Source organism: Serinus canaria, chromosome 2, assembly GCF_022539315.1.
Source record: "Serinus canaria isolate serCan28SL12 chromosome 2, serCan2020, whole genome shotgun sequence".
NCBI classification, from domain to species: domain Eukaryota; kingdom Metazoa; phylum Chordata; class Aves; order Passeriformes; family Fringillidae; genus Serinus; species Serinus canaria.
Genome location: NC_066315.1, coordinates 85,916,371 through 85,988,459, shown reverse-complemented (window position 1 = coordinate 85,988,459; position 72,089 = coordinate 85,916,371). Strand labels below are relative to the sequence as shown.

General features: G+C 40.9%; 1 protein-coding gene across 1 annotated transcript; it reads right to left on the bottom strand.

The window, feature by feature from the left end:
• Nucleotides 1–40,515: 40,515 nt before the first annotated feature.
• On the bottom strand, nucleotides 40,516–70,865 carry INO80C (INO80 complex subunit C). Its single transcript, XM_030231426.2, has 5 exons — nucleotides 70,445–70,865; nucleotides 50,385–50,495; nucleotides 47,359–47,470; nucleotides 45,581–45,648; nucleotides 40,516–41,235 (listed from the first exon to the last, which is right to left on the bottom strand). Exons 1-5 carry the CDS (start codon nucleotides 70,577–70,579, stop codon nucleotides 41,104–41,106), a joined length of 558 nt encoding a protein of 185 aa, XP_030087286.1. The 5' UTR covers nucleotides 70,580–70,865; the 3' UTR covers nucleotides 40,516–41,103.
• Nucleotides 70,866–72,089: the final 1,224 nt, after the last annotated feature.

The window sequence follows — 72,089 nt, the reverse complement described above, 5'->3', positions numbered from 1 at the left end:
CTTGCATCAGCTCTGTGGCATGGGTCCAGCTGGGACATGGAAGCACTGCTTCTCCTCTGTGAGCAAGGATAGCTGCTCCTGCCATCAGCCACACCTGGTCATTAGTGAGCAATTTCGCAGCCGTAACCATAAGACACAGATATTTACTTAGTGACAGCTATGTTTAATTTTAAGTAGGATTGCTTTGAAATCAGAAGTTCTGTGGTGCTTACTAGAACAGAGGTGATAAAGTGTATTCTTATGTTTCCAGAGAGGAGCACCTAGTGTGATGCTAGAGTGTTAAAAGGCATAGAAGAAAAGGGAATTAGGAGAAGAAAGAACAGGAATGAAGAAATGCAGTTTGAGTTTATTCCCTGTTTTACAGGCAAACTTCATAAAATATTCAGCACTTGAACTCTGAGTATGTGGTCAGAATTTCCTCTCACTTCTGAATGACCCGCTGCACAAACATTGGCTTGTTGACATATAATAGCTGCCTTCAAACAGGATATTATTCAGCACTCTAAAATAATCTAAAACTCATTTGAAATAGCCAGGTTAATCCCCATCATCTGCAAGCGAGGAATAAAAAATAAATTATTCACAACCCATTACTTCCCTAGTAAAGCACCACAGATTTTTTGCAACTGTTAATGTGGCTGGAATCAATTAAACTGCTGTGCGTTCTTTTAGAGTCCTAAAGTATTTTTAAGTTTGGTTTTAAAAATGGACAGTGGCATACTTTCCCAAATGTGAATTCCCAGCATGTGTTTTAAGGTGTTTTGGACCAATTAAGACTTGTTTAGAAAATAAACCCATTAAAGGCAGAAAGGATAAATATTTCCATTTAAAGAAGAGGGTTTGGCTACAAAGTGTTTGCTTTAGCTTAAATCATTCCAAGTGAGCTGGTAGGAATGATGAGATGGGGATAGATTCACAAAGCTTATTGGAAAGAAGCAATTGCATCTGGTTAGTTTATATGAGATAAAAGCAACATGGGTCATAGTTGTAGAGTACCAGAATCTTTCTCTTGTGAAGAAGTATTGATTGGACTTATTTCAATTACATCTTAATTATTTATCCTTAAAGAAATGGCACACAGAAATGTGCTATGGAGCAAACCAGCTGCTCCCCTGTATTTTCCCTGCACTGACGTCAGGGCTGGATCACTTACAGTCAGGTTTTCCACCTGCCAACAATTCATTGCCTCTTCCTGTAACCTACATAAACCCTTTTAAAAGATATGTCCACCCAACCTGTTTTTCTGTATTTTTACAGTGTGTTGGAGGTAGAGAGAGCACAGAAGTGTGCTGGAAAAAATATCTTCCTGAACAGGGAAGGCTGAAAGGTCAATTATTTGTGCCCTCTCTCACCCAGCCCCCACCCCCCCCCCCCGAAAAAGATGAAGAGGTGGGGGTAAACAATTTGGTTTATAGTTAGGGGCAACAGAAGTTCACATTTTTATTTACTTTGAGATTTCCCCCCATTTACAGAGGTGACTGCACAAGCTAGCTGACCTCTCTGGGGGCCTTCTGGCAGTCAGGTATCCTTGACAGTTTCAAGCCTTTTTTTGGGGCACATTCCCTAGTAAGGTGGATTTCAGTTACTAAGAGGGTCTCAATGAAATTATCCTTTTGTCATGAGGGGAAAATACTTCCTAGCAGCCCTCTGAGGCTGCTAGGTCTACTACTGGCTTTTCTCCGCCATTCCCAACCTTTCTGCTTCCATCTGCTCTCTGAAATGCACTTATGAGAGGTGAAAGGAGATACTTTTGTCTGTGTATGTTGCTGACAGTGATCACAGTAACAGCTAATTCCACAGCATTTAAAACATGATGATTCCAGCTGTACATTTAACAGCCTTCAAAGACGATATTAGAATATTTCTTTTGCCAATCAAAAGAATATAAATTCTTGTCAGCTTTGGAAGCAGTTGTAATGTGCTGGATCTGAAAATAAAGCGTTTCATTTTCAGCCCAGTAAGCCAACAAAGCTGTGCTGAGCTTTTCCAGCTTCATATCCAAAAGGATATTACACTGAGCTTGCAACTGGCCTTGGAGAAGGAAGGACTGAAACCCAAGAGCAGACACTGACACTTTGCCTGACCCTGGCTCAGTGGAGCAGCTAGCATTGGCTAACCAATATCTGCATATGGCTTCCTCTGGAGCCACCTTCTTGTTCCATGTATCTCATAAGATTGTAACCACACCTAACCTAAACTTCAGCCATTTAGGATTTTTGGAAACACTTTTAATCTACTTGTTATCCTACAAAACCCTATTGCTGTTAGTACTGGAGTGATGCCAGCAGTTGTCTGAGTGAGAGCTCTTCTTTTCTTATTTATTCCTAATCATCTTGGGTTCCTTTGGTTTGTTTTGAGAGGGCAGAGGAAAGTAAAGCTCAAAGGCACCAAAGCACCTCAGTTTGTGGAAGGCCAAATTATTTCCGTGACTTGGAGGAGCACAAATGAGGAGAATTGTTATGGGCAGAGAGGTTCTGGCCAGGCAGCCCATGTGCTACCAGAACAGGCTACAGACAGCAAGAAGACAAGAGACAGCATAGGTTGTAGGGGGATACAGTATAAGAAATTAAAAGTAGTATAGAAAGTGATCTTACCCCTAAGGAGTGGCAGCTGAGCCAATTATCAAAGATTAGGAACAGGCCTGACTCTAACAGGCCTCAGCTGTAGCCAATAAGAAGAGCACTATAGAAGAGTGGATTGGTTGGTTGAAGGGGTATTGGAGTCAGCTGGCTACTGTGAGGAGAAGGAAGAGTCAGTGCCTAGAGGAGCTGCCTACGAGAAGCATCAAGGAGGTAGGAAACTAGCAATATGGAACCTTTTCAATATAATAACAACTGCTCAGTGGCATGAATGTTGGCCTTTGATGAGACAGAGTAGTGACTAGACTGAAAGGGAAAAGCAGGGTGTTTTGTGATGGTGGGAGAGGGAGGATGCAGGTGAGCATAGAGGTGGTAGCAAGGTGGGACCTTGGGGTAAGCAAAGGAAAGGGATGTGAGGCAGGATTGTTTGGTCAAGAACAGGTGGCTTTCACTGAAATTCTTTGTCTTTTATATCTGTTAGTGCCAAGCCTTGCTAGTGGATTTTATCTTCAAACTTTCAAAGCTTTTCCATGCAAATTCCCTAATGAAGCTACTTCACAGAGACACCAATTCTTATTGAATAGTGATGCTCACCTGCCAGAGTTCCTACCTTCTGCCCTTTCTCTCAGTGTGCTGGGCAGCTTATGCCATGGTCTTTACTTCAGAAAGACTTGATCCTTTTAGATGTGCCAGACAAACAGTCCTAGATCTGAAAATCATGGGTCAATTGAATTATTGATCCCCTGCACCCATAATGTTTTTCTGCAATACGTTGTGGTGTCGCCCATAATATAGAACTGAAAAGTGAGTGCTGGTCTCTCAGTGTCTTAGCTTAGTCACTTTACCACAAATAGTCCCTCTTGCATCAGTCTGTGCTGATGGCTTCCATGCAGGTGAGGTCCCTTCAACAGATGCAGCAATTTGGGAAGCTGAGTTTCTGCTCCTGCCTCCTATGAACAGACCATGGCTAGAAGAAAGACATGGTGTGTTGGGTCTGGGTGCAGCTGGAGTTATAAGCAGCATAAATGATAAATTATACAGATGGATTACAGTGAAGTTCGCCCTCATCTTATGGCACAGTGCTCAAACACAGCTTAACTAGATCTTGAAGTGCCTGTTTGCATTCTCACAGCTTCTGCTTCAGGATTCTCTAGAACTTCAGTGCTGTTTGTGCCACTTCTGTCTGGATGTTATAAGAAACACTGTTCTGAGACCTCTTTGGTTTTGGAACTTTCTTGAAATTTTCCTTAAATTTTATATTCCTAACAGATTAGTGTTGCCATTAACAATGCTTCCTGAAGGTAAAAACTGTGCTTTTACTAGGGCAGCTGTCAGGATGACAACATCTTGACAACTTAAAAACTCTTCTGTTTGTAAAGGGTTCTTCTCTAGCACAAGTTCATTTTTAAGAGCCAGGACCATGGAGAGAATAGCAGCTGCAGAATCTCATTGCAAAGACATGGTAGAAGATAAGAGCAACAAGAGTGGGAAGTCCTGGATGGAGTTTTAACTCTTTCCAGACACCTTATTAGTGACAATTCCTGATTGCAGCAAATACTTTAAGTGACATGTATGATGCCCCTGTGATGAATTAAAGCAGATGAATCTGATCATAAAGCCATGTATCTGCTCCAGGAGGGTGACCAGAAGCAGCAGGACTTTGTAAGCATGTTAGACTACAAACAGACATTTAGTAAGGGGTTTGGTGGTTTGGAGCTTTTTTTTATGTAATTCAAAGCCTGGCATTATCAGTTAACAGCTGTTTTAAGAGACTTGATTTTGATTTTTTTTTTTTTTATTTCAACCTGTTTCTTCTGCACCTATGAAACTGGAGGGAAGAATGCAATGGAATTGACCTTTTAGAATTCTTTAGGCTGAGAAACACAGTGTCTAGAAGAAGCACAAGTGTGTACATGCTTGAACCTGGACACTTGATAAGCCATTTCTCAGCCGGATCTGAGTAATAATTAAATCTATTGAATGATAGGGACTGGAGTTTATTGAGAGCAACCTCCTCCTGACTACAGGTCGCTTTCTGTTCTGATAGGTCTGGCGCCAAATCTCTACTGTAAGGACACTGGAATTCATTCAAATGATCAAGGAATGAACTTGTTTAAATTAATAAAGTAGGCATGCTTTTAAAACTACACATGAGGTGCTTCTGAATGCTGCCACTAAGCCTACAGACTGGGAATCAGGGAACATCTGATAGCTCATTAAAATGTCAAGAAAGGAAGAAGAGGGATGATGAAACAGGAAAAAGCAGGTCCGCAGTTGTTTTAGTTAGACCTTGGGTTGCAAACAATTCATTGTGCTGTTTTGAAAAAATTCAAGGGAAGAATTGACCTCATTTGTGAACTCTGTGACCCTCAGTGATAATGACAGGGCTGTTGCATGAGATGAAACTGTTTGGTTTCTTTTTTTAAAAAACAACAAAAAATGATGATGTGTTCCTCCCTGAAGGATGAAGTGTAGATAGAAGCACCTACCTACATCACTGGTTAATGGACTGGTGAGGGAATTGATATAATATTCTTGTGTTTTAAACAAGAACTCATTCCTGTGTGGATCTAAAACTACACATTTTAAGACCAAAGAACTGTGGAAGGTAAAAGTAAGCATGGCCTAGCATTTATAACTTATGGCTATGTTCCAATAAACAGTTTGCATTATTTAGTCTAAATCCCAGGTATTAAAAGAAGAATATTAAAAGGGAGGAAGGAGGCTCATAGTTATTTTTATTTCAGTGTTAGCTTTCATTAAAGTAACACAGGTAGAGTTACAGTATTAGTAACAATAAAATAGGGAGGCAATTAAAAGAGAGTTATGCCTTGTCTGTCCTGGGGCTATACATAAATGTGTGTTTGTGTGTGTATATATGTGTATATATATATGTGTGTGTATATATATATATACACACACACGTATATATGCATGCTTTCAGTGGGTTGACCTTAATTCTATTTTTGGTTTTAAAATTTGCTCATCCTGATATCCCCCAAAGGCCAGGATTTCCAAAAAGTTAAAGCTACAGGTTTCTGACTGACTGCAGCTGACTCTGCCTGCATTGAGGAGCAAAAGTAATTGAGAGTGAGACACCAACAAGCTCCATGTACCTGATACACAAAAAGCTCCATGAGCTGGGAGAAGGCCCTGCAGTGTCTTTTTTTGCTCCCACAAGCTGGAGGGTGCTCTCAATTTCCCAGTCAGAGTGAGAGCCATAACCAACACCTCTGCTCCTTAGGCTGGCCTTTGTAAAACTAAGTTTTTATAAAGGAAAATTAAAGTGATCACATTGTTCTGAATATAGTGCACCCCTCTTTGTCTTCTATTCCATTGCAATTATGTGGGTGAGACTTCTCTTCTGTAAACTGCAGCTACTATGCTTCCCATAGTCAGAGGACAATTTAATCATTTATTGGTGTAATGGATCTTAAACAGAGGATTCAGTCTTTTCTTGAAGCTTGTAACACTGAGCACTTTCATTTTCTGCTTTCAAATATATGATTACTGCTCAAGTGCTTTTTTTGTTAGAAATTCTTCATCCTTTTTTATGTGATCACAGTACAAAGATCCTGGCCTATCATCAAGTTAATATATGAGAGATATGATTTCAGCTATATAATTTGTGTGCCTGAAGGAAATAATTTTCCTAGGAGTACTGGAGATAGTTCTAGGCAGCCAGACCTTAAAGCTTACCTGCACTTTCTAATTTAAAGATAAAGAAAGTAGGCAGGGATGGCAATTCACCCCTTAAAGCTTGTACTTCAAAGGACAGGGTGAAACCTTTAGTGTCAAAAGTCTCTCAGGTCACATCCCTTTGTGTAATATTATGTGTTTATTCTTGAAATATGCTTTACTTTAAATATATGAATATATGCAAGTTTGTATATGCATATTTGCAACAGAAGATGTTGAAAAGGATGAAAGTCTATGGATTTCAGGTAATGAAACTATAAAGAGAACATATCACCCAGTAATGGTCTTATCATTACCTCAATGTAAAAAATATCTAAAAGAAAACAAAGCCAAATGTTGCTAATATCTCTTGGTCTTGAGTTAAAACCTAGCTCTGCAGTTTTTCGAAGGCTCGTCTTAATAAAAATGTAGCTTTTTATTCATCTAGTAAGTTCTAATTTTTTCATGGTTTATCTTAAGAGGTAACTTTTAGAGAGCCTCCCCCATGCTCATCCTCTGGGAAAAGAGATCACTACAACCTGAGCTTCCAGCCTCATCCTGCTCCCATATGCTGAGTGCTGTGAAATGTGACGAGTACATTTACAGTGCTTTTCAGGGGTGTGCAAATGAAGAAGAAATAAATGAAGTAGCTGAATGAGTTCAGAGAAACAGCCCTGCTAAAATGAGCCTCTGCCCCAGTCTTGATTCAGTCCTGCTGATAGCTGGGTCAGGAGCAGGGGCAGTCTGGGCCAGGCAGGACCCCATCACTGCATGAGGCTGTTGCTGCTCTTCTGGGACAAAAGTGCCCAAGTATCTATTCCCAGAGTGCAGAGCACACAGTTTAGGCTCAACCTACCCAGCCTAGGATCTGCAGCAATCTAGCCATTCAAACTTTGGCTGCAGAGGCTCCACAAGGAATTAGCTAGGTTGGGTGTGATGCTTGAGCTGGCCTGCTTGCCTGTGACCCATATAAACTGCAGTCTCAGCATTCCTGAAGCACACAAAGCTGGAAATCACTGTATCTGCTTCTAATGAATGTAGGCTCTGTCCACACTTGGCAGATTTCTTCAGTTCTGCTGCTTAGACTAATAAAAAATGTTATCTCTCTCTATGAGTTTTACCTCACTTCTATCCTGAGATTATCACAGCTCTGCCACTTGGAGGTCAGACAGAGTAACTTTTTGAGATCAGGCAAAGCTGATACTAGAAGAAATAACCCAAGAATTATGTTCTTAAACCAACACAATGCTGAAGGCCAGGGAGTGGGCAGTTGAAACAGGGCTTGCAGTCCCTCAGGGTGCTCTGGTTTCATTTAGAGACACAATGCACTGCCAGAGGCTTTCTACCACTGAGCTCCTATGGCATCATGCTGGGCAGTGTTTCTTCCTTAGGTGTGTGCTGTGCCTGGTCTTGGGCAGGAGCTGTTGTTTCTTTTATAAAAACCTGCCTATTTTTGCTGGACTTTGAAGCAAGCTGGTCTTAGAACAATACTGGCATGATCTCTTGAAAGAATTTCTGTGGACTGAGGGGAATTTTGAAAGATCCTGTGTGCATTTGTTGCATGGATTTTACCTCCCTCTGCTTCCTACTTGCTAAATCATAACAAATAAACGATTGTGTTTCATATTCTCCACTGACTCGGTCATATTTTCAAAAGCTATTTATTTTCAATATAAACAGATGCAACAACATGCCTTGCCTTTTCATATCTACAATTCCCCCCCCTCCTCTTCATGTTTGCAAAACACTGCAGCAGCCTAACAAAATAATGTGTGTGGTGTTTCCTGCTGTGACCCAAAATACCCACTCGTGCTGTAGCCCAGCCGTGCAGGTTTGCTGCTTTTGGCTATGAGCAGTGAATGCTTTATGGCACTTAACTATTATATTCCATAGACACATTACCCTATACACATTCCCTGCCAAGGCAGTTTCCTCTTGCAAAAATTCCTCTGTCATTTTCCCACATCTTTCCCATAATTTCTTTTTTTGTTTGTTTCCTCTTATCCAGCACAATTATCTGGTGTTTTGAAATGCAAAACCAGCCCATTCCTTGTAAACATTTCTTTATTTTTCTCTTCTTGTGCACCTCTGTTGGATTTGATATTTGTAAGTCCTCCTTTCACACATTTTATTTGTCATGCTTAATTTCTGACACACCTGTGGTTCTGGTGTCTTCCAGAGCCATGAGCTATTTGTGCTATTATTGCATTGCAGCCTTGTTCAATACTCTTTTCATTTCTATCTTTGCCCACTTGATCTTTAGTAAGATCAAGAAACAGTGCTTGCAAGCATTACAGTAGTGATTGTGCTTAAATGCACAGTATTATCTGACTTGGAAATGGTTGGATTTCCAGGCATGTTCTTTTGTCAGGATGTGTGTCTCAATATTCTGGTAAAAGTCCTTAGAGTACAATGTGTCATATAAACAGCATCCTGCTTGTCCATCCCATGCCAATATTTGTTGTCCATTATTAAAAAAAAAAAAAAAAGAAAAACCAAAATAACAACACAAAAAAAAAACTCCAAAGAAAATCAAAACCAGCTGTCAGTGTTTGCTTAATGCAAGTTAGCAGTAGTCAAATCTCATACAGAGCAACAACTTGCTCGTTCTGCTATAGGTAGGATATGAAGATTTTTGTAGGCATCTTGTCCTTTGAATTGAGTTAGGCAATTGAATGGGAATTGATGACAAAATAAAATACTTTTTCCTATTATGGTGAATTGCAGAGGTCCAAGACATGTTCAGTCCTCTGCATGGAGAGGGGTGAGGGAGGACTGGCCCTAGGCCGGAGAGCTGGAAGCTGTCTGTGTGGAGTAGTGGCACACTTTCTTCAAGCAGTCAGACATCAGGTTTCACTGGAGTTTCCCCAGTCTTCTAGTTTTTTTGGGTTTTTTAATATTTATGGTTCTTTAAGTTACTAAAACAAAACCTATGTCTCAAACTTCTTATGTGTTATAAAGCTGCTGGAGTAGAGAGAGCGTACCAAGCATGTGTAAAATGTAAGGGGAAAGGGGGAAGAAGAGTGTGAGAGGTAAAATCACAAATACATTCCAAGTTTGCATTTGGAATAATATTTTTATTAATACATAAAATATTCTGAAATATTTATAATAAGCATGCAGGTTGAAAAGTCAAACCAACTCATTAAAAAAACTGAAACATTTTGTGAAACATGAGGTTGAGTTTGTAAGTGGTGGGAAAGTTAATTTCATACCAATTTCATACCAAGAATCTGAATTGATTGCAGAGTAATGGTGTTACAAAGTCTGTAGATGCAAGTAAAAAAAAAAAAATAAATCTATGGATGTTGCACAGGTCAGAACTGTTTTACTTATGAGTCTGAGCAGAAAACCAATCAGACTATGGCACAAAAGCCCTCCACAGCTTCAGTGAGGCAGTAAAACCAGAGATCAACGACAGGAACGCTTGAGTCCTGGCTATCTTACATCCTGTGTCATTTGCACTGGTGCTAAATCAGAATGAAAATGTGTCAGTTTGGGTTATTCTGTCCATTTCTCTGAGCTGCAGCAAGTAACACCTTGGTCTTATAGACCAGCAGTTTCTACACCAGACTTTTAGATTCATTGCACCTTGCCTGTGAGTTGTGCTTAATCTTAGAAATGGGATCCCGGATTCTGGATCCCTGTTTCCAGAGTGATGAGGTGCCCAAGAAAATAAAAATTAGAGCTCCCTGTTCATCAGTTTTGTCCCATTCGGTTACAGAGACCAAGAGCAGGCAAAGTGAAATGGGTTTCTTTTGGTGGGGGGTCCAAAGCCCAAGCAAGGAAATCCAAGCCCTGCACACTGGCAAAATCTTTGCTGGTTTTACTGGCAGGAGAGGCATGCCAGGCATGCCATGCCAGCAGCATTGTGCTGTAGGGCTTCAGCAAGATCTGGGGTCACTGAGAAATTTGCAGAACTGAAAGTCATCACATCCTCCCCCCTGTACTGTGGTGTTTATGTGTATTGGGGATGACAGTGTCTGTACACACAGGCTGATATACTGAGTATGCTTGCCAGATATCTAAAGATTTTGTGCTTCAAGGCTTTAAGGGTTTAATTCCAAATTACCACCCATGTATCTCAGGTCACAATTTGCATTTATTGACAGACTCTCTTCTTGGGAGAGCTGAGAAGAAACTGGAGCTGTCTTGTGAGGACAAGAGTAGTTTCTCCTCGCCAGACCTCAGGTCACGGGCAAGGCACAGGAGCAGCTGCAGGCACAACCCGATCAGCCCTTCCTGCTCCTGAGTGACCAGACAACCAGCCTCCAGCTCCCTCCACTTCTTCCTTTCATCACCCTGCGCTTCCATGGAAAAATAATTTCATACAAATTTTAGAGGAACATCCCGTTAATCAAAACACAGCAGGCTGCCAGCGCAGCCTGAGCAGAACGGTGCTATCGCACACCACGGCACTTTCAATTCTGCTGCTTCGTTCACTTGACAGAGATATTAACAAAAAGAGGAAACAGGCTATTACTGTGACAAAGGCTTTGACAGCACAGGGAAAATGGCACGTTAACTCAGCATCAGGCAGGCTGAAGCTGGCTGGTAATAACCATGCTCCACTCACAGCACTCAAATCCTTTCTCACCACTGTGTGGGTGGGTTTGTCTGTTGTGGAGTGGGGCCCATATTTCCATGCACTTTTATCCAGATTTTACCCACCTGAGTAATCAGACATTGTAGCCAAGATCCCCACTTTCAATAGAATGGGATATTAAAAGATCATCTTTAGCCTCTTTTGTTTCAGATCTCAAACCCTCTAAGTTACATTCACTGATATCTGGAGGAAGCCAGTCAGAAGTTACAATCTATTTAATGGATGGGAGGGCTCCTATTTTAAGGGGCAGGCATCTTCTGCTGAACGTGTAGAAGCACTGTCATCTGATTTTATTGCAAGCAGATGTTGGAGTGTGCTTGACTTGGAAAAACCCATGAGGCTCAGAATTAGCTACACTAATTGAGGTCATTTTGTAGACTGGGTGTATTTTAGTTGCTTCAAGATCCAATTCAAGGTTGCAACAAACAAGGATCAGTTTTCTCTGAGTCTCTAAGAAAGCTCTGGCCATTTACTCCATTAATTTCTCCCTCTTTGAGACCCGTTAATGATCAATGTCGGGGAGGCTGCTTTCTTTGGGTTAGGATTAGGTTTAGGGTGCTTTCTCTCTAGCAGTCCTGTGCCATGGTTCACTGTAGCAGTAGCACACCTTAGGTAGCCCTGACATAGTGATCTTCTGTCAGACTAAATGACATTAAATTTAATGACATCTCCCTGTCATGAAATAGGTTAAAAGATGATCAATTACAGTTTTGGATGGTACTCTGGCCATCTTTGGGCTATGACTTCAATTGCTGTTGCTGTTCTCTGGAATTTGATATTCAAATAATTTTCCTGAGCTCCTTCCTCAGAGTTTATGTAGGTCCTGAATTCCTTAAGGAAGGAACTACCCCTCTGCCCACAGAAATAAGTGGGCTTACTGTTTTCTTGATCAGTGTGAACAGTAGCACAAAGACCAGCTTTCCATAAAGGCATAGCCTCTTCTGTTACATCCAGTATTATAAAAGGGAAAGATAGACAAGCCTTGGGATGCTTATCAAGTCTGACAAAGCAACAGAAAAAAAACCCCAAAGATTTACAAGATTATGATCATTGGAGGGTGTCCAGCTACCCAATCTTTTTAAGTGGTTTTCCTGGAAAATAGAATAAATGTAAGCAACTGGTAAGTCTCTTCTTTTTCTTTTCCCTTAGTAATTGAAGTTGGTTTAATGAAGTCAGTCCAAAACCAAGCTGCTGCCAGACCCTTCTTCCTCTGCCCCTTATTTCTGCTTCTTCCACTGGGCAGGCACTGATGCAGGGATAGAAATCTTGGGATTTGGTTAAAGGAACTGATCTGTCTCAAAACATATCCCTGGCCCCCAGCTGCTTGTTCCTGACCCCAGAGTAGCCCTATGCTCAGGCTAGCTGAATTATTTCTGTGTCCATCCAGTGGACCACGTTGGGAAACTGATCCAGGTGAGGAATAAACAGGGGAAGATAATGCACTTTTCTCCCAGGTGAACCAGGTTCCTAATTTGATATGCTGAGCTGCTGAGAAAGGACAGTCAGAGGCAGAGCACAGGGCAGGGGCAAGGATGAGATCATTAGAGAAGAGGACAAAGTGAACCTGGAGACATGTGGGTTGAGCTGTGTCCTTGGAGCTACAGGCAGATCTAGGCTGCAGGGGAAAGTAGGGCATTGCGACAGCACTGGCTCATCCCGGGACGAGAGAGGACCCTCCTGCAGTGGCTCTGACACAGATATCTTTGGGAGACCCAATAATAAATAGTTACATGCTCAGACACAAGGTCTTCAGAGGAGTTCTGGAGACAAACAGGGAGGTGGTGATGTCAATTAAGAGCTCTAAATAACATCTCCTTGTCTCCCTGTCACAGCCTGGGAATTGCAGCTGTGGGATTGGGGAATTGGGTGTGTTAGGACTCCTGCAAGGGAGAAGGCCATGCTGTGGCTCCCAGCTGTGTTCAGACAGTGACTTGTCTGCTGTCCCCAGGATGTCATGGGCAGCTGCTGTTTTTAACTTGAGCACACAGCTGTTGGTTTCAGTGTGTTTTCTTATGCTTCAAAACAGATGGGAAGGAGGGAGAAGGTGATCAGATAAAGGTTTAGAAAACATATGGATGGTATGGGAACAATCCTTACTAGAGATGGAAGCAAATGGTTTGACTGAAAGAGGAGTTTTTATCTGGCATTAAGGTCTGATGTGGTTCCACAACCTCCCCTCTACCCCCAGGGCTCTGTGGGGCAAGACTGGGCAGTAGGGTGGCTCTCCTCATGGTTTTGATTCCCCAAGGACATTCCAAGGTTTCCATCAGCCCTAGCAAGGAACTTGTGCTTGCAGGATTTTTGGAAAAGGAACCAAATGGCTGAAAAATAGGTCTTGTCTTCTTTTGACAGCTGTGCTGGGTGCTGTTGTTGTCCTCCTAGTATCAGCCTACTCCACTGCAGCACAACATCCACACTAACAATCAAAAAGATCCAGTTCCATGTTTTGTAAAAAAACCAAACCAACCTACCAAACAAAACTTTTGAAGTTTTTTTTTTTTAAACTCCTAAGAAAAAGAAGAAGTTTAACTCAGAGGTAGATAATGTTAAGGACTGTAAAATGACACGAATAAAAATGTAGGAGTCCATAAGATGTATTTTAATGTGAATGTTTACCTGGAAAATGAGTCAGGGTATTTTGCCAGACTGGTAAATTCAAGAGAAAACTAATACCGTTTTCATTTTATCTAGTGTTTACCAGAAAAATAAAATATAGCACAGGCAATATTGACTGTTGAGAAATACAGATGCAGCCATCAATACAGGAAGGAAGATTGGTAGGACACTTCTCCTCTCTTGAAAGCAAACTTTTAAGTGGCTGCAAAATTTTTAATGATGTTGACACTTAGATGGTCACAGTGAAGCTTCAGCACAAATGTCTTCTGGAGATGAATGAAGCTGCTTATGATTCAGAAATACTATTTCAGCATATGATAGGTGCTGTTTTCAGACACCACATCAATTACACCTTTTTTCATGATAAAAATTTTCCTCACAAGCAAAGCAGAAAGGTTATACAAACCATCAACCAAAAAAAAAGCCTTTATATTCTGAAAAAGAAATAATGGTGTGAAATAAAAGGAAAAAAAAAGGTTACTGAGGAATTTTATTTTACTCTGGATGAAAGTTTTGGCTAGCTGTAATAATTTCTCTGCTAGCAAATATATTCTTTCCACTTTACTGCTGACATAGCCTCCCTTCTTTTACTTCTCTGACCTTCAACTTCAGACTTTGTCTGTATAGTTTTGCTTTTTTCTGCTCCAGGTTGTTGCAGAAATTGTGTGTATGCTTATTTCTGGTTAGGAATCTTGTGCCATCTGGACCATGTTTCATTTTTTGTTTTATGTCGCTTATTATCTGTTTCTTTATAAAAAAGACGATTTTCAAATTATTCATACAAAACATAAACTCTGAATGAGTCCAGAGGAGGGCCAAGATGATGATCATAGTGGGGGAACTCCTCTCCTATGCAGACAGGCTGAGGGAGCTGGGGCTGTTCGGGAGGTTCTGGAGAAATGAAGGTTCTGTCCAGACCCTGTAGCATCTTCCTAGAGGGAGTATAAAGAGAGATGGAGAGGAATTTTTAGCAAGGTCATGCAATACAAGAACAAGGGAGAATGGCTTCAAACTGAAAGAGATTTGGTTTAGGTTGGATATTAGGAAGCAATTCTTTACTGTGAGCATAGTTAGACACTGGAGCAGGTTTCCTAGAGAAGCTGTTGTTGCACCATCCCTGAAAGTGCTCAAGACCAAGTTGGATGGGACTTTGAGCAACCTGATCTAGTGGGTGGCATCCCCACCTTTGGCAGAGGGGCTGGAACTAGTTGATCTTTAAGGCCCCTTCCTACCATTCCATTCTGTGATTCTCATTCTGTGACTCTGTGATTTTAAAGTTGTTGAAAGAAATTGCCCTGACAGCTCCAAGTATCCATTGTCCTGCTCTGCTGACTCAGGGTTACCAGCTCAGGAGGCTCTCAGAAGAAAAGGGGACATGCTGCCTGCAGCCTCCACCCCAGCCAGAGGGTTTTGAGATGCTCACTGAAGATGTGAGCAGTAAAGCCAGCCTGACCTGATTTCTCCTGACCTCCAAGAAACTGTGCATGTAGTGTGAATATGGCCATGTTACAGTGGGAAAATGCCTCTCCTTAGGATAGTTTGCCAAAATGCAAAGAGGGGTACAAAATTGCCAGAGCTGGCATCCATGAGAAATCTCACTTTGAGGTATGCCATGAAAACCTGCACTGAGGAACTAGCCTATTTGCATAGCAGAGAATAAACAGTGAGGGTGCATTTTGGTTTGATTTGGATATTCTATTTGTTTTTTTTTTTTTTTTACACAATCAGAGCATCTAAAAAAGGGATTGTAAGCTGATGGTTAGGGAAGCCATCATTTACAAGATTACTGAAATTATTTATTCAACAGTCACTTATCTCACCAATTCATCATTGTTTAAATTTTAATTCAGTGACAATGTAACCTCTGGAAAACACTGCTTGCATCTATAATTAATAGATTGTTATGCTCTGTAGTTTAAAATTTGATATACTTCCCTCAAACTCCATGAAGAAATGTTTCATGTGATGTCTTTCTGAATTCACAACAGATGAAAATGACCTGCTAGGTTTCATACAAGGAGGTTCATTTGTAGGGAGATGCAGATCCAGTTTGCTGTTTGCTGTCTAACACAATTTAGTCAGAACAGCACAGCCCTCCCCTTTTCTCCTGACAGCAATTCTCCCTCCAAAATGAGGTTCTGGCAGTCTGCTTTTGTACAAAGTAGACTCAAATGTAATTATGCTGCTATGACAACTTAGTCTTAAAGCAACTCACAGTCCTTTTTCTTCTCATCTTTGTAGAGCTGCTACAAGAAGAAAGTGATTCTGTTTTTTTCTTCTTCCAGTATAAATAGAAATACACATCAGTGAAGTCCAAGTTGTACTGGTATAAGGTCAGGGTCAGTCCCAGTACATTAAACACTTGTCTATTAAAAATAACATAATGAAAAGAGGGAGAAAATGTAAACTTCTCACTCCCCCAGCCCTGTCTAAATGGAAGGCCATGTTAACCACACAACTGCATGGGGAAGGGAACTTTATTTAAATGTCCACATGGAAAGAGAGCAGCCATGGCCACATCTCTCCCTGCCTCACCTTTCCTCAGGAATAAGCCACATGAACTCTTCATAGCCCTTGGCTGCAGTGTTTAGTCCTTGCAAAGCAGTCTTGTCTGTGCTCCCACATGGGGGCTGGGATGGCTTACATCCTGGGTCACTGCCATGGGGGGTGACAGCAAGGGGAGAAAACAAACCCAAAAAACTTCTCTGGACAGTGCTTCTGAAGGAAGGCAGACAAAGGAGCTGGGCTCTTCATGGGAAAAGCCAGTGAGGAGAAACTGGCTGGAAGGACCACACTGTCACTCAGCTTACTGGAGGGATTGGCTGTTCTGGTGGGAGAACATCACAGGAAATGTTAGATAGCTGAGGAGTGTTTCATAGACAGCAGGCACACACTTTCTCTTCCCTCCTGCCTGTGTCCTTGTAGGGTTCTGAACTTGACATCTGCTCTGAAAGCGGAATTTCAGCTGTAACAGGTTTCAGCTTCCCCTTAGAGCTTCTCATCCAGCCTTTGAGGCAGGCAGTAGAAAATGTCTTTCAAGGGTCACCTCAAAATCTGGACCAAGGTGCAGGCATGCTAAGGCAGAATGCCTCAGGCCAGGCCTGAGGGAAGAACATGTGTTTTTGCCATCAAGATGTCTCCATTAATTACTACCAAAGCCAGAGGTTTTCCATGTGTTTACCTTTGATGAGTTATGTCCTGCAAAAAATTGCAAAGTGTAGCCAACATAACTTAATTCACAGTGACACCCAGGGAGCTGGGGAGAGGTGCCAGAGGTGTGATGGAGAGCATTTTAGTTTCGTGTGGCTTCCTGAAGCTCCCTAGAGCACACTGAAAACAGTCCAGCCATTTCTTTCTTTTTATTTAAGGTAAAAAAATATTCCCTTTCCAGCTGTGAAAGCAACTGCATAGGCCAGAACAGAAGGTGTTTGCGGTAAAAAGACACACAGGCTTAGCCAGACTATTTTGATCTTTTTTCCCTCCCTGAATTCTCCAGGGAGGAGAGGTGCCAGCATCAGAGGACAGAAGAGAGACCCAGGGATTCTAATTTTTTTTTTTTTTCTTTCTGAGCCAAGCTCTGGAAGAGGTAGAAACTTCTATCACTTGTTCTCTCTGTCATGCAGGCTGAGACCTGAGGTCAGAAAAAGACTGTTCCCAGCTGGTGTGGCTGAGAGAGTGACCAGAGCCAGTGAAGGGCAGGAGGGAGGTCATGTCACTGCTTCTGAAACTCTTCTCTAGAAGCAGTGACCCAAACCAAACAAGTATCAGAGTCCCTGAAGTCCCATGACTCTCACCCCCATGTGCTTCCTCTCCACCATGCAGTCACTTGCAGTGGAGATGGAATTCCCCCTCTTCTCCCTCCCCAAAGCACCCCCCAAAAGCTGCCATGTCAGAACAGGGTGAGCACCAGGGCCTTAGAGGAAGTCACCCCTCCAGCCACTTGGGGTGCCACAATACAGCCTCACAAACAAGATAAAGAATGGCAGGTGTTACTTTTTGGCCCTATATAAACTGTGGCTTGCCCCCATGCCTGTGCAGGGCTGTTCCTCAGTGTAACCCTCCAAAGCCCCGGAGCACAGGTGTGACCCAACTCCCCAGACAAGGAAACTCCAACAGTCACGGTGGGTCTGGACTTCTGTCATGCTCTCCCACCCTAAGTGCTTAAATCTGGTGATCCTGAGTGCTGCAGAACCTGTGCTTCCTTCCCTGGCTTCACCTTTCAGCACTGTCTGTCAGCATGGGCATCACCTACACCCATGGGTGGCCTGGTAACTCAGACAAAGAAAAGCTGCTTTCAAAATGGCATCATCTGTCAGCCCTCTCTCCTCTCTCCCCTGCCTCAGAAACAGAGAACAGACACCACTGCAGGTGTTTTCCCTGCCTCATTTTGACATCTTTGTGAAGTGACACTGTCAGAAAGATATCTTTCTATGAAGGAGTATCTTCTTTTCCACTTGCTCTTTGACATTTCAGTGGATGAACTAAGAAGATTCTGCCCTCTATTTTAATCAAGTAAGACAGATTTCATGTACAGGCTGGTCGCCCTAGAGCTCGCTACAGCATGAGAGGTGTCTTGTCTGAAACACAGCCCTAACTCCAGCACTTACAGCACAGACACTGTTTCTGTCTCAAGCCCCATGTTTGCTTCTGCATGTTTTCTGACCTGTTATGAAGTTCCCTGCTAAGCACCTCCTGGCCCAGACCTCACATTTGCTCTGGTGGGTGCCTCTTTCTCTGTCTTGCTGCCTAGACTTCCTGTGTTTTGCAGACTAAGGCTTTGTCTGAGACACTCGTGAAAGCCGAGACTGATCCTTGACAAAGTCACGTTTATCATGGCTGAGTGGGGTGAATCTGGGAGGAGAACTTCCTGTGATTGCATTGACCTGCTGGTCAGATGGTTGACTGCTGCAGCCTGTGTGTTGTGGGGGTTCCTGGGGAACCTTTCCTAGGGGAAGTTTTACTGCATCTCCATATGCATGGCAGCTGTTCTTCTCTAGGTAATCAGTGTTCCTAGGCTGATTTTATATCATGTCCATTTTATTCCCACCCTCCCTTCCCACTGGCACATACTGCTCCCTACACCTCCCTGTTGCCAAAGGGACACCACCACCCCACTTCACCTCTCAGCCACTTTGTTCTCTGCTCTGAGGGTACTTTCCACACAATCCTTGTGCACCTCCACACTCTGCAGAAGGTCTGCTGTGCTGCAGCTGCATGCAGAACTGCACCTCAGCCCCATGCATTGGCTGCTTCATCCTGCTCATGTGAATGATTCCTCAGAAGTAAAACTCCTGGGTTTTTTTCTGAGATTAGAATACTTGAGCATGTTCATTACTAAAGTGCACCACATTCACAGGAGAAAGGGCATACGAAAGCTTTGTCTTCTCACAGTCTTGATTCTTCCACGGTCTTGTATCATCAATCATATCCCTGCAGAGTACAAAACAATGCCCAATGCTGTCTCTTGCATTTGCTTTCTGAGGATGGTAATGACTGTGGGAGCAAAATGAACTGGTCCTTCCCCTAGGAGATAATACCATTTTGTTCTGAGAGGCAGGTCATAACAGATGGGATGTACGTGCCCTTACTTTCTTGTGTGCTCTTCTCATTTCTCCTTCCCTGTTTTATTTCAGAAGAAAAGTTAGTAGTGACTTATACCAATTGATGGTTGACAACAGGACAAATATTCTCTGTTTTGAGGGGTTTGTAAGAGAAGAAATGGGAATCACACTCTTCCCTCCTTCTCTGCACAGTCTCTTACAAAATGGGAACTTTCTTCCAGATGATTCTTAACAATAGCAATTTGTGATCAATGAAATAAAAGTCAACTGATCCAGCATCATAAAAAGAGCTCAGAGCTCATTGGAATTCTAGTTTATTTTCCTTTGTTGGCTTATACAGTAGTTGGACAAACAATGTTTCCTGGTTCTGATTCCATAATAGATTCTATGGCTCTGTGTTTCACAGCTACCATAAAAGCAGGTGCTGCAGTGATGGGAGCCATATAAGAACCTGGATAGATGATAAAAATATTGTTGCTGAGCGCTTCAGGGTGTACTTTGTGTGAGGAGACACTTAATCTAAAAAATAAGGGATTGTTAAATTTTACTATATAGCATATGCAATACTAGAATTTATTAGTCTGTTGTTCAACACAGGAACTGATGTGCTGTTTTAAGTATTTTTTAAATCTGTGACATAAAAGAAGTTCCCAAACTTCCTGACTCAGTTTTCCTGTTCGCACTATGTGAATAGCGTTGATACAAAGTGAAAGTGCAGTAAATTAAACATCAGAATAGATACATAGCACACAGGTGGAACTTGATTCATGTGTGCCCCTGAAAAGATTTGGGCTTTCCCCAGACTAGTAAAGGATTGATTTCTGGTAAGGTAAGGGCAGAGAGCAGACACTGCTTACTCTCCACATATTTGAGAGTGTGCAGGAGAGCTGATCAGGGTTAACTGTACTGTGGCACTCTTCGAGGTGCCTGTAACCGATAGTTAATAACACACTGTTGTGTGGATGTCCAAAGTTGAGACACTTCAGTAACTCAGTCTCAGAGAGCTGAGCATTCATTACTTTCCACAGACAATAATTAGTAGAAATTATTGACAACCTTTTTTTTTTATATGCATGCCATCCAACTCATTTTTGGATTCTTGCATTTGTATTCCGTTTCTGTTGTAAATTGACAGGTTTAGCCCATAGCTGCTTTCAACACACTAGGAGAGGAGAGTGCCATTTCTTTACCTCCCTGCTGTTTGAGGGAAAAGCAGTTGTTCTTTACACAAAATCTCTATCAGTGGCAGCTTTTAAAGACTTCCTTGTGTGATGTCTGAATTTTTAAAAGTTTTGAAGTGCCAGTTTTTTCTGCATAAAAGCTGCTTATCCCTCAATAGCAAGAACTTCAAACAGTTTGCTGACGGCACGTAGACAGCCCCTACTTAAATAACTTGAGTTGGTTGTAGCTTCTCTTGGCAATTGGGGGAGATTAAGGGCAAAATCTCTCAATGATGAAGATCATTGTGCTGAAGTCCCCTCTGCTCTCGATCTCTCCATGTCTCCAGGCCCGACCAGCACTTCCCTGCCTTGCAGTGAGTGTGCATCTCTGTTGTGCAGATCCATCAGCAGCAGCCTGTCCCTCTGTGCTCTCTGCATGCTGGAATTTGACTCAGCCAGGAGGCAGCCTGGTGCTTACACATGGCTGGTGGTTTTCTCACACTGCTTTGTGCTAGCTGGCAGAGCTGAAGTGGCTGCTTCACCCATTTTGGTGTCTGGCACTACTTCATCCCTCCTCCATGCCTCCAGAGTAGTAGAATAGCACAGTCCATTTATGCTTTGTTAAATTTGCACAGGAGGCAGAGAGATGCATTTTAATTATTTTCATCTGGGTATGTACAGCACAGAGGGACAGTGTATTGATTTTTATTTTTATTTTTTCTATCTCTGAATGAATAAAGCTTTTTTTCTCACCAGCTCTATGCTCATAATCTCAGGCTCCCAAATATTTGTAATTTCAGTTGACTCTTCCCTCCAACTTTTACCACCCTGTTCATACCCTGAAGATCTACCTTACTGTAAATGATACTCAGAGACATAAAATGTAAGATATCCATTGATAACCACTCCCTGGGTTTTGGGCTCTGAAAGGACAAAGCCACTATGGGAATAGGGACATGTAGCAGATGGGAAGCTGACCCCTGTGGCTGCGGTGTGTACAAGATGCCTGAGTACCTCTGGGAATACAGACCCTGATGTCTGTGTAAATAGTCTGCTGTAAGAACAGTACCAGGATCTGTGGCATCTCTGTCTGTCTATCCACACCCAGTTTGTACCAGAATAAGCAGAGACAACACAGGTCAGTAGTTATGGGAGAGGAATTTTTTACTGAGGGCTTTCTGGATGCTGTTCTAACACAATTCCCAGCAGCAGGTGCTGGTAAGACACAGGAGGTCCTCCTGTGCCTTACCATTCTGTCAGCACTCAAGTCTGGATGCACACCCAGGCAGTGGGTGTCAAGCAAGCACTGCAGCCTCAGGGCAAGCAGTTTGTCTCTTTTTTAATGTGGTGCAAACACTGGATGTCCAAGGAAATGAAACTCTTCTCCAACAACAGGCTTGGTCTCAAAATGCAGTTTATGTGGATCCCCATTTTAGAAACCATATTTTCACCTGACTCACAGGGAAGTCTGCTGCGTTTTCACTGTAGATGGAATCAAGATAGGCAGCTTCACAAAGCTCATGGAAGTTTTACTTAGCAGGCTATCACTGAACACAGACAATACATTTGGAAAGGAGTGAAAACACTGTGAGGCAAGGCACTGGAACAGGTTGCCCAGAGAAGCTGTAGATGCCCCATCTTTGGAAGTGTTCAAGGCCAGGCTGATGAAGCCCTGAGCAACCTGATCTAATGGAAGGTGTTTCTGCCTGGGGTTAGGGAGTTGGAACTAGGTGATGTTTAAGGTCCCAAAACAACCCAAACCATTCCATGATATCTTCTGGTTTTTATGTTTGTAGTGATATTCCACACTGAAAATAGCTGATGATCTCTGCCTGGCTCTTTGGACCCCTGCAAAGCTCCAGCAGCCTTCCTGCAAGCTGTTGCTTCAAACCTAGAGAAAAATGAGCAGCTCTGCAGCCTTTTGGGTTTATTTGGTAACAGCTGTTGCTTGCCAGTGTGTTCTCTCTCTCATCTTGCAAGTATTCCTGTCCTTTTATCACCTTTGAGCTCCTTTCTTCTTTCATTTTAATGCCTTCTGTGATTTAGGAGAATTGGTCATGAGAAAAATTTGGTGGAGAACACAGAAACATTCTTTCCAGTACCTATATGTGACAGTGTGCTGGAAACCTTCATGAAGCCCTTCAGCCCTGTCAGAAGGCAGAGAGCACCAAGTACCACTGTGCTTCTCTGCTTTATCTTCCTCCACCCTGTGAGTGCATGGGATCACTGGCATGAAGGTGATGAGCAAAACCTTCTTCCCTCTGAACAGCCTGGTCCAGTGGAAGGTGTCTCTGCCCATGGCAGGGGGATGGAGCTAGATAATCTTAAGGGTCCTTTCCTTCTATGATTTCTTCCCTCTTTCCTGGCAGCCCCATTATATGCCAGTGCCAGCTCAGGGGAAATCTCTGCACTGGCAGAAGGTTGTTCAGTAGCTCCTTTCCTTGCCAAGCCCCTAAGTGTGCCAGTCACTGGTGGAAGCTAAGATTTGAAATGCTTTTCCTCTCTTTCTGCCAACACAACATATGAGATGGTTGTACTCTTTGTGATATTTTAGTAGTTAACAAACATGTGCATGCTGTAAGAAAAATCCTGCATGGAAATGAGATGGTGTGTAATGTACGCCTTCCTTTACAACACCTTTTAAATTATTTGTCTTCTCTTTATTATTTTTAAGAAGTCTGTGGAACTGGAGCATAACAGAGAAAGACAGGACAAGCTGAGAAAAACCAACTGAAAGGAAAATCTTCACATTTGTGACTATCAGAGCAAAAGGCAAAAAGGTAGGGTTGCATCCATGCGGTTGTGGTCTTTCAGCCACTCACATTGACTGTAATGGGACTGCTGGCTCTGTGCCCCTGCCTGTTGGACCCTCACTTTATAAAGGTGGAAGGGGACATTAAGACTCCAGAAGTTAGGGAGATGGAAGCCAGACCAAGGCAGACTTTAGCAGGCTTGTGCTCCACATGGTTTGGCTCCAGGAAAGCAAGCAAGAGCTTGTATGCTCTGCAGGGGAGTTGGCCCTCTCCAGCTCTGTGTCACTGGCTCTTTGAGACCAGCCCAACTTCACCACCAACTCACATACAAATACATGAAAAAGAGCACACCCTGCAATTTTTTGCTGAGGCAGCTACCTGCTTAGTGTTCAAAACAGTGGCTTTATTTCCATAATGTTAGATGGCAGCATCATAACCTTTAACAGTGCATGAATCAAAAGTTGTCAGCTTTTCCTCTTCTGCCATGAGCCTTGTGATTCTTGCCGTGTGCTTTATTTTCTTGTGGTTAGCCCAAGCTTGCATGCAAATTTTTCCAGTTTAGAAATGTCCATCATTTCCTGTGGTCTTTAACAAGAGGGGAATGGCAGCCAAGGCAGGCAGCCTCTCCACACAGCTCGTTGCTCATACACACTGAGGTTGCTCTCGGTAAACAAGGTCCTGCCTCTCTCTCTCTTGAAGCAAATTGCAACGAGACTCTGCTTTGTGCCCTTGTCCTGGCAGGAGGGGGGAATTGAGAGGCTGAAGGGGAAAACTTGCTTGAAAATGTCAAAAAACAAACCAATCCCAAACCCCAAACAACCAAAAAGAACTCCACAACTTATTTCATCAGTTGTTTAAAAAAAAAGTCTTATATACTTATGTGGAAATTTTCCTATTACTGTTATTATTTCAGCTTGTAGCTGGCCATGGGAACATTTCCAAAGAAACCAGTACTCTGGGAAACCTTTTGTTATCCAGAAAGGCTGTTATTCAAAAGCAATTAACATAAAAATATTAAAATTGTCTAGCTTCAGAGACATAAAAATGGAGGAAGGAAATGTGAGAGAGTGTGTGTGTGTGTGTGTGTCCATGTGCATGCAGGAGGGAATACCACAGTCTGGGGTAATGTAAGAGGCAGAAGGAGGAGACAAGAGCACTTGGGCCAGCATGGAATGGGTGCAATGTCCAAGGAGGCTTGGGATGGTGAGACCACACACATGTGGGATGCAGGAGCTATGAGGTCAGCTGGGGGCTGCTGTGACCTTGGAGGGCAGCACAAGGCAAGGAGAAGTGTGGGCCCTGGGGCAGCAGGGGTCCCAGCAGTGACAGTAGAGATGCTCAAATGTCTCTCCATTCTACCAGGCCTGGTATGAAGTGTGTGTTATATGTTTTGGCAGCTCTGAGTGTCTCTTGTCATGAGGTGCGAGCTGTGATTTTGAGACCAGGCTTGTGCTCGGCAGCTCAGGACAGTGCTCCCAAACCCTTTGCTCCCCACTGCCAATGCTTGGTGAAGGCACTGACAGCAGCAGTATTGAGAAAAAAACCCCACATTTGTACTGTGCAAGTTTTCTCCACCGTTTCTCCAGCAGGTTTTGAACCAGCTGGCTGATTTCAGCCTCACTTGAGAGGGCAGAGGGTCACTAGATATTAAAGTACTGTCTGCTTGTGTGGAAATGGAGTTTGATCAGAGGGAGTTTCCAGGTGCCCCAAGGCAGATCTCCCTGCCTTTTTCAAAAGAGCACAACTATTTTAAAGTGTGAACTGTACCATATGCAACCTGAAGTAAGGTGTTTTCTCTTACAAGGGGGTGCCATAGCTGTAAATGAAAAGATTATCTTTTTAGGCCTTTTGATGTTTCCATCAATTTTTCCTCCTCCTATGCTATCTTGTCCCTGACCCTGCTCATGTCCACACGTGCTGGTCTCAGCCAGCATGGAATGTGGAGATCTCAGTCTTCCTCAAGGGGGACCCAGGGGACTTGGGAATCAGCCAGAGGTGACATATCAGGGAGGAGACCCATGGAAAGGAGAAGTGGCAGTATTATTGGGAAGGCTGAGTTCACTGTGACTGGAAGACATGAACTGGAGTTGCAGGAGTAGATGAAATATCCCAGACTAGCTAGGATTCCCAAGATCAGTGACACTCAGAAGAGCCTACCAGTGTCCCAGAAGCACATTTGAAACAGAAATATACAAAGACCTTTGATAAATAATAGTCTGAAATGCAAAAGCTTGTTCTAAACTAGACAATGGTCTCAGACTCTGAAAAACCCAGAGAAGAGGAGCAAAAAGCATTGCATAAAAAGACAAAAGACATGTGAACAACAGGGCCTGCAGAGCAAAAGTGTGCTTCCAAAAAGGCTCGGGGTAGCATGCAGTGCCAGTGGAAGGGGTGGAGGCATCTGAGACTGTCCTCCTGCCACAGAGGGAGGCTTTGCAGGTTTTCAGGGCAGTGTTTCTGTGCTGGTGTTTTCCTGTAAGCCTTCCCTTCCATTCAAAGGGCAGAAAAACTTTTAATAGATCATCAGTAGTTGGTACAACAGTGTCCCCCTACTCTTCTGTCTGTTTCAAGATCAAATTTTAATTGAAACATGATGCTGTAGACAGGATGAGTGTCTATAAACAGGTTCTAAACTGTCACCTTAAGAGGAATGTATGTGACCCAGTTCAAACACCAATATGAAGACAGAAAAATTGCTAAACACATAGCCCCATTAGACACAGGAAGGTCCCCTTGTAGATTGTTTTAATCTTTGGAAGATATTTATTTACACTGCTTCCAGCAAATGATAGCACATTTTCTGCTTTGGTGCCCAGGAAATGCATTTTAATAATAGATTCCATTCATACCACACATTGTATTGTCACTGAATTTATGGCACAGATAATAGGCATGGTTATGAGTTTCTCCTTCTTTCATTTTGAAAGACTTTAATTTATGTATTCTGTTACCTGATATGACGAAGAAATTTTTTTTTGGGTGTTTAACCAAATCTTTATTTGAAATATATAATTTTTGATGATATAGTATTCTAGCTTGACCACATTTATTTATCTGATTTATTTGATTTATCTGACAAAGCATTTAAAATATTGTAGAGGTTGTGAAACTCATGTAGGGTGTTTAAACTTCCAGTTTCATTTATATAACACAGTATTTAAGTTGTCTGAGCCCCCCAGAAGATTACCTGTATAAGCAGCAAAGGCAGACAGGATTCAGGTTTTGTTATTCAATCTCTTTTCAACATGTGATATGCTTTCCCAACAGCTGGTTATGTAAAGCAAGGTTTATTGAGGTTATTTTTCAGTACTTGACTCTCAGCACTGCATATTTCTCATTTGTTATTTGCCTCACTTTTTGAGGGCTTGTACGTATAATCCTTGCAGCTGACATTCTGCAGCAGCCTGTGTATCTTGAGGAAAATATTTATTTGAAGCCTAAATATGTTTTCAAGATAAAAAATACAAAGCTCGGGGTGGCTTATATTTTAAGTATGCTTATACAAGTTTAAATAAATGAAACATGGACTTTTAAACTTTATCCATATCCACTGAGCTTGATGCAGTGTTACTATGGATAGTTAGCACTCAGAGCCAGCTACCATTTAAAGACCAATTACAACAATACTCTGTTTCTAGAGGCTTTATCAAAATGAACTGCTCCTTATCTGTTCTGTGAAGCTACAGCAAACTATCCTGTACAAGAATGCTGGCTGCTTGCACACACACTGCAGAAATTTGCAAATCTCTTCATATAATGCAATGATCCAGTTGGAAAAAATTTCCTCACTGAAAGAGTGGCTAAGTATTGGAGCAGGCTCCCCAGGGAAATGGTGGAGTCCCTGGAGGTATTCAGTGAATAATGTGAAGATGTGGCACTTTGTGATATAGTTTAGGGGGCATGTGGTGCTCAGTCGAAGGTTGGACTTTATGATCTTTGAGATCTTTTCCAACCTTCATGATTCTATGAAATTGCTTGAAAATAAAGTAGTTACTGCTTTGAGGTTAATAAACAACATATTCACCAGTCATAGATGCAGACTACAGGCTTTAACAATCACAATATAAGTGTCTTTTTGTTTTGTTTTAGGTTTATTTTGTTTTTCATTTGCTTTTGGGGTGGAGTTTTTTTTGGTTTTTGTTTTGTTTTGTTTTGCCTTTGTTAATTGACTGGTAGATTTAGAAATAACACCCTAATGTAAGCTGTGAGTTTTAGTATCCTAGGCAGTCTTTAGAAGGAGAAGCCACAGAGCTTGCACTACAAGATGAAATATAAAGCTGCCTCCAGCCACAGACAACAAACAGTTTGTTTTGATAAGGTTTTTGGGACAGGCTGACAGTTTAGTTCATTGACTTTGCTATTGCTTGAGTTTGGGAGTTAATCATGTTTTCTAATGGATACATCTTAGGATGTGTTTTAAAACTTGTTAGCCTGAATACCAGGGTGCACAAAAGCAGGATCAAGAGATGGGTGGTAGAGGAGAAAGAGAAGTCCTCTGCCTACAAGCATTAAACACACATTCTTTAGCAGAAAAACACAGAAGACAGAAATCTCTGACAGGAGACAATAGTCTGCCCCTGTTTGACTTTTTTCACCAGTTTGGAGACTTCTGTCTGGACACCACATCAAAGGGTCTCAATTGCTTCCAGCTCACTGTTGCTCTTTGTGGTGGCAAAAAGTCAATGAGAGAAGAGAACTTTGAGCAAGGTGAGGTCTGAAGCTCCCAGCAACCAAGAAGGCCCTTGGGCTCCTGGACCCTCTTGTGCCCCTTACACACCTGAAGTGCTGTGCTTAGCTAGCCACACCATGATATACAGCAGACCACCCCATTCAAAGAACCAGTAAATATGTAAAGCAGTTTGAAGTATGTGCCATATGAAAGTAAGCATCTCTGTGATCCTTCAAGTTGGCATTTATATTTCAAAGCAGTAAATTCACCTGTTTGCACATTTTGCAATAAAAAATTTGAGGTATACATGTACAAGGAAGGACTTGGAGTAGATGTCTTGAGTAAAACATCATCTTGGAAGGTGTATTTGCAAGCACAGAAAGAAGGTGGGTATTTTCAAGTCTGAACTACATATGTCCAGCTTTATATGAAGTACTTTTGCAAGAGGAGACAATACTGCTGAATTTTCTAAAATTTACTCCCTCCCTTCTTTCAGAGCCTTTTTATGTTTTCCTCTATAAGAATCTGGGTAGGGAATAAAAACCATAATTTTTAATATCAGCGACCAGTCACACAGCATATTTGAATTCTGAACAAAAATTCTTGGACGTGTTGGTACCATTCAGCAACCTGTAGGCAAAAAATGATTTTATTGAACCTCTTCACCACATGGTCATCAGAAAAGACTGTAAGACATGTTATCCATTTGTGGTCAGAAGTATCAAGCACAACAAATTAGCTTCCTGAATGCTTCAGTTACTGTACTTGGCAGTGGATTTGCTTTAGCTCCAGGAGAGAATTACAAATGAAATCTTTAGAAGATATGTGAACCAACTGTGCAATACTGGACTTTTTGTTCCTCAGGCCGTAGTCCTGCTCCCAGTCTCAGATTCACTGTGCCTATCAAGAGATGCATTCAATTAAGAAAACAGAAAATGTGAGCAGTTCCTAACTACAGAAGGCAGCACAGCAGCTAAGATATTTGGGATGAAACCACCATGAGACAACTGCAGTTCCAGCAGGATTTGGCTCAAGGATCATGTGAAAAGCCTTTCCCCTGCCAGACCAGTGATGAAAAAGAGACAGGGGGTGAGGGGGACACCAGCTCCAAGTTGTGAATCACCCCTCATGTTGGCCAAAGAGCCTGCAGACGGAAATAGGAGGGAAGCGACCACTGAAGCTGAGCTCTGCAACCTTACTTCACCCAGTCCCCACTTGGAAGAACTGTGCTTTGTTTCCCTTTCTGAAATTTGCCTTTTCATACAGCATTTGCCACCATTAATTGGAGCATCTCCTTCCTGCATCCTAATCAAACAGTGCTGGCAAAGAGGAATCATTGTATACGAGCAGTGTCGGACATGTGCTGGCCAATTCAAGCCATGAATTGCTTGCCTCAGGCCTGGCAGGTAGGGGTCTTCATTTAATTTTATTCAGAATAAAATTACTAACAGCAAGGAAGCATGTGTAGACCATCCAGAAAAGGAAACAGCCCTTGTTGCTGAGAGAGAGAGCTCAGTTTCTGTTTTTCCTTCAAGTCCATTTAAAACATTGATACTTTCTCCCAAGGGAGGAAAATACCACCAGGTAAAAGATGGCAGCAAACATGTTAAAATTGGTGCTACACCAAAAATCAAGAAGTGAAAAACAGCTGAGAAACAGTTCAAAGTCAAAACTGCACACATCCAGAGGTGCCCCACATCTTAGCAAGCATATCTTTCAGTCAGGGAGTTCCTACTTCAGGGCACAGGTACTCTGTGGCAGACCCTAATGTCCCACAACAGAAGCCAGTGGGATTTTGGCCAAACCTGCAGTGGAAATTCATGTCAGCCACAAAGTGACTTCCAAGCCTGGGTTGTAATGTTCCCCAAATGTAGTACAGAAATGAAATCTTGCTACCAGAAAATGTTGTTGGGGCCTGGGCTGATTTATCAAGAAACACCAGGGAGCTGCACTCCCAGAGTGAACTTCACGAGAATTTAATTCCACCGAGGGGTGTGCTTTTCACCTCGTTTCCTGATCCCTAGAGGACAACTGCGGAAAGCAGGAGCTTTTGCAGCAAGCCTGACCCTGTGTCGCAAGAGATGGAGCCACCTGCGTGTGTGTGTGTGTCACGGTGCCCGTGTCCAAGGCAAACAGCCCGCTTCCTGGAGTGCCGGGCCGGCGGGGATGGTGCGGTGCGTCAGCGCCCGGAGCGGGAAGCGGGCGGTGCTGCGGGAGCGCCGCTGTGCCCGGCCGGGCTGCGGCCGCTGCTCCGGGACTCGGCGCTGCCCAGGGCTCCCAACTGCGCTCCACGGCAGCCGAGAGGCACGGAAAGCGGGGGAAGGGACGGGTTTTCCCCGAAAACTTATCTGTCTGGCAGATAGCAAGCCCAGCATCCGTGTGTTCTGGGAGGTTCCGATAGACGCGTTGCACCACTGGACCAGCCGCTGGGCTCCGCAGCTGCTTGGCTTGGGGTGGGTTTGGCAGCAGTCCTGCGTGAGCCTACTGGAACAGTTCAAAGGGTATTTTCTCGGTTCTTTCCCCTTCCACTACCCCTGCCAAGGCAGCTAACCTCTGCTTCCTTTCTCAGAAACGACCTAAAGCTTTGCTCCACTAAAACTTAGCCACTATGAAGAAAAAAAAAAAAAGTCAAATATAATGGTTAATATATTTTAAAAATGGCTTTTCTCTAGAGAAATATATTGCAGATTGGATGAAAGTCATGTTTCTTTCCTTTTTCTGTTTTTCTCTCTCTTAGCCATGCACATACATTTTTTCTGTGGTAGAGTTCCAATCACTGAAGTTTTGGGCAACTTCCATCATGCATTGCTGTACTGGGGCTGGGCTAGGACCGCAGGCAGCAGGCCAGCTTTCTGGGATAGAAGCATTCCCCCTGTATGGAGAAGGAGGAGAGAGGGACAACGTGTGCCTCTCTACTTTTCTCGTCAGCATATGGTGGTTTAGATAATGATAAGGCACGCTGAAGAGGCGTGTATGTCTTTTAATCTAAGCTCATCAGTATGGTGTGTGTGAAATACAGGCTTTAGTGAGCTGCGCTGGCTCTGGATGGAGGGGAGAAGATTTTGCAGTGCTTCTGTCTTTCCTCAGTTCACCCAGCCTGGCTCCCTGCAGGAAAGCTTATTTTGAGGTGGATTTATGAACCAAGATGCCACCCCCTTCTTGCAAAGCTCAGTAGCTGCTTGATTGCTTTTTAGCGTGAGAGTTCAGAAAAACATTCTTAAACTATGATGTCTCCAGAGGTTTGTGGTAAGAAAACAATCTTAATTTGCCCAGTCTAGAAGCAGAAAGATTAAAAAATAGCAAAGTACACTGTGTTCTTTGTTCCAATTACCTGAAATTAGTGTCTTTGTTGGAGATAAGTGCCATAAATGACTCTAACATTTTCAGGGTTTTTTCTCATTTTGGAGCAGTGCTGTGTTGCTGCCACAGCACTGCTGCACCACACAGCACAGTCCACCTATTTGCAGTTTTTAATGAGAGTGACTCTACTGTAGCTACTGCATTAGCTGTGCATCCATGATTTGGTTTCCAAAGGAGAGTGTGTCGTAATAAGCTTCTAGAAAAGTTAGAGACTGCCTGTGTCATGGAAAAATAAGACTTGATTAACAGAGGATGTAGGAAGCCAAAGTAAATATTAGAAATGTGTAAAGCAGTTATGGTTCTGTAGATTAGTACATATGAAGGGATGTGTAAATCTGAGTGCTTGACATGATTGATTCTTACGTTGAAAGGGAAGTCATCGAGTTATTGTGTTTTTAGTTGGAAGTCACTGCTGACAGCATTGGAGCTGTTTCAATGTCCCACTCAATAAAACATCTCAAATATTGTGAAGAGTTGGGCCTGCATTCCCATTTTTCCTGAATTTCAAATGTGGAAGGACAAGTAACAAGAGAGAAAATGCTAAGCTTTGAAGACTATGCCTGACAGCAAAAACCACCGGTGTGTACAGGCAGCACCTCTTTGCTGAACCACATTACTCATGTTTAGAAAATATCCCACAATGAGAGGTAGATGTGATGGCAAGTGGGTGACAGGACCATCTAGAATGCAGGAGGAGAGCTCTGTGAGCCTATGAGTCTTGCAAAGACTTTCAGATGTTCTCACCTCTCTCACACATTGCAGGCAAGTGGGCGAAAAGCTGCAAGTTACTTAAATCAGTCACTGTGACACATCCAGTTAGTTTGGTTATGAAGAGAGCATGAATTATGATATTCTACTGTGCCATTTAAAGATAGATAAATGTTTTACAGCACAAACCCCATTATTACGTGTACATTTTTAAAAGAAAGATTGTGTTTTGTTTTGGGTCTTTTAGTTTGCTTGGTTGGGGTTATTTGGTGGGGTATTTTGTTGCTGGTGGGTTTTTTTCACAGAAATTTTAAGACTTCTAGTCTTGCTAGGTGGTAGGTCCAAGTTGTGGTTAAATCCTGCAGACGACAGTCTTGCTGATCTCAGGATTTTCCAAATATTAAAATGCATGTCTGGATTTCTCAAAACCCCACAAAACTTGAAGAACATTTGACCCATTTCACCTTTCCTCAGGTAAGTAAGATGTCCTGGTGAGATTTCTTGTAACAGGCAGTCTCTCACATAGCTCTTAGTGCTTATTAGCAACTTCAGGTATTATATTTTAGCAAACAAAATCAAAGTTTACCCCCTAGTTTTTGCTTAATTACAATAAATTATTTATAAGGTGCAGCTCTATGTCACGCAGATGCTTTTTACAGTCATCTTGTTTTATATGACATGTACCATTAAAAATGTCATGTAGGGGGGTTCTGTATGGAGATGTTTATGAAGTTGGAGCAAAGAAAAAAAAAATCTTCCAATAAACCCTGTCACTCTTGTGACTGTGATGACTGTGCCACCCCCAGCACCACTTCCTACAGGAGCCACAGCCTTGAGGCCAAGGCTGGAGGTAGGAGCATGCATGGCTCCGGATGTGGGCTGGTCTAGATGAGAATTAGTTTTAGCAGAATCAAATGGAAGTCCTTACCTAGAGATAAGGCTGAAATGCTCATGCACTATTAAGTTCCTGGCAAAGTATTTTGTTTACAGTGTATATATTTATGCTCAGGATTTGTACATACATTTACACTCGGGGTTTGTAGATATAGTTATGGTGTGACAAATATCCCCATCTAGACAAGTTGGCAGGAACAGAACAGAATAAATACAGGAACACTAAAAGAACAGAATAAGTGTCCATGTGCTTTCTTGAGTGAGGCCTGGAGGGTTTTAGTGAGCCTGGAGTGTGTGCATGTGTCTTTTTCTTTACTTACTTAAGATGGTTTAAGTTTCTCAAGTGGTAACTGCAAGCCTTGGGCAGCAGAAATACACTTGCTGAAGTATTCTTGTCCTGCATTAGGACAGCTGGCTGGCCCCAAGGCAAACCATTTTTTATTTTCAGGTGGAGCTTCTGGCTTTGTCCCACCCTGGCATTTTGTTTATCCTCTGCAGAAGTCTGTCTTTTTCGGCAACATGGGCCATTAGCTTTCCTCTTGTGGTTTCAGCTTTTCTTCTTGCTTTTCACTTGGGAGTTTTCTTCTTCTAGTGGTTCTTTTCTCTTTTCAGTAAGCAGCTTCTGAAGATCTGCAGGTGAATTTAGTCACTCTGTATAAACTCTTTCCTTTTATTAAGTCAGTCATGTATTTTTCAGTCCTCATTTTTAGGATGAACATCACAGAGTTGTGGTTTGTGAAGGGTTTTTGTTGATTGCTTATTGGGTTTGTTGGAGCGGGGAGGAGAAGTGAGAGATGGAGGGAATCACATCTCCCAGGGAAGGTGCTGTTACTAATTATGCCTTGGAGATTATTACTTCATGGCTCAGATATAATTAGTACTTGATCAAACTCCTATGTGCTATTTAGGACAAAAGAAAGCCTCTCTTTCTGTGTGACCCAAAAAGCCAGCTGTTACTTCAAACATTCATTTGTAGGGGTTCAGGGAACTGCTTATACGATTCTTATGAGTCCCAACAGCTCCTGAACCCCCTTCCAACAGCTGCCATGCCTGCAGCCCTCCTTTTACCAAAACTTTGCCTCCTATAGCTACACAGAGGTGCAAAGGAGTACTTTTAGGACACACCTTAGTGCTGGATTCTGATTGTCTTTTGAGAACTCCTTAGAAACATATGTTGTAGGACAGGATTTTTAACCTTGTACATGTCTTATCCATGTCAAGTTGGCAAAAGCTGGAGGTAGAGAGTAGTGCAACACAGATCATGAAGGTAATGGGGATACGGCCTCAGAGGCAAAGAAGTTCTGGGAGAATGATAAGAGGATCCCTGTCTGACCTCAATTATTTTCTTTGTTTCTCTAATGCTCATGTTTCACCACTTCAGATCCAGTGCTGGGAGCAACACCATGTGCCTTCTGGTGACCAGAAGCGTGTGTTGTGTGAGCTGGTCAGGTGATAAAGGTGTTGAGTCAATATCCACTGAATTGGTACGGCTCATTCCCAAATCTTCAGAGAGCTGCAGATCTGGGCTGGAGTTTAGACAGCCTATGTCCAAATCTGCATTCCTCTATCCTCACACCACTGCTGGATGAAGTGGTGTTACCAAGCTAGCTGAAGCTCCTGCCTTTGAGTATGCCCAGAGGCATGTCAGTCTCAGCAGAACTGAGCAGCTCAGTGCCAGGTCTGTCCCCCAGCAGCAGATGCAGCTCTTCCAGACTGCATCTGCAATAGGGATGTTGTAGGCTACTGCCTTTGTTTAAAGTACTGCAGCTGCTACAGCTCCTGTTCTCCTTACCCCACCACCCAGGGTAAGGATGCTTCTTCCCTGCACCCAGCCTGGTCTTCTCATCTTTCAGCTTCTTTCTTTCAGCTAACAGATTCAAAGAAGCTCTCCCATTCTCTGAAGCATATCTGAACTTCCAGGTTTGTGTATAGCTGTTTTGCAGTGGGTTCAATACCGATTCGTAGAGTTAGAGGGATTAACCAAGAATCTGTGACGTGCAGTGAGCAAGGCATGTGTGTGAAAGGTGGAAGAGCAGGATTCCACTGCTTCTGCCAGAAATCATCCCTGTGGCTTATGCCTACTGTTCATGAAAGATATAAACAGGCCTTGGGGTGACAGTTTCTGCCTAAAGGCTCTGGAGAAGTCTGTGTGTCCCAGTGGCATTGTATACAGGAAATTTACAGGAAGAATGGCATTTGCACTCACTGTCCCAGTCTGATGTTTCAGAAGGACATTTCAAGGTTCACAGAGAATTTAGCTTCCAATTCATTATTAGGTATATTATACCCATGTGGAGAAAGCTGTTTCATGTGTTTCAGGGCTGTGTTTCACAGTGGGAGTCCATGTGCTGTTTCCCAAGGGTTCAGCAGGCAGGGACACGGAACACTAAAATGGTGATAGTAATTCTCAGTTTACATAGCTCATGGGAAGGGCACACATAACACTGGAAAGGAGTTGCTGGTACTAATTTCTTAGCTCTGATTTTGTACAGATTTGTAGAAGAGATGAAGCATAACAAATTAATTATTGGTTGTTAGAGGCCAGAAATGTTTGGTTGGGTGTGCTTTACCACCAGTTTCAGTAACACAAGCCACTTTATTTGGAGAAGAATAAGGTTTGTGCCTATTAGCTGCTACCACTTGTGTACATGAGACTGATGTCAGCCATCGACTTCACATCACCAGCTATGACATATATACACCTTCTTGAAAGGCACAGTTTAAAGTGGTCATTTAAGCCCTATTTATATTCTTTATTTCAAATATTAAGGCCACCATAATGCTGTATGTATTACTTCAGAGGATTACAGATCACACCACAGAGTGTTTTATAAATGATTTCTCTTCAACATAGCCTTATATTGTCAGGGCAATTGCTTCTACAGTCCTACTTCCAGTCCTTCCACCTTAGTCTATGTCCAACTCTTGCTGAAATTCCTGAGATTCTTCTTCATTAAGGTTATTATCAGATCCCACACTGCCTCTGCTGCAAGAACAAGATTTGGGCCCACAGACAATTAATTAAAATATCCTTAATTCTGTCCCCTTTGCATCGTCTTTATCCATTAGTCATGGAACTAATGCCCAGACACACAGTATGTAGGCAATGTACATGTATTTATGGTGTCCTTTTAAAGGCATTTCTTCCTTCTGGGAGAAGAGAATTGAGAGAAGCTGCTGTTCCCCAGGATATAAGTGGGTTTTCAGCAAAAATTCATAAACTCCTTGCTTGCTCAGTGCCCAACTCACACCAGGCATCAGCCAAGCAGAGCAGGCCTGCCTTTCTGCTTACAAGGGTTTACTGCTGTACATTTATCAGCTCCATACAGCAGCACTGAATGCACACACACCCCATTTATTTCAATATGACAAGGCAGGAAACACTTTCTTCCCATGCACGGGTAGGCAGCTGTCTTGCCCTTTACCATAAACTGTGCTTTGGATTCAAGACTTGCTGAGAAAAGGGACACTATTCACATGGACTCTGACTGGTAAATGATTTTTTCACTTGAGAGATGAGTAGTGTTTACATCCCAGACTGGGGACATTGGAGAAGGCTTCAGGCAGTCCATGAGCCAGATGCAGTTTCCTGGGCTGCAATGCTGGGTGCAATGCTGGAGTCAAGTAGCAGAGCACAGGAGTCAGCATATAACACCTGAGGTGAGCTCTTGCCCAGAGGAGAACATGCTGGTAAACAGAAACCACAGCCAGCCCCAGCTTACTGTCTAGTGCACTAGTTCTATGCTTTTTGTGTAGAGATTATTGATTTTAGATTACAGTGTCAAGAGACAGCAATGGTTTGTACAAGTGACCTCATAAGTCATAAACCATGTGCAATTACACAGGCAGTACTAAACTGCTACAGTAGTTCAAACAGTGTTTGTTAGTTGTTGTTATTACCTCTCCCAAGAGCTTAGTGCTATTGCTGTTTGTAGGCTGTGATTTACAGTAGTGTAATCACCTGAAAATACTGGGTTTGTTAAGCTTCTCAGGTAATACAAAAACCAGTCAAGCAATACTTATAGATACCAAATGGACTTAAACTGTTCTTCTTGCCTGAAGATGTATTATTTTATTATGTTCCACCCATCCACTTGCCAACAGACAAAGTGATCTTTCATTGGGGAGCACTTACTAAAAAAAGACAATTATGAAGGAATTTCTTGACTTGTAATATTAGTGGTATGACCACCATAGTGTGACTGAATGTTCAGTAACAATACAGATACCACTTGACTCTTGTTTAAATGAGCACTAAGTCAGGGTTTTCCTCCTGAAACCTGATTTCAAGTCTCCTTGAAATCTGTCCTTTCTTGAAGTGAAACTCACCTTTCTTGAAGTGATTCAAGAAGAAAAACTATGTGCTATTTGAGAATATAAGCCACATTGTTAGAGATTATAGGAGACCTTAAAATCCATTGGTTAGTTTTCTAGTAATAAATTATTGTTTCATGAATTTATTAAAGATTACTTAGCCCTTCAGGAAAATTATTTTAATCATGCTTTTCAAGCTTTCTTTCCTGAACAGGGTGGACTTATAAAAATATTTTTAAGCTTATACTGGTTAATTTTCAGTTTGGTGTTTTGTACTAGTAAAAAGCCCTCCCCTTTGCTTACTTTCATTTTCCTCTGTCAAAGGAGATTAAGGCTCATCTCCTTGAGTATGACTGCTCCTCCCGTCCTCCACGGAAGCCCATATATAGCAATTCCATAGGGATCTAGAACACTATGATGGGAGAAAGCCAAGAAATACAGGACAGTGAAATGGAGGGGCTCCAAAATGAGCTGGCCCAAGGCCTCTCTCAATTGAATTTTGCAGCTTTCTAGGATGTGGGGCCAAGGTCATTCCTACTTCAGATGCAGCAGAGGGAGGTGCTAGGGCAGGAAGTTTCCATGGGCACACACCTGCTGTTTGAAACAGCAGTGAATAATCAAGGGAAGGGCCGTGGAGCTCTAGCACCATGTTTTCCCTTCCTCTGAAGAGCGCAGAGGCAGCAGCTGCGGCTGTTGATTGCTTCATTCCTGTCACGGCTCCCAGCAGATCCCTTCCCTTGGGAGCAGCTGGCTCCACAGACCCCTCTGGCCCAGCCCCTGCCCCAGCTCAGCTCCAGGCAGCTCAGCACCAGGCAGCTCAGCTGGTTCTGCTGCCCTGAGGCAACAGCTGCCTGCTTTGTCTTGGCCTTCGGGGGCAAGCAGATCCACCCAAAGCTACCGCAGTCTCAAACAAAACCAGAAAACCCCACAGTAGGCTGGAGACAACTCCCATCTTCAGTGTTTACTGGAGCAGTGGTGTGTGCTGGGCAGGAAGCTGCACAGAAAAACAGGAGCTTGACCTCTGGGATAGGGCAAATGGAAAATGTGCTTTCCACCTGCCAAAAAGACTGAGGCTAAAGCTCTGCCAGTTGGACTGCACTTTGAGAGTTTCAGGACAAGCTCACTTCTCGTTAATGGCAGTGGGATTTCTGTGGGCAGTTTGCAACTGCTGTGCTTACAGGGAGAATGATGTGCACCATGACAATGCAAATGTGTGTTAGGCTGAAGCCATCCATGGTCTGTGTGAAGTAATGCACTCCAGTGATGCTTCCCACTCAGTAATGGTTGTACTCTAACAGATTACTCCTCACCCTGACTGCTGGCTTTTGCTTTAGTGATATGGCAGTGCTGTTAGCCAAAATACATTCTCCCCAAGTCTGAAAAGGTATTCACTGCTCCTTTCCTTTTCAAAAGCTTTCCTTTTGTCCTCTTCTCTATTTTAATTCAACTCATGTACGATTATCTAGATAATATCCTGTAAGTACTTTTACACATAAATGTACTTCTCAATTTTTACTTCTTCTAAAACTGTCAATAAAACATTTTAAAACTGCTCTGTGGCAGAGATAAGCTTTTCACTCATCCATATTTTCTCTTAAATAAAGCAAAGGAGGTACTGCTCAGTTCTTTCATAGACGGCACTGATGAGAGCAGCAGGTTCATGTGTTGTTTTCAAAAGGAAGCCAGCAGGACTGAATGCCATCGCACATGTTGGCCACTAGATCTGTTGTGTCCTCAGCTTTCTGCTAAATGAAACCTGGTTTGATTGTTCCACATAGTAAACTGTTGTTGATTGAGGTAATGCTGAATGGTGCTGGTGGCTGATTCATCACTCTTGGCTTGACCATTGCACAAGCTAATGAGTAAAAGGGAGGTACTACTGTCCAGGAACAAAAGGCCAACAAGGGAAGAAACATAGAAGGGAAGGAAAGGGAATCTCATAGCCATCATATGGACACAGAGCACTGAGAGAAGAGCCACTAAGTTTTTTGCCAAATTTAAGATGCATTTGATTTTCTGATGCTGATTCATTTAGCGAGACACTTAGATTTTGAAAACAGAATGTATAAATGCTGCATGTGAGAAATTAGCTGAGAAGCAACATCTTAATATAGAGTGCAGGAGTGCAAGAAACACTTCTGACAGTGGAGGAGCCTGGGCTCCTACACAGTCATTCCCAAAGAATGTTAAAAATATTTGTGGGAGAGAACAAGCTTGTGAAATTGATTTTCTGAGCTGCTGTCTGCTTATTTAAAACAAAAATGATCTTACAACAGTTCTATGTGTTTCCTTTCATATCAGTCTTAAGCTTATCTTATAAACACATGCTCAGCATGTAATGTAAGCTTAAAATATCCATTATAAAACTCAATGCAAAGAGAATGTGGCTTGGATGCTTGCTGGCATGTAGAGAGATATCCTGTCTTATTCTTTTTTGTATTGCGATACAGTTGTAGCATTACAGATATCTAGGGCTTTGAAGGATCTATTGTAAGCATGTCAAAGACTTCTAGAATTTGGTTTTGGCAATATTAGATCACAAAAACTGAGGAATGAGTCCCACAAACTTTCATTAAACAATGAAAGTTATTGTTTTTCCTGTTTTGGAGTTGATATAAACTAGCATTAATAACACTCTGCATATTTATTCTTTCAATCAGAAAAAAATTAACTATTATCATGTCTATAGAAAAATGCATTCAAAACCCAGCTTAGATACTGAATAGTCACCGCTGTGTGCTGCTTGTGCAGGCAAAGAGAAGAGTGTGCCTTGCACAAGATCCTGATGTCCATGCTGGAATTGGCCGAGTTAGGAGTGCTGTCTCCTGACCAGCACTTCACCTCCCCAGGGACCTGGGGAGTCCAGGACTAACTATGGCACGAGTGTTCCACTGGGCAGTTTTGCATGTGGGAAAAGAGCATTCCCACAGCAAGTGGTAACTCGTGTAGCCCCCAATTCTAGTGCCACCACAGGACTGTTGATGGACTGTGGGAGTGAAGGCTGTGTAACTGGGAGCTAGGAACAGCTGAGCCTAAAGTTGGGAGTCCAGATTACCTAGCAAGAGTGTAAGGCTGGCACAAAGACTCAGAAGTGGGAAGACAGTAGCTTGTCATAAGAAAGAGAACAGAAAGAAAGAATGAGCAGAAAACCCTCTGCCCCTTTGCCCCTAGACTTAGTTTCAGGAAGTCATGGTCATTCTTATGCTGGTGTGTTGGCATGTACCTGTCAGCTATCCCCCCAGCAAGAGTACAAACCTTCTTTAAGTCTCTTTCTTCTAAAGGATGTTCTGTTGTTCTCAAGTATTCTTTTGGTTTCCCATGGTGCTAAGTTCAGTGTTCTAATGTAGAAGGTCTTGCCTTGCTGAAGGCCATCTGGGTGTCAGAATGCCAATGGAGAGTGGAACTCCTGTTTCTTACCTTTTTTTTTAAACACTGGGAAATGAGTACTTTCTTCATACTAAAGAATACAAATACTGTAATCGCTAGGAAAGGTAGAAGAATATTTAGGCTGTGAAATGAAGCACTCAAAAACTGCCAAGTGTCATGATTAAGAGTTAGACAATGATTTGACTGGATCCTGTTACACATGTTCACAGATGAACATGTAACAAGCAATGTATTTTACAAGCAAGTTTGAGTCCAACTTTATTTATGCTGGCAGTTAATTAAATACAAACATTTGTGTCTTCACAAATTTCCACAGTGCTACAGAAAAGTCATCACAACAGCAACACTTGCTGGGTATTTTAGCTTCATTTTACAGATGGGACAACTTCATAGCCAAGTGGCAAGCACATCTGGTAAGGCAGGTTTAGACATTTGGATATCTTGTTACCTTTTCCTTAAATCAAATGACAATTTCTTCTGAGCCAGGGTAGTACATAAAATACACAGGGTGGAGATGAAATCCTGTCTTTACAGAAATTAATATAAATTATACTACATGAGACATTATAGCATAGATACATATCCTTATGGTCTAAATTATTCTGTTCACCAAACTAAATTGCTAACAAATTGGCAAACTAACAAATATCTGCATTTGTGAAAATTAAATCCATATGTTCATCAAATGCCTGTATCATCAACTACTTCCAGATGTAAAAATCCCTAGTTTTAAAGAATCTCAGTCCCACAGTCAGTTTCCATCATGATACTCCAAATGAGCACTGTTCACAAGCGATTTACAAGAATATTTAGTCTGTTCAGGAAACAATACTTGTTGCTTTCCTTAGAGCCAGGTATCCTGTAACCACATCTGAAGGGAGCATCCGAATATAGGCAAATTCTTCGATAGTACTAAATCTTAGCTTGCTCTGTGGATCTGTGTAATTTGCCTGAAAAAGAAACAACGGTAGAGATATGATTCAAAGAAAATTTCTAACCATAATAGTAAAATAAGTATCTTAATTACAACAACACAAAGCAGTGAGTTTCTTTTCCTAGTAACAGCACTGCTGTTCTACCACGTGGCCACAAGTTTTTTTTTCTTTCTTCTAATGTGAGAACTTATGAGAAGTTAACAGACCCCCTATAAAATCAGATTAGAAATGCATTAAACATAACAGAGGGCTGAAGTAAGCTTCCTATAAAACACAGCGCAAAAGAAATTCCTCAACTCTCTAAACTTACCCTAGCAACTCTGTGCCTTGTGCAGTCTCTCTCAAGGCAGCTCTCCAAAGAGTCAGGCTGCTGCCAATAAATTACCCACAAAGAGGCTGAATTATGGGTGCTCTGATAGCTTTGGGCTGCCTTTCTCTTGCTGCATACAACTTAGCTTTTAATTTACTTTAAAGTGGTTGTTAAAGCTAGGGAGTCTCAGCTTATGGTTCTGTGACTGAACTGATAAGAGATTTGAACCCAGCATTGTGGTTTGCTCCAGATGCCTGCTTTCAGGATAGCAGCCTGGCCAGCTCACCCTGGGCTACGCTCATATCCTCGGCTATATTTGGACCCTGGGTGCCTGGGAGCGGTGCCAGTTTCCTTCTATCCTCTCCCCTTTCTTGTTGCTACAGAAACCTGGAGCTCGGCTGAGCTCAGGGGTAGGCCAGGATGCTGCACTGGGAGAAGGCAGGCATCAGGGCATTGCCTCTCCACACTCAGCCTTCAGGACAATCCCTGCCTCTTCATCCCTGGATTACCAAGTGCCTGCCAAGGCTCCGAATATGTCTTCTGTGCCTTTCTTTAGCACGAGTTGGTGGCAGGCTGCAAGGCACAGGCAGTTGAGATCCCTCAAGACGTTGATACTAAAAATAGGAAAGGCCAGGAAGAGCTGAAGTACTCCCCCATGCCACACAGTTATAGTGCAGAGCTCTCTACATTTTTATGTTGGAAAGCACCTGTTGACCATGGTAACAATCCAGCCAATCATTTGGTCTGATGTGACTTAGAAAATTTAATGTTATTTGTAGCTTTGTTTTCTTTACAAAGAAATGCTGCCAGGTTAATTAAATGTAGTCAGCTAACAGTTCAAGCCATCAATTAAGTTTCAAACAAATGGCAAAGTTAGAACATTAGGAGGTATGAATTTGTTCAGCAGGTATAAATTTACTTTTATTTCACTCTTTACATTTGGCCTCATGTAAGAAAAAGCTAAGCAATTAGACTGTTTTTCAAATGTGCATAATTCTGTAATAGAGTAACCAAGCAATATCTGCAATTTGTATTGGGCACTGATCTAGGTTAAAAATATTATGGCAGCTCTTGACTGTTCTGGTATTATGTATTGGGCTGTACTGTTTGCAGACACTAATGTATTGTAACCAGCCATTCATGCCATGGCTGCAGCTTGAAAACAAACTTTACCAATACTCCAGCGATAATTAGAGATTAGAATATTAAATTAAGATGAATTTGCAAATAAAAAGCTCTGTCATGTTTAAAAACTAAGTCAAAGGCCATGGAGACATGCTCTTAAAATACAATAAACTAGGTATCTCAATCTGTTTCTATAGTAACAGGTCTGATCCATTTTCAGAAAAGGAAGAAAAATAGAAACATTTGAAGGTTGGGGTTTGTTTTTTTTTTTAATCTGCTTTACAATAAATTACTCTGCTTTGAATGTTAAAATATCTAAATACTCATTTTGCAAGTTTGGAAATAATAGGTTTATTTTGCAGTGTCAATACAGTATATAATAGCTTTAGAATTCTAGGCTGCCTTACAAATATAAATTGGCTGCTCTGCTGAGAGCATTGGTAAATTTAATTCCATTTGTGCTGCACACAGAAAGAGAAGGGGATCAGTAGAATTTAATTGTGGCATCTAATATAAGAGCAAGTATGCTGATTGAGAATGTTTTGATACACTTCTCTTTTTGTACCTAGTAGACAATTTAATTCTTCCCTTAAAGGGTAATGCTAAGGAATTCTTTCCCCCACCAAGAGGAATCCAGCATTCCCACAGAAAATATATTCTACAACAACTGCTTTTATATTTTACACAGAAAATACAGGGGCATTTTTCTAATACATTTCTACAATATTCTATTGTCCCATATATGCTCCTACTAGGACATGATCTTGAAAGCATATTTAGTGCTTCTTATGAAACATTTCTAGCCTAGCAATTTAAAGGACACACTGTCTCAGCTATTTTAATAACAAAAGGGTTTTTTTAAATGTGGTAATTTTATCATAGTCTGGAGAAACCTTGCAGGCCAGGTAAAATAGGAAACTTGACTCACAATGCAATTAGAGGATGGAAAATTAAGGGGAAAAAAGCTGGAAAGAGAAGAAAAGAAAACAGAAGCAGCACTGAATGGATTTGTATAGAGAGTATCTATACTAAGCTGGAATAGTTACAGTACATAAATCACTGCTGGAAAAGAGGTGCTGGTAAAGAAAAGGTGAAGAACTGAGAGAATTGCCTAAGGTTTAAGTGACCTTTAACTGGTAGGAATGTGATCTCCACTCTCATCTATACCCTGCATCATCAGCTTACTATAGGTGCAATGACTAATTAGTTTTGAAATACATCAAAGTTTAGTGCTGGAAAGCATTATCTCATTCCTTGGAGATGGGGCAAGAGTCTGCCTGGCTGGAGGGAATTACCTTCCCTGAGTTTGTGAGCATTCTCTTCCATTTGCTGTCTGCCAGCTGATCTGTGAGGGAAATGTTGCTTTTCCACTCCCTCTTGAACACCAAGGGTTATCAGCCTTTATTTGAGCAACTCACTCCCTTTCCAAACCACATTCAGAGGCACAGGCTGGACACATGCCACCTCCTAGGTGCCTCGTTTAAATGCGTTACTTAAAAAATAAAGTCTAAGAAAATATAGATCAAGATCAAATGCTAGGATGTGCAGGATTACAGTTGGAGCTATAGCTATTCTTTGATGCCTTACACTAAATATCCACTAAAAGGCAGGCCTTAGTTAAGTGCTCACCCATTTTCTGTCCTAATGAGGACTTTTGCCTAATTCAGTGCAGAGAATGCAAGGCGGTATGCTAACCTGCATCAGCATAACAAATATGTACCTTTAAGAACATCTCCAGGAGGTGATATCAAGCCTGTGAAGGTGTGCTAGTGCCCTATGGGTGAGAAACAGTTTAAGCTGAGGAAAGTGACACAGAAATTCTGTTCAAGGCTCTTTGATATTACAAAGTTTTCATTGTTGTACCTATTAAGTGTAACTATTACTTAAACACTTTTTTCCCAAAATACAATATTCCCATTCATTTCAATTGCAAGAAATGCACAGACTTCTGCAGAATAAATCAATAGCATTTGAAGGTGAAAAGTGAAAAAATATGCTGTTACTCATACCTGTTTTGTTCTAAGTAAAATTATTCATGTAACATAGGAACAGTTTCAAGAGCAGATACAAAATTTTTGTTGGGCAGAATTCAATGACTTGACTCCTGTTTTGTGTCAACAGAATCTTTGGGGAATTCAGGCACCAAATTGTAACTACGGAGACTTTCTGGAGCATATGCAAACCATATCTAAGTCAAATGTGGTTTGGGTATTTTTTTTCCCCCCTTTCTCCTCTTTCTTTAACAAAAACACGTAAAAGAGCCCATCTGTGACACGCAGGCTATACATCTGCCAAACTCCAACTTCCAGCTCTGAAGCACAGGGGTATCTGAAATTCTCAACAGTCTATGCCAAGTGTTTGTTTCAGGCTGATTTGTTTGAGGCAAAGTTTGAGAGTAGTGATAACAAGGTTGGGGTTTTTTTTAACCTGGTGGAAAAGAGGACAAACAATAAAATTTAGCCTAATCTCATTATTGAAAATTGCTGAGCCATCTTTGTAAAACTTCCTCTACAAGATGCAACAAAATAAATCTACATCAGGCAAACGGATGGAAAGTTCAGTTAGTGTGGGTGTACCTTGGCAAAATCAACAGTAATGGAGACTGTGGACTACCAGCCTTCCCTGAAGCTATCTTAAGAATTAGAAATCATGGGCAGCAATGTAGATTCTACAGGTGAAAAAGAGATGTCCTAGGAGTTACTTGGCAGGACAAGGTATTTAATCTGACCTGAAATCTATTAACAACCTAAGGATTTTGTGATGTAGGGACAAGTATTTGGGGTTTGGTCATAAATCACTGGATAATTATTAAGATCAATTCTGAATAGGAACTTCAGCATAAACATCTTTTACAAAACAAGGCACCAGCACTATTTCATTGTGGAAAGTGAGATGTCAATTTTGAGGGGAAAAAAAAATACTTACCGGAAGTCCTGAGATGTCTGAATATTTCTTAGCAGGTTTAAAAGAAGGGGGAGCATCAATATTAAAATCTAGAGAGAAACAAAGGCATAAACTCAATGTCTCGTATATATATATATATATATGTGTATATATATATATATATTCTATAACATAAACCTACTCTCTGAGGTCTCTATTAACTAGCAACACTAAGGCAAAGAAATATGAAGCAGAATCACCTCTGAAAACATTTAGCCTGTTAGCATGTAAATCACAGCCTGATCCTGGTCATCTATTAATAGAATTCAGCAAGCAGAACTGCCCTCCCCAAAAGGAAAATGCCAGAGACATTTGAAATGTGTCCATTTCTTCCAAGTCTTAATGAATTCCCTTGCAGTCAGTCACGTGCAAAGAATAACCATTATCAAATGCATACTGTATGTTAAGACTGTGAAACATTGCTCAAGATTGCAGGTCTGAAATACTATAATCCAGAAAAGCAAAGTAATCTTTTAAATCAGTTAAATCTTTAAGCATGTACCACTTTAAGCCCAGTCAATGACCTAGAAAATTGTCTGAATGTTTAAACTGAGGGTTGGAAATTGCTGTTCTTTGGTGTCCTTTAGATAACAATTATCATTCATAAACATTTTTTAAGATACAGTTGGTGTGCTTAAGTAGTTAAATCGTCAATTTTGGATGTTTACAAAAATATCTTGTACCTGAATGATTTTTCCCTCTTTCATGATATCCCTTGCAATTCATTCAGATGCTATGTTCGATTCAAACACTCCATCCATATCAAATTTCTAACCCATCATCTTATAATTCAAAAGACCCTAATGCCATGGACAGCTGGTTTTAAATATGAAACTGAATTTCTTTTCCCTCCTTCTTATAGAAAATACTGTAAATTTCTGGTTGCAAACAGAGCATAGTAGAAATAGCAACATCAGCAGATTGTCAGTTACAATGGCCAGGAAGACACAGTAGTCTGCATTTTTCTGTAACATTGCATTGAAAACACTTCAAAAAAATGCAAGCTATTTTTGGATAAAGCACCAAGTCTAACAAAAAGTGTATGCATATTCTCAGTTTTGAAATGCCTCTACTTGCCTAAATAAAATTTAAGGATTGCATTCTGCCAGCAGCTATGTTCAACAGTATCCTACTTTTCAAGTAGATTTGAAGAGTATCTAGATTAAGACCACTGCTGTAACTCTGCTCCCGTGGATGTAACCAGATAGGACTGCTAATCAGCACTGCTAATAGTGTAGTTTCAGCTGTGCTGCACTAAAGAGAGGATGTAGGATTTAAATCTCCCAAGAATCTAGGATAAGGAGCTGGATAGGAGGCTTGGGCTGAGGTCTAAGCTACTGCAGGTATGTGGCTTAGCGGAAACTATTTGAAAAGTAGTCAAATATAGCTAATCAAGCAGCAGCCACCCACCAAAAGACCTCTGGACTGTACACAGAGGAAGAGGTGCCTAACCAGTGAAAAGGTGACAAAAATCTCATGGGAATAGGGTTTCTGACTTGGTTTGGATAAATATTTTTTCCTTCTTAAACTCTCCCTCCAAATGTATTTGAACTTTGCTATGATACTCCAAACTATTCGCTTCCCCCTACTTTCCACATAGGGCTGATAAGTGTGATTGGAGAAATCTTAAATGTACCACTGGACCCTGTCCAAGCAGGATACTGCATGCGCTGATGAAATAATTTAGGTTAGTTTTAAAGAAAGTTATTTGTGTGGATTCTATTATTTATAAATACATGCAAAGCGTCTAAGCAGCTTACAGCTAGGATCATTTAGTTGCCATGGCAATGCCCTTTCAGAAGCAAGAATTTGTTTTAGGTTCTTCCACGTTCTGTTCTTCTTGCCAGCTGCTGCTCCACCAATGCCGGAGTGCTAGAATTAAAAATATGGTGTTTAGAGAAAAAAATAAATAAAGACTACTCTTTCAGAGCATGACACTTCTATTTCATAGTCTTTCTGATATGTCTCATCTTGTCGTGAACCAATTGTTATTCTCACTTATTTCATCAGCAGGCTAGTATAGTGTACACTTTAATCTTGGCTGCAAGCAAGAACAAAGCTTTTTGGATTGTGTCAAAGCTTCTATGTTTCCCATTAACTGAAGGAAATTAAAATCTGTTTTTTACATGGAAATAGAAAATCAATGTGGTTAGGCTTAGCCTGAGATTACAGGATGCTGTATGTACTTCCTATCGTATTAGAAGTTATTACTATGAAGTTGTTTCTAAAATTGTGATTAGACAGCTAAATTTTCTCTCTCCTTTTCATGGCATATTACAGGTGCAGCTCTTTTACAAATTATCCATGACTGCAGAAAACATAACTGATCTTGCAAAATGTAATAAATACTGAGAAACTTTCTGGAAATTTTATTTTTCTTTCAAAGGCTAGAAGACAGAATAATAGAAAAAGAATAATAAATAGAATGTTGGCTGCCAAGACAATTTTGCATTTTGAAAGGAACACTAATGGAAGGCTTGCCACAGGTACTATAATGGCAGCTGCAGTTATCAAATGCGATTGCTACAGAGTAATTTATTTATGTCCCTCCAGAGACAGAAGCTGCACAACATACTGTACTACTTCTAAATGATCAAAGGACACAGATTTACAGCTTAACTGCAGAAAAAGAAAATGTTCTTACAATTGAGAAGTTGCTATTTCTGTTAATAATTACTACTTGCACCATGACTCTCATTGAAACCCAGCAAAGTTCTGTAAACACATTTTGCTTTGAATGTTTATAAATTAACTACTTAAATTGATGAGGATGACAGGAGGAAGGATTCAATGAGAAAGCTTTTTTTTGTAGACATAAAATATATTCAGAAAAGATGCTCATGAGCTGATGATATACTGGGTTTTGGTGATGGATATCTGATTTAAAAGACAGAAGCAAATATTTGCTCTTAGGGTAACACATTAGTCATCTAAAGATCGTTGCATAATAGAGACTGCTACAGCATGAGATGAAACTACATGTACTTCCACACCACTATTTCAAATTCATTGCATGAATTTTCCCCCAAATCACTCCAAATGATTTGTTGTTCAGTATTCTCAAAACCAACCTGTTTTTATATGAACTTATACCTCCTAAAAATGGGGCTGAACAGCATCTCACACACCTACAATGAAAAGGCAACGACTGCCAAGCACCAATGAACCAAACAAAGTTTAGAGAACGCTAAAGCTAGGACAGGTGGAGCTACTGCTCTACAGCAGCTATTGCTCTACACAAGTATCAGAAAGTCTTTTTCCCCTCACCCATTGTCAAAAGATGTAAATTCCAATCAGAAAGCTTAAGAAAAGGAAATTTCTTCCTCCTTCTTTTCTCTTCTCTTACGTCTACCCTCTGCAGTAAGCTAATGGCTCAAACTTAGGCATACATATGAGAGAGAGACCATTTGATTTATTTTCTTCCTTTTAAGGCAAATTAGGCTGGAAAGATGCAAAAACCCATCCAAATTGTTACTGCCAGGTCATACCAATGCTGATTAACATGCAATGCATTTCTTCTCAAATTAGTTACTGTATTGGAGGGGACAATTTCATGGGTTTTATTATAACTGCCTATTATTTCTGCAGCAGTTGCCAAAGACCCTGTACATTCATTATTATTTCAAGCATGCAGACATTAGTATTGCCTCTTTGGAAATGGTGACATCCCTCTAAGAACTCAAGGATCAGCTCAGGGGTTCACAGATATTTAAATCCTATGTGGAAGCTACATGGGATGCCTCTGGGCACAAAAGGAGCTTTTGCAGTAAGCCCCGTTTCTCAAAGATGCTGGTGCTTGCTGGAGGATTAGTGAGGAAAGTATATGGTTGTTTGAACGCCCCTCTCATGACTGAAGTTGTCTGCAAAGCAGATGTAGGGCAACTCACATGTCAGAGATTAATTTCATACCCCCTGCCAAACCTGTGCTTAGTGAGCTGTGCGTTGCCCGATTACTCCTTATGTGCTGTGGGATATTGTATCTTGTTCATGCAGAGTGAAATCTGGGATAAAATCCTTCTTTCTAAGTACTGGCTTAGGCCCAGCAGTCTGAGAGGTTTGCTTGTCTAGAAAGCATTTGTACAGTGTGCCAATGAGCTGGCCTTGGCACAGCAAGATAAAAAGATATCAAAAACAAACCTAGCATTACTAATTTAATCTTCTTCACCTTCGCTCCTAGTTTAACCCTCAGAGTGTTAGGAGCCTGCATTTCATCAGCTGTCAGTGTTTATATGACTGAATGCTGGCAGGCCAGACTTCTAGGGAGCACAGAGCATTTTGCTTCTAAATCTAGCCATGACTGGAAGAAGACGCCACAAATCTGTTAAGAGTTTCAGGGACCAGAAGAAAAGCAAAATGCCATTTGCTAATGACTCTGTGGCTAATTTCTAGCTCAACTGCTTTGCAGCCTGCCTTGACTTGGAACTGGAACATGGGATTCATACATTCATAGTATTAATTGTTCCTCTCTAGCTGTGGTAGTTTGTGAGATACCATATCATAAAACATCCACACTTACCTGCACCTAACAGGTTTCCTCACTCTGTTCCAGAATTTAATAGAACAGTTCTGCCTCTGGACCAGTGCCATTCTCATGCTATAATACAGTGTGCACTTTAGACTATGGTGTTACATGGATTGAGGTGAATTTCTTAAAAATTGTCAACCTTTTATTTGGCTATTAAGCTTATTTCTTAATATTTACACTCGGAACATGGTTAAATAGAATCCTAGTAAGTCTTTCATGGGAAAAGTTTGGAATTTCAAATTGTTAAGATAATATACTTACAATGAAGTTTGGGTCTTTAAATGGTAACGGCTTGGCAGTAGTTTCCACTGATCCTGTGCTGGAGTCTGTGTTCAGAAGTTTATTTTCACTCACAGCCTCTCCACCTGCACTCTGCAGAAAAAATACAGTCTTACTGCTTGTTACTCTGAGCAATTTTAACTGGAGATGGAGGCATCTGCTGTACTACCTACCTGTTGCCTTTTTAGCTTTCCTATCTCTTTTGAATCTGAAGATGTTGTATGCCAAGAGTGGGGAAGCGTGAAACAGAGTATTTCTCAATCAATTTACAACTGACACACAAAAGGGAGGAGGGGAATAGAGTGGCCAAAGCCCACTGAGTAAAAACTGCATGGGCTTTATTGCACTATTAATGAAAGCCACCTCATCTCACTTTATAAAGTGCAAGACAGCATGTGCAACTCAAACCAGCAGAAATGCACACTGTTTTAGAATGTTCTGTATAAAGTATTAACAGGAATATATAAAATTTATAAAAAGTCTTTTCATCAACTTTCTAAAGAAAAATGGGTTAATCATTTTATTCTTCATCCTTGGTGCCAGCTGTGCTTGAGCAAGGACTGAGAAAAACTATTTTATTATATAACATTTTTATATGCAAGCTTTACAAAATTTTCATGGGTGCTAGTTAGTGTTTTCTAGTTTTCTTTATGGTTTGTTTATTTATTTAGCAGGAAGAGCAGTCAGAAAAGATGTGTGTAACTGGAAAGCTAAAAAAGTTGTGTCTAAGCAGTCTAACCAATTTCTGATAATTCTGCATGGCTGAGTTTATGGGTTTTTAAAAATTTTTTAGTGACCTATAAGGCTCCACATTACCAGAACTAACCCAAGCTACACAAATAAATGTGTATTTGAAATCCTCATCTAACCTGAAGTCAGTGCAAATTTTGCCACTGAGTTTGGTAGTTTAGTCAATAGGAATTCATACCTTGATTTTTTTTTTTTTTTTTTTTTTGGCTAAAAGCTAAGTCAGTATTTACTGAGTGAATGGTTAAAATGTTTTGTCATGTTATGTTTAGAGAGATAATACTTAGGGGAAAAAAGTGTTTTCCTGTAAAAACCTTTTGTGTTGATACAATACTCATTTAAGTATGAAAAAAAAGACTGCTATTATTTGTGGCTTATTGGGAGCACCTCTACAAACCGGGCTATAAAGCAAAGGCCATGATTCAGCATATCTTTCTCCATGTTACTACAAGGGAATTGTTTTTAATTTCAATACATGCAAAAGTAATTACATGATTAGGGACTAGGCAAGCTGAACTCTTCTTAGGGGAAATACTTCAGTCATTCTGCAGTGCCTATTTTCAACGCAGCAAAGAGAGGTCTTAAATATTGGAAGTATAAAGTAAAAAAGCAATGTTTCTAGTGCCTTACTAAAATAAAAAATATGAATAGAAATAATCTGTTTTCAAAACAACACAGTAGTCTGTAAGTCCATATTACAGGAGATAAGGTAATAATAACATCAGCAGAAGCAACACTGAAGCCTATAGCTTAAACTTGATTCTTCCATTGAGGACAGAAAACATTAAAAGGCAGTGACTGTCAGAGAAACAGAACAAATGCAGATGGATGTTTAGAAACATGTATATTATGTGGCAGTGAGCAGAGAAAATATCTTCATCAATCCTGAGTAAAGTGGCTTTATACACTGAGCTCCTAGGTTTTAAAGTATATTTTTGAACATGCATGCTTCTAGCACTTCAGATTTCAGCAGCAAACATTAGTCAGCTTTGAGAAAGACAAAACTTGAAATACAAGATTATGTTTCATGAATTCATTATCTCTGATACTGCTCATTATCAGTGTAAATTCTCTTAAGTAGAAGAATCAGCACTCAGATTTATTCTTCAAAGCATTCTTGCCTTTTATTTGGTACCATCTGGTTGGTTTTAAACCCAGTTCCACAGATAATTACTTTATCACTTTTGCCCCTTCAGTGATCTTCTCGTAAGTATTCTGGTTTCTATGAAACAGGCTTTGAGTAGTATTTCAACAATAACTCAACATAGTAACGAGTACTTTAAGACTCAGCAAATAGAAATAGTTAAATAGTAAAGGGGAAGAAGCTTCCTTATGCATACAGTCTGTACTTTCTGCAGCTGGATGGATTTACATACTACCCTCACTGTCTTCAGTAATTTTTTCTGTGTGGATTCAGTGCTAATCTTGCTGGTACAGTGGGAAGGAAAGTAAGGAATTGTTCCTGGCAGGGCAATTCCTCAATGTAAATATTACATGTAATTTCTTTTCCGTACCACCTCCTAAGGGATTTCAGGTACTAAAGCTGCTAAGAGTCAGGCTAGTTCTCATTACAGGACAGATCTTGATTTTGTTGGTGCCAGTATCCCTTGCATGATGGAAGAGGCAGCACGATTTAGAGCAGCAACTGCTGCTTTTTGGGTTTATTGCCCATCAAGGCATCAGGTTCATGGAATCACCCAAATCATCCTCCAGTGCCAGTGAGACATAATGCCAGCAGTAGCCTCTGGATCTGTCATGGACAATTTGAGAGCAGCAGTTTCCTGTCCAAGGCAAAGGATGCAGGGCTGTAAAGCAGTTTTCATATCACTGAGGCATGCAGCTGATACCATGATTTCAGAGCCCTGTGACAGACTGGGAAGCAAATAAGACTGAGTATTATGATTCCAGTTAAATGCTGGGAACTGAGATAAAGACATACTGCAGAGGTATGCCAGTTCCCTCACTCAGCACTGCTTGTACGAAAATTCTGATTTTTAGCAATGGGACCATGGCAGAGAGACGCTAATGTGCTTCTCTTTCTGGAAAAACATTAAAGAGTTGAGCAGAAGCACTGCTTCCCGAATAATGTGCTATTGCACAGAGGCGTGAACTCTGGCAGTACAGAGCTTTGAAAAGCTCTTCCCGTGCAGCCTGCAGAAGTCTCAGCTGATATCCTTTGCAGCTTTATAGCCACAAACTGCAAGTGCCTATAAAATCTACAAATCTCTCTGGCCTATGTTTTAAACATCAGGATTTAAAGCATAGGAAACTTCATGTAATTTTTTAGGTTTGTTTTCTGAAAGTTTTATAATGGCAGGGGATATGGATCTACCTTTGTTCTGCAAAACACATATTTCCTGAAAGTGAATAATACAGTGATAATACAAACCGTTATTTACAGCCTGAAAAGAGATTCCTCAGTGAACAATTACTGCACAGTAAAGGTAATATTTAACTTTTAATATCAGTTGAACAAATCTCTCCCAAATGTGCTTGTTCTCTTGGTGGTTCAGATTGGAAGACAGTTCATCCTTCACTGTCATGTGCTGGGACAAACAAACAGGAAGAATTCAAATGCCCTTTGTAGTCCTGTGAAGTGACGATGGTGGCGTGAGCACAGTGAGGAAGTGTCTGTCACCAGGGAACACGCTCTGCTCAATGCGTGCTGTAACCCCCAGTCACGTGTGGGGCAGCTTCCCCTTCCTGCCCAGTCCACAGCCCATCCCCAGCACATTTTCCCCACTGAGCCACTCTGTTACCTAATTCCCTCACCCCCGGACTCCTGGGATAATCCCAAATGCTTTGCTTTGGGGCTAAAAAGAAGGTGCAAGTATGGGCTGAAATGCTCAAAAGCTTCTTTAAAGTTTCTTTTTAACTGATCTTGTAAACAATCTTTATGGGAAATTCAATATACACTTCAAGGAGAGAGCAGCTTTTAACGTGCACTTTATAACTAAATTGTGTCTTTTAAATGGTAGTTTATGTAACTAGGGCTACAGGGAATTTGTGCTACATTAGTCACTAAGCAGTATGTTTTTCTTCATAGTCTGTTGAAGATTATAGCAACAAAGATTTTGGAGTGGCTTTACGTTTACAGGCTACACCTGCATGGAAAAATGAAGATGTGACATCAGTACAGCTGATGTTTATGCTAGTTTTACTGCAAATAAGGAAAAACCACTGCAGTAAAGACCGCAGCTAAGTCATCAGTAACTATCAGTAACTCATACTCTCCCAGCACCTCCTTCTGTGGTTATTAATCCCCACTGAAGTCCATGTTGCCACTTCTCATGTTATCCCTCTCTATTCTTCTCCTCCTCCTCCCAGTATCCCCAGGCATTGAACAGCCTTGACTGGAATGGTGTGTATTAAAAGTCAGAGGCAGCAGGTCAAATACTTCTTACAGGAGCACTTGTGCAATTTTATTCCCTTTGTAAAGTTGTGTTTATGTGATGCAGCTGAATTTTAACTACAATCACAGTATGGCAAATTGGAAACCTCTATCCCTCCTGGGACAGACGAGAGAAATAGTGAGGGGATGAGCTTCTATTTTGCAGTTCTTTTCACAAGACCATCTATCGAGTATTCAGAGGATCCTTGCTGGGTGGGACAATGCCCTCCCTGTTATGTCCTAGGACTGGGTGATAGTAGCCCAAGTGAGGAAGATGGCAGAGGACTTAGGAGCAAAAATTTGAGAGAGCCTGAAAACCTGCAGCAAATGCTTGGGAGTCATAATAAGTTTGTTTTACAAGCAGCCAAGTCTGGGGAAGAGACCTGGCCTAAGCTTTGCTACCTTTCCACTGGTTTCTTTAGAGTAAAGCCAAACCCCAGGAATGAGCCTAGTTTGGACCCTGCTGTATATACTGTCTGTACTGGGAGGAAACACACTGGGAGGCTGCTTATTCACAAACTACTTTCAGTATTAGGTTTTGGTAGATCTATTAATTTTTCATATATATTTTGTTCCAAAATCCCTACCACAGATGTTTTCACATGATTTCCAAAAACTGAGCCATCTGTCTGGTTTTATTTAGAGAGGAAAAGCAAACCTCGTAGACCATGGAAGCTGATTTCTTTGTTTTGGCTATTTCTAGCTGGAATCAGCACTGTGGGGTTTGGGATGGGTGTCTGCAATGACACTAAATACCAGGTGAAATTAGCTTATTATGAAAGCGCTTGCTTCACACATAATTTTTTTTTTTAATTCCCCCAGCAAGAATTAAAATTGCACAACTTCAGTATATATTGGAATAGCTGATATATACTGAAGTAAAATTTCATACCTATTTACTTTCAGATTATATTCTATAACATTTTTAAATTATTTTAGACTAATAGGATTTTACTATGTATTAAAAACCCATGAAGGTATGAAACATAAAGTCAAGATGTAAATACATGCATTTCTGGCGTCCTGTCAGTGCATACCATGCATGTCATGGCTTAGAAAAAAAAATGGATTTGCACATCACTGAAGGTATAATATGACCATTAGTGTCCAGTTTCACTAGGTGTTAAGAGTTTTACATGCTAAAAAAAAAAAAAAATTAAAACCAGAAGGTAACTGAACAGTGTGTTGGTAAATCAAAATTTAAATGCATAAATAAATTCTATGAGAACTAGAAAGAGAGTTTCTAATTTAAGGATGCAAAAACAATACTGAAAACATTCTTTCTGTTTTCTGCAAATCATTAATTTGTTAGTTTTGACAATACATTGAATACAAGAATTATAGATAAAAGTGATTGCACATGTTGGATTTTGGTTTGGCTTTTTTTTCTGTATTCAGTATTTTTGAAATGCTGGCTTTGTCTTATAGTCATGATGACAGTGTTGTACATCACCATTGAAAACAAAGTAAGAGGTGTCTGGCCCCAAGCACCCAGTTTACTGAGGAACCTACTTGTCTTCAACCTTTCTATGTGAAATACAATAAATAGTCTAAATTTTTTTACCTTCTTTTGGCAGCTGATTTTCATAATCACAATACTACTACAATGTTTCTTTAACTCAGCTTCAATAATGGCGCATGTCTAATTATTCCTGTAGTAGGTTACTTCCAAAGAACCAATATCTGACTTGTGGCAACTTACTTGGCTTTTAGTTGTGTGTAAGTTCTGTGATATTCTGACAAGAGCTGTGGCATGCAGCCAGGAAAGAAAATGGTAATTTATAAAATCGATGGATAATACCTGTATTTTCACTAGCAGACAATTACAGTGAGTGAGAATGCCATGTGGAAACAGAGCACGAATGTCACTAGATGACAGCAGCAATAATATGAGCAGACTTTTTAAAATTGGGAGTAGAACCTGAATGTCAGCTATTTAACAGAGTGCCAGCTAATACTGCTCAAACTGGAACATATATTAAGCTGTTTGATTAATATATTAGCTCTCACTATAACAAGGCTGGCCCAGGCTCTTGCACATTCTGAATATTTAAATCATTTAACTTTGCATGATGACATGACAGGGGCCATTAAAACTTGAACACGTACCCTCTGGCAGACAAAAATGCAGCTCTTTACATTACTGGGAATAATTCACTGAGAAAGGTGTCAGAATTAGATGTGTTTAAGCTCAAGTTAAAATGGTGGTTAAAAAATTTCTCATTGCCAACAGTATAACCATGCTACATTTCTGAAAGCAAACTTATTGAAGACTCAGTAACAATGCAGGACTGACGAAACAGCTCTGTCTAGAAGAAGATTAACTCTATCCACATCTGTGACAGAAGGGTTTGCTAGAAAGACCTTTTCAGTAAGGTTGCATTTTACTAGTTCTTGGATTCAGCAGGAAAACCTTTTTCCCTCTTTCTTTCCACTCACTAAAATGAAGCCCAGTGCAACTTCCCCATTCTTTTCTCTCTCAGCATTTGGGTGCACGGTAGTATTTTAGCAATGTTCTCCCTTCACAGAGGATCTTACCTTATTTTGGGCATAGGACAAAATTGAAAATGTTCAAATGCCAAGAAGAAAAAAAAAAAAACTCTAATCTTGCACATTCACAGCAAATTTTGTTGCACAGGTCACTGAAGAACTGAATTTACTTTAAAACCCCTGAAATCTGAGTAGTATCCAGCTATTAAGTACAGTACAGGTCCTTGTCCTTGATTTCAAGCAGCTACTACGGTTGGCAAGTCATTTGTGTATACAGTTTAAATTGGAAGTAAATCCATCTAAGTCAGTGGGTTTTATCCCTGTCAACTCATCTTAAAAAACAAAGGTCCTAGCATAGGTTTCTGCTTCCACTGACATCACAAATAAATATCCCAAAGGCCTGACAACAAAAATATTTTTGCTTAAATTACCACATTGTCCACAGATGCTACTGCTGTTTTCACTTATAAAGAAAGCTGAAGGAGGGTTGTTAAAAACAAATACAACAGCACAAAGTTTGAAATCAGACTGCTGGACTATTATAATAATTATAATTTATAATTCCAAGTACACATATCACTAAATGCACTTCTTCTAACCATTTCCCAGAGGATTTTTGAGTCATGTACTATTTACCTGTAAAAGACTTACAAAACCTGCCTTTCCTAAAGCAGTGGTTCTTTCCCTCTGACTTGCTCAGCATTTCCACTGAGCATCAAAAGTTAATCAACTGTGTAAATTGACTCAAACATATGACTAAAATTTAGACATAATCTCTGCTGTTGGGTATATAAGAGTATGGGGGAAGGTGTTTGAAGCAGGACATGGAAAACACTTCAACTGCAATTTAAATAAATAAAGATAATACACAAAGACACATAAGCTGCCCAGATAGCAATCTCGACATTATGCTTTCGAACTTCTGCTGTTCTGAGACGAGTTAAACATCTCACATTCCAACTGCCTCAGAAAGGCTGAATAAAATTTTACTCATGCACTAAAAGATTGGACTGTCACAAAGTGATGGATGGCTTTTCTATGCTCTCTGTAGGGCATTTCAATACCATAGACTCCAAGTGCTCTTGATTAAAAGGCGACATTCTCATTTAGGGTCCTGTCAGTGCCTGAGCATAAAACCATTATCATTCACCTGCACTGGTGGTTCCAGTGACAAAATACTTATCAAAATGTATAAAATACTAATTACTTTAGTCACTTTGATAGAGGTATAAAACACCCTAATGCAAAGCTCTATTATGATGTGCGAGGGTTAGAATTCAAAATTAAAAATGCAACCAAAGGGAGAATAAGATTTTAATTACATTCCCCACCTCTCAAGCATTTCTTAAAAACCTGAGGGAAAAAGACATAGCAATTTCTTGACACAAGATCTCCTTTCATAATGGTACTGCTCACTTAAAAAAAAAAAACAAAAACAAACAAACCAAGAAAAACTCAAGTTCAATTTCTTCTCTTCAAAATTATTAAGCAGTCAAACACAGAATAAGATGAACAAGCCTCAGTAAAAAGCTTGGATTTATTCTCAAGAGATTTCAAATGACAAATATGTTTTCCCATTTAAAGACATTTAAGTACTGTGATAGGCAAATTTTTATAACTTACAGATATTTAAAGGAAAAAAATTACTATTTCCTGTGGGGAAAAGTCTCAAATAAAATGTAATTGGGACACAACTGTGAATAGCTTCATGCTATCCCAGAAAAACTTGGTTTAATTTGCATTTGCCACAAAGCTCCCTTTGGCTTAAATAATAGCAAGGGATCTCTCACTTTTAGATTTCATTTGGTGGATTGGGACTACTCCTTGTTTATAAAGTTTGACAGTTTTCTTTATTAAGAAAATTGTAACTTGGACAAATTCATAAGCATAAGCTGAATGGCATTGCCAAAGTGGCCCTAGAGCTAAAACTTTCAGAATATTTAGAATCCAAAAGCATGTGTTGGGTCATACTTATATCAAGGGTAAAAGTGAGCTCAGCTAACCGAATATTTTGATCCCTCTAAATAAAAAAGTCTCCTAAATTGATGGGCTTTAAGACTGAAAATAGATGGAAGCATACTAGCAAAAAAGACTACAGTAAATCACAATTGAATTTTTATAAAAAAACTGCCAGTATGTTCCTTTCTCTATCAGAAAAAAATCAGTCAAGGACTTTGGCTAAACTGCATCTTAAAGTTTAAAATACATCATTTGGTACAGCACAGCTAAGGTCAAAGTACTTCTGGAGAAAAGAGTGGAGGATTACAATATGCTCATGTGCCATTAACATTGTAATGCTGCTCAGGGAGCATACCAGAATCCCTGTGCCGAGTAACAGCCTTCAGCCAAGGAAGGAGAAGGATCCAAGTCCATTCATCTACACGTGACTGAATCAAGGACAAGGAAAGCAAAAAGTTATTAGCTCCTATGATTGATGGGAGACTAATTTCATTCTGAAAAAAAAAACAAAAAAACAAACCCCTTCAGTTTCCACATTGTAGTTTATTCTGTAGAACATTATCCATTCTGATGGGAAATAACACTTGCGTAACAAAGAAAAACAAAGCAACTTTTCTTCAAGGAGAGGCAATTAAATAGTTTTGACTGAAAATAGGGGGTATCTTTCAGAGCTCCTACTCTATCTATTTTGCTAAGGAATTAGAAGAGTTAAATTTGACCTTCAAAATGTTATGGACTACTGGGTAAACCAATACAGAAAACAAATATTCACTTTTGCATTTTCCCTATTTTTTTTTGCACATTTTAGCACTTGATTCTGTTTTTCTTGTCACTTTAAGGATATTAAAATTCTAGGTTTATTTCATTTCTGCTAACCACACTACTTCTGCCAGTGCATTGCAATCTAAAGTTACTTAGAAGAAGGTTTTTCCATTTGTGCACAGGTATTTAAGATTGCCAAACTGAAACACCATGTCAGAAACACAAAGCTTAGGTACATTGATCTATGAAACATTGCAATGCTACAGGAACTGAGAATAAAAACATTTTCTACAGACCTTCAAAAAGTTATCAAAGGTATAATGTATCAGAGAGCAGTAATTTTATCAGATGCTCCAAAGGTCTTTTAAATAAGACAAGAAAATAAACTATACTTCGGACTTTAAACTTCTTCAAGCTAAATCTGTCATCTTTGTTATTTGTCTCATATTATAGGACAAAAAAAAATCAGGTTGCATATGCCCTGAATACTTCAATCACTTTCCTTTCTCTAGTAAACTCACTACCAACCATTCCAAATTTGAATAGCGCACCAGTTTCCTGTACTCAGCAGAACTGTAGGTGCATTATCTGATGGATACCTACATTTAACTGGATAATGAAAAACAACCAACCTGACAACTAAACCAAAATAAACATATGGCAAATTCTAATTTAGATGAAAATAAGGTAATATAAGTATCTCTTGTAGACTATTTTGAGGCAGCTCAGGAGAAAAAGGGAAGACGGAGTTGTCTGGTAGAGCTAATTTGAAGGCAAATTTCTGACATATTTCTGCAGAAACATTTGTACAAGTAGGTGGTTGTTTACTCAGCTACACAAGTTCTGTGGCACTTCACCCTGATACCATATATTGAAGTTGAGGAACTGCAGCAGATCTGAAAAGTGCCAGACAGTTCATGTTTTCAAATAAACTTCTACCCCAACTACCTTTTTTGCTTGAAATAAAATAGAGCTATTAAAAGACTTCACTTGCCACCACATTCAAATCAGTGAAGTTTTGGTATCACATCCACTATTGTAGGTGAGAGGGGAAACATACACTTTGTGGTGGGTTTAACAGGATCCTGTTTTAAGACATTTCCCACAATGAATTATTCAGCAAATAAAAAAATACCTTTTGGACAGATAAAAAAAAAAAAAGGACAAGCATAAAAAGGGCAAGTCTGTAACTGTAAAAAAAGGCAATTCTGGCTGCAACAAGTAGGTTTAACAAAAAGTCAGATGAAAAAGGAGTTTCTGAGTGGAGAAAAATAAAGGTCATTAATGTGAGACTTAAACTAGCACTTCTAGTTCTAGACTATGTAAATAAAGATAATCAACTTAAAGAATAAGACCTTTCCAGATTACTACTTTGGTTTGAGGTGCCTGAGTACACTGTGCATATATCAAGGAAAAATGGCCTTCTTCTATTCCTCTTTGCTGACTTTAACAGCTAATTTTGTTGTCAGAACATTGTCCTGTCCTTTCAAGAGAAGAGCAGTTCTACTAAAACATAACCACTGTTACAGTATAGGGAGACTTAATACTGCCTAAATTTGGTCGTTGATTTTTGAGGTAATTTTCACGTTTGAATCAGCCTATGACAGGGGTGTTGGACTGTTTGTTTAGGGAGAGGACACACCCATCTTAGTCACACAATCAGACATCTGAAGTTGATACAGTAACACTGAATCACTGAGGCTGGAAGGGGTCTCAGGTCACCAGCTCACCACCTGCTCAAAGCAGGGTCAAAACTGACCTTGGACTAGATTCCTGGGGCTTTGCCCCAGCAGGCCCCAAACACTTCCAAGCACAGAGATTGCACAACTCTCCGTGCAGCTCTCCGTCTCCCCAGCTAGAAATCAGTATCTTATAAAAAAGAAAACACTGGTTTTAGTAACAAAAAGCTCTTTTGGTTATAAGCAGTCATATAATTCACATTAATTACTGCCCAAATTTCTTCATGTTCCAATTCAGCAGTATTTTGCTGTAGTCCTGATAGTTTCGGGGCATAAATGTAACAAAGTTTTTAAACAGACGAGTCATCTTTATTAAAGGTACCAGTTTATCTAGAAAATTAGGACAAGTTTTTGGATGGACAGCATACCAATACACCACAGATTCAACAGAAAGACTTTTTATGGCACATAAGTTTCACACAGTTTCCTAGAGGGTTTTAACTGCCTCCACCTTTATCCTAAGCGATGAGTGTTTTCACAATACTTTCTCCCTTGCCTGAGGAACATCGCCTATCCTCCTGAGATGCCAATAATCTTTGCTTCAAATATGGTCTCCTTGATTCATATCTAACCAAACTCCAAGCAGTAGTTCTGTATTTAGCTTGGGAAGCTGCTGTTTCATTTTCAAATATGATAAAAACACCTAAATGCCTTTGATTTGAGTTTTCCAGCTGTACTGCTTAAGTGACATTAGCCACACCTGTAAGCCTTGTCTAATTTATGCAGAAACTATCATAGGTGTCTTAGCCTTTCCTGCCTTTCTTCTTGTTCTTTCATTAACTCAGAACAGTAAAAATCTGAGGAAGCAATAAATAATGCTGTCATGATAAGCACACTGCATCCTCATGAACATCGAGGTAAGTAAAGCTACAAGCATGTCAACACTCCAAGGGCAAAAACTCAAAAACCTAAGTTGCTTAAAACTGTGTACAAGGTTCTACCTCTAGGCCTGTGGATGTTTGCAAAATGAGCTATCTTTTTTAATTACATCAGGTTTTATGTAGTACACATATTAGGTAGGTTGTACACAGAAGCATGGAATTTTGTGTGTTTATTGAAAATTAATTAATTATACAACAAATCATACTTCTCTGTTTAATAAATGATAAAAAGGCAAATATGATACTAAGAGCCTCTTTTCATGTGGTAAATCTAAGCAATGGCCTACAATGCTTTATAAAAGGAATTTAATCTTTTAATTCTCAAAAACACTCCTTGTCCACAGCAGGGTCTTTTAATCAGCAAGGACAGTTTTTCTTCCTGAGTCAGCCAGTACTTACATCCTGGGACAGGGCAATTACAAGACATGTAGCCACAGATATTTACCCCTTCCAAAATGATGGCTACGCCACAGTGTAAGTATGTATTACTCACAAAAGAGTTTCCTTCTATGCATTTCAAATTTGTCTCTTGAATTAACAGTATTGCATTTTTACTACAACATAAACACATCTTATTAGATGGCATGACTATTTCACTTTTTGTCTAGAGTTTAGAAAGGAAATTAGTTCTGATCCCTGTTTGCAGAACTGTGTTTTTTATATTAAAATTATCATAAGACAAAACATGTCTTGGAACAGAGAGAAAACCTCCATCCTTGGCTGTAGAGGAGAACACCTTTCCACACTCCCACTCAGACCTGCTTTTAGCCTAGTGGTTAGGGTGTGCTTGGGAAAAAAGGGTTTGAATTCCTTCAGGCAGTGGCAGGAACAGGTAACTTCAAGTGGAGGACAGATTAAGGACTTGTAAGGACAGATGATATAAGAAGCAAGTTTCAGTGCAAAGGTGTGCTTCTACTTTTGAAAGAAAGGATATAATACCTGTTTTCAAAAAGGCAGATGTTCATGGTTCTGAATCCCAAGTAGAATGAGTTTCCTAAATCTTCAGGGAAAAATATAACTAGGACCAGTACATATTTCTTGATAACTTATTTTGTTTGCATCTCACAGTTAGCAGAATCAGCTGAGGGACTTAGAGGCTGACAGACAAGCAATATGACAGCTGAAGCTGCTACTTTGCAGGCCTTTCCGCAGGAAGGGACACAAGATCAAGCATTTCATTTAGTCTGTAAGAGTCAACTAATGAAATCTGGAATTAAGAGTATGCATGAAAACTCATGCATACTCTCATGAAACTCATAAAATAGGTTGCTGGTAGTGGACAAGTGGTTTTCCTTGCCACTTGGTCATGCCTCTTCCTTGTGCTACACCCCACAGCTGTTAGACTTCCCTGTGAATCAGTTCAGTTCACCAGTGCAGCAGCAAGCAATGCAGCCTCCAGGGGAGGGGGAACGTTTGGCAAATCCTGACAGCAGACCTCTATAGTGGGAACAGGTCTGGGGAGAACCAAAGCTGGCATGATGCACACAGCAGGAACATGAAGCTGAGACTTGTGGAGGTGGATAAGAGGGAAGAAGATAGGAGGAGAGTGGGATTCCAGTAATGAGAAACTGATCCATTTGCCTAATTGAGCCTCTTAAAGTTGCAGGTGTGCTTTGCAGTGAGGCAAGACATGCTGTTTATGGATACGAATTCTTGTGTCAGGGCCAGGCATACTTCCCAACACAGTGTGTCACAGCTTTTATGGCTTTCTGCAGGTTGAAATAAACAGCCAATCTCTCCATTCTGTTTTCTTGGAATGTTTGAAAAATGTGTTCACAACCCTCCCTGGGTAATAAATTAATATTAGCCTTTCTAATCCAAAATGAACACCTTGAATAAACAGATACAATATATAATTGGTATAACTACAAATGCATTGCTACAGCAAGAATTGAAGTTAGTACCAAACACAATTATTGCACTTTAGAAAAATGTGAAAAACAGTCTAACTCCACTTCAAATCTGCAATATCTAGACAGTTAAGTTACTGCAAATTTTCTTTTGTTAATCTGAATATTTTACAGCACTAACTGGATTCTGAGATCACTTTTTAGGGATACTACCTCTCAAGAGAAAATTTCATGTGAAAGGACATTTATGAGGTGTTTTAGATTGCTCTTTCTCCTTCAAAAAATAATCTATCCTATGTTATCTCCTTATGATTGATGTGGCAAACCATCTTTATTAAGTCTCCTAAATTTCCTGCATGTTTATTATGAATCCTAAAACTAGGTGTGATCATAGTAAGACTCCATTTTGTGTTAGCTAAAGGAAAGATTAAAATTGTCTGCTAGAACAAATGAAGAAGGGTAAAAACCCCATGACACCAGCATACTGATGCTCATAGTAAAAGGCAAGACATATATGCTTTTGCCTTTCTACAACATAACACATTTGTGTTTACTCTAAAACTAAAATCTATTCACATTTGGTTGGGGGAGGTAGGTAATTCTTTGAGATTGGTATTTTCTGGTTTAGAAATTCACATACTTTTATGATTATAGATCATCTGAAGCCTTCAAAATGTGATAAATGTCAAGCAAAGTTAATTCTTAGCTCTGTTTTGACAGTTTCCATTTTAACTTAGATTGTTCTAGAAAAGCACTTCCCTTTTTAAAATACAGCTAAGCTTAAAACACACATAAATTTTGCCAGATTTCTGTAGAAAATCTGCTTTTTGTCTTTTAATTACCATTTTTCCTCATCAGGGACTGGAGGGATTCTCGTTTTTTAACAGATTTAACTTCAAATGTGCAAGTGACAAAAAATGGCGCTTGGGGATAATCCTGTTCCTCTTTCGTGGACTGCCTGAAAATAAGATGTACTTTGGGAAGAGTATTGCAGCTATTCACTATCAGCTTTGTTGCAGAAAGTATCTTTGTGGTGCAGAGTCTGAAAGGATTAGATATAAGCAGTGACCCTCTGAGAGCTTCCATCTGAGAGCTTCAAGTCTGGGGGATTTTCTCTGTGGTCTGGTGACATGCACTGTGAGGCCAGAGTAGGTTAACATGTGTGGGATAGCTCTGCCAATTGAAATGCTGCCTGCTAAAACTCTTGTTAAGACACAGCAATTTGTCTTGAACTGGCTGCTAGTTTTGTAAGAGCCAAAACTCTTGGGTAGGGTTTGGTACAATTGTGCAAGTGGCTGAATTCGAAGAGCTCACTTTAGCAGTTTTTATCAGTAACTAGCAATCACCTGCAATCTAACATGGTATCTATATTTTATCCAATGGAAGTGTCATTTAAATCAATTTAATTAGGTTTGAATTAGCATCCTGTGGGAACACATTGTATCTTTTAAAGATACCATTCCAGGCAAGCAGTAGCCTCAGACTGGAACTGCTTCACTGGTTAAATTCTTGTATTTTTGGTTACTGTTACGATCTTACAGGATGAGAGAGGTTTTAAAATAAAAAGTGTAGTCTAGAGCATAATGACATGATAGCATTTTAATAAACTGGCAAATAGATATGTACTTATATACATATACCTTGCTAGCATGCTGTGTCAGGTTCCTTTCTGTCTTTCAGGGCAGGTGGATTGGTAAGAAATGCTACTTGTTTATTAAATTCCCAACTACAAAGCAGAATCATGCTTTTCTTTAGCACAAAGTCTGATATGGTCTAGCAGAAAATCTCTAAGTCTAATAAGCCTAATACAAAATAACTAGAATAAGTTTGGTATCATACTGATTACAGTAAACAAGGTCTGAAGTGGTAAGTAGGTAATTTTTAATTTCCACTCAGAAAGTTGTCATACTGTGCACACTGAAGGACATCCTCTAAAAGATTGTCCCAGAACATGGTGACAGCAGCAGCTCAGCTCAGTAGCTCTAGTGGTACTTGCAAATTCTGTAGTTAAACTCATTCACCCTAACCTTGATTTTCAGGAACTAATAGCCAGATCAAATGGGCTCTTTAATAAAAAGTTATTTTGAAATTGATTTGATGGTTTCCTACTAAGAGTGCTAGGCTTGGTAAAATAGCATGACAGGAGAATTGATTAAATTTACTGAAATTTAGGGTCAAATTCTATGCTGTTTATGTACTAAGTATAAGCTCCCTGCTTTAAGTGGGCAGCTTTTGAATACATAACAGTAACCAAGTTAATATGTATATATTTAAGTCCACTTATTGAACTTACAGCTGTCTATCAGAACTGTGAAATCCAATGATCTTCAGTTTATGAAATAAAAACATCAAAATATAGATACATCTAAAATAAAAATGGAGTTCTAATTGTATCAGAGTCACTCCATTTATTTTTGTGTGGTGCATTAGACAAGCTTATTTAACAGGATAGTAACAAAACCACTTTGATTTTATTTTCAAACATTGTTGTATAGCTTTTGCTGTTAAGCATAGAATGAGAAATACAGAAAGCATTAAGCAGGCATACCAGTAGTACTGCTGCAATAATAATAATTATAGATAAAATCAGTATAAATGCTTCACCAGTTTAAGTCTGAAGTTATTTCACAAATAATGTAAGCAAATTTTATTTACCATATTATTTAGCATAATTGCTCTATTTAATTTTTCCTATGATAAAATCAGAAACGTTTTTTCCAAATCATTCTCCTATCTTACTGCAAATTTTATCTTTAAAGATTGCTACCTGTCACAGAAAATCATTTTACTTTATTACTTACATCTTGATCTAGAATATACTCTTTTAAAAGCTTCCTGTTGCAGTATAATTTATAAAAATAATGTTGTGAACCTTAAGGTAGAGAAACTGGTGGCATTTTAACATCAGTATCAAAGATTCTATGCCAGGTTAAGTGATAGTAATTAATGAGACAGGAGACCTGGAAACAAGTCTGAACAACAGCCAGGGATGGAGCTGAATCAGCAGCTATTGGGAACCACTGGGCAGGGATATCTAAGGGAATGGTGCTGTATAAATCACTACACAGCACTGGTTTTGACACATTAATGTTACCATTTAATATACATAATAACCCTCAACAGGGCTGCAGCAAAGACTGAGGTATTTTGCAGTGGCACAACAACATGGGAGGAATAATTGTGTAATGCTGATGAAAGTGAAGTAATCAATTTGCAATCATGCTTTCCTGTGAACTCACTTTTACTATTACATTTGGTAAACACAGGCATTATGTCCAAAAAGCATGTGTCTCCTTCTGCAGACATGACTGACAAGCCCTATGAGCAATGTGCTTCCAAAACAAATATGACTCAATACCTTTGGGTTGGTAACTCACACAAATCACACAAAATGTTCTGAGTTGGAAGGGACCAACAAGGATCATCAATTCCAGCTCTCAAGTGAATGGCCCATATGGGAATTGAACCCAGAACCTTGGTGTTATTAGCACAGTGCTCTAAAAGAAAAGATGAAGAATGTTTTTTGGTAATGTTCCTAACGTGTATCTTAGAGAAAGCAGCATGTTTCTTCACATGTTGAAGAAACAAAATCAAAATGTGGTTTATAAAAATCTGTATGCTGTGTGATAATTGTGCCTTCTTGTAGGATATAAACAGTCACTCAAACTAATTGATTACACTGCTATTCTTAAGCAAATTTGTTATATAAAAAAATGAACCCATTCTTGAAATTTGCAGTTTTACCAGACCAGTGTGTCTTTCAGGGTGAGCATTTTGACAGCTGCTTGTGACATAGAGCACATGAGAGAAAAACTAAGTATACAATTTGCAGAACTGACAGAAATCCTTTTTTTTAATTTCACAAAGATCGAATCAGAGACATGGGGATGTTCACAGCTGGCACAATGTGAGGTGTATTTTCACATAGGCCTGCACGAGGTTCTCAGCAGAAGTTACTACTTAATACAAGAGGGGGCCACAGATCTAAGTTGACCCCTGCAGGTAGTTTTAAACCTTCCAGTAGGGATTTTCTTACCTGCAGTTTGCTAGTTAACCAAGGAAATAATATCAGTTTACTTAAACCACAAACCATTTCATGCTGAGCCATTTCATGGCATGTTTTGGTGAGCTATGGCATAATCAACATTTTTAACTCAAAGCATGCAGAACCCCTATTTCATTTCTGTTTGAACTGGCTTACTCCAGAGCAAGACAGCAATATTGAATGAGATTGCTACAATGAGCTGTTTCTTGTCCCATTCCTGAGGTTACACATTTTCCGAGGCATTTTTTTATTTTCCTTGTGGGATTGATCTGCACTGCTGAAGTCAATGAATGCATACGATGACTTGGATGTTGTGTTGAGAAATTACTTCTTTCTCCACTGAAATGGCTTGTGAGAAGAATTACAAAAACTGTTTATCACACAATACTGAAACCCAGCTTGAGTAAGAAATCATGGATTGTCTCATAACACTGGAAACTGTCCACAAGAGTAAGTCTGGTGTGAACTTTGGAAAACAGTTTTAGAGGCTGAAGGGTGTGGGGAAGTCTTAAGCACGAACTACTTTATACACATTTAAGTTATGTATCAATATATGATGCTTTATATCTGCATACACACACACACACACATGCACAGAACAGACCGCTCCACACTGGAAAATTCAGATCATCATCACCTCTATCATGTCAGGCAGTAATTCTTCACAGTAGTGGTGCAGTTTGCTAGTGACATTAAGCACTATGGTGTGTACTCCCTGTCCTAGGATAAGCCCACCAGAAAAGAAACCATGTAACTGCCACGGGGTGAAAACAAGAGCATCATTCAAATGAGGAGGAAGAGTTTATCTGTGCTCTCATGCGTGTACAATGGCTTCTATTTGCCCGGAGAGGAGATTGCTGAAAAATGCATAAGCATTTTTCCTGATGCGAAAACAAGCAACCTAACTGGCAGTAGGGCAGACTTTGTAGCTATGCTACTGTTACAGCTCATGAAATATTACTGAGAAGAATCATTTCTAGGGGGAAGAAAAAAGTCTGCCATTTTTTCCAACCTTCTTTTGACCACTATCTTTCTAAGATTTTAATACCAAAATCTTTCTAGAAGTAATCCAAGACATAAAAGCCTCTCAAGTCTATAGAGATGTCATGTACACGCTGACTCTGAACATCTTCTAGGAGTTCATTCTGGATGATGAGATGCCACCTCATCATCAAGAGGCAGATGAAGAACAGAATTTTTTGAGTAATTGCTTATTTCTATAATGGTGCGATCTACACTTCATCATCAAGAGGTAGATGACATCAACTGGGGATAGGTGCTGGTGTGACACAATGCAGAAGACAAGGCTGCACCACCCGCTGGGATTGAGGTTTGGAGTTTAGAACAAACTGACATTAATAGCCCTTCTCCCTCCCTGACTGATCCCCAAAACTCAGGCTCTGAGGTTATATCTTCATTTCACATGTAAATAAATCTTTTATCCACTCAGTCCACCTGGGAGAAGGCCATGTGCGCTGCACACAGCAGATCTAGCAGCTCCTGGATTGTGCTCTGTCCAGCACTAGTCCCTCCTCCGCGACAGCTCGGCTGCCCCACACTAAAATCAGCATCACACAGGGCCAGAGATCTGTGAATCTGGGGGTACGCACGGAGCTCAGGCACGGCACAACCCCGCGTACAGAGTTGCTACTGGAGGGGAGCGCAGGGAACAGCGAGCTGCGGGGCGGCTTGGTGAGGACGTGTCACCCACCACACGTGTGCCACCACACACGGTATCTCGGTGGTCACAAACGCAGCCTCGTTCCACGGCACCCCGGTTAAGCTTTGCCTCATCCGGCCGCACACCCGGCCGGGGAAGGGGGGGAACGCCGCCACCGGTCCAGCTGTGCACGTGGAGGGGAGGGGACACAACCTCCACGCTGCAGCGGCACGAAGGAAGGCCCGACAGTCGGCGTCCCGACCTCTGAAGGGCCCCGCCGGCCCGAGGGACACCGCAGAGGGCTCGGCAGCTTCCAGCGCGGCCACAGGCTGGACGGGAGACGAGGAGGCAGGGATGCCGGGGAAGGCGGGGGAGTCCCGGGACACCCGCGGTACCGGGAGCGGGGACAGCCCCGACGGGAAGGGGCTGTGGAACACGCTCCCAGCGGGCGGGAATGGGCGGGGAAAGGCAGGCCGATACCGCGCATGCGCGCCGGTCACCCCCCTTCTAAGTACTACCTGCGAGCTGCCAGGCGCCGTCGCCTTCTTTTTCTTGGTGGGGCCGCCGCCGGTGCCCGGGCTCGCCGGGCGCTTCTTGCTGCGGGACGCGGTCCCGGCAGGAGACGAGGCGGCGGCGGGGACCAGGCTCGCCATGCCGCTCCGGGCCGGGAACTCTCCCCTTCCCCTGCTGCTGTGGCTGTGCTGCGGCCGCGCGTGCGCAGTGTCGGCGGCGCGGCTCCGCCACCCTGGGCCGGGCCTGGTCGGGGAGGCCGAGGGGGACTCGGCCGGCGCATGTGAGGCGCAGAGCTCGGAAGGAAGCACCTCTGCCGCCTCCTCGTTGCCCTGCCGTGTTGCGGGCCCCTTCTCAGAGACCCAGCTGCGGTGGCAGTCTCGGCCCCGGGGTAGCCCGTGTGCGTGGGAGGTAGCAAAGTGTGTCGAGGTGAGGGGTTTCTCCCCGTAGAGGGTGAGCGGGCCTGGAAAAGGCGCTGGGTCTGAGTCATTTATAGCACAGAGAGGCCTTTGCAGTTGGACTCAAAGGTAGCAAAGATCTCTTCCGACTTTGACAATTCTATGGTTCTAACTGTGTAACCTTTGAAAATGTAAGTTATTACAGTTAACATTAAAAATGTCTACAGCTGGCTGATACTGATTGCCTGTCTGGGTAATTCCTAGTCCTTAAGATTCGGTTGCTTCTACAATGTTTTGGTGTGGCTGGTGGCCTGGTCTAGTGATTTTTCCTCTTGCAATCTGGAATAGTTTTGCACTGGAGAAACATACCGGAATAGATTTGAGGGAAGTTGGACAGTTTTCATGGTCCATTTACTGTCTGTGCTGTTTTACACCATGCCCCAGAGAACTGGTTGGTGGTGAGGTGATGTTGCACAGTTCTTAAACTGCTTGGTGACTGAGAAAACCGAGCTTTGTGCTTGCATGCACCTGCATTTAACATGCTGGTCAACTTATTGCCATGTTTGTTTGAGCTACTTCTACGCAGTGCCAGTCTGCCAGGTTTCCAGCTGCAGCTGCATGCGATCCTGTCCCAGCGCATGCCTTGCAGAGAGGCAGAGGTCCAAGAAGTTGATATTCAGGCATAAAAATTAGGTCACGTTTATAGACAGTGCTGTAATGAGGACTGAGCTTGGACACAGTAGGGGTGCCAGGCAGTGCTGTGTAAAACAAAAACTTTGAAGGTGGCCTGAAAGAGAGTTGAAGACAAAAGCTTGGACTTCCAGGCTGTGTTCCAGGCACCTATGTATGTAGCAGAAAAGCAGGGTAAGATTTGTTTTCCAGGGGCATAAGCAGGGCCTTGTACAAACATCCAAGTCCCATATTCTTTCTAACTGTGGTTGCTGTCTTTCTGTCTGAGCACACAGGCTGCCAGCAGCACCACAAAGCCAACTAGTAGACTGGATTGCATTTGCCCTTAGTGAGTGTTGCAGGCGTGTGTGTGCTCTGCAGTTCATGTTTCTTCTCACTTCAGTGGACAGCATGTTCAAAAGGGTGACCTGAGTGTGGAATTAGCAGGGACACTGGGAATCACAGGGGAGTTGTGTCCCTTGGTAAAGCCAGATCTGCTTTGCCGTGCGCTCAAAACATTGATCTTGTCTCAGTCAGCCTTTTCTTGTTCCCAGGGCTGGGTCCCAGCCCTCTCCCACGCACATGC

Coding starts and splice junctions, on each gene's coding strand:
- INO80C (XM_030231426.2), bottom strand. CDS start 70,579: ATGGCGAGCCTGGTCCCCGCCGCCGCCTCGTCTCCTGCCGGGACCGCG. Junction 47,471..50,384: donor TTAAAGACCCAAACTTCATT/GTAAGTATATTA, acceptor TTTTAATTCTAG/CACTCCGGCATTGGTGGAGC. Junction 41,236..45,580: donor CAGACATCTCAGGACTTCCG/GTAAGTATTTTT, acceptor TTTCTTTTTCAG/GCAAATTACACAGATCCACA.